This window comes from Eubalaena glacialis, chromosome 3, assembly GCF_028564815.1.
Source record: "Eubalaena glacialis isolate mEubGla1 chromosome 3, mEubGla1.1.hap2.+ XY, whole genome shotgun sequence".
Taxonomy (NCBI): domain Eukaryota; kingdom Metazoa; phylum Chordata; class Mammalia; order Artiodactyla; family Balaenidae; genus Eubalaena; species Eubalaena glacialis.
This window is the reverse complement of record NC_083718.1, coordinates 78,330,800-78,387,738: the sequence shown is the minus strand read 5'-3', so window position 1 is coordinate 78,387,738 and position 56,939 is coordinate 78,330,800. Positions and strand designations below refer to the sequence as shown.

Sequence of the window (56,939 nt, the reverse complement as noted above, 5' to 3'; positions counted from 1 at the left end):
AGAGACACATGCTGTGGTACCCACACAACCTTACAAACTGTTGAACACTTAGTGTTCAACACTAGGTCTAATGCAGGCAGTTTGCCCAAAGTTGGACAAATTATTCTGAGAGATGTATATAAAAGTAGACACAGACCAGGTATACCTTGAGGACACATTTCTCAAAGTCAATTCCTTGCACCTAACATAGTCCAAGGAAATTGAGTCAGGATAAACCCCTACTGCTGACTTTTCATCTCTCCCTCATACCAGTACATCTTGCTGCCACTACTTGGTCCTCTTCCCCATTTCTTAGCATTGTTTGCACTGGCTGCTGTTTCCCTTTTTAAGAGTGGGGTGGAGACTTGAGACACTGGCATATGTGCCCTTGTTAAGTAGGAGTGTATATCTCAAGCCAGATTTAACTCCAGGAGAGTGAGTCAAGAGTGAACAATGTACTGGGAGGAAGGGAAGAAGATAATTTTATGAGAAGAAAAGAAAGATGCACTTTAGGAGGACAGTGGAAGCATTGAAGGGGTAATTGATCAACTTCATCTCAGACTATATATATTTTTTCTCCATCCAGGTTATTAAGGTCAAAAATTGAAATGAAATGGATCAATTCAGATCAACTGGTCTAAACAGCATTTAATTGAAGAATACCTAATACAGACAGCCTCTTCAATCAGATTGTGAGTTACCGGAGAGCAGCGGTACACAGGTTCCTTCCCAAACCCAGGTTAGTCAGAATGGGATAATTCCTGGATAAACAATTCCAAAATCTCAACATCTTATCACAATAGAAATGTATTTCTCATTCATTGCAGCCCACAGCCAGGACAGGGCTCTGCTCTATGTAAATATTCAGGGATATTATGTTGTTCAATATCTGTTGAATAAATAAAATGATTAATGGAAAATATGTACTATACGTAGTTATACAAGTTAATATAGATGAGTAAAAATAACCAAATTCACAGGAAATCAAATATCAAAGATTTATAGCATGAAAAGATTGTCAACCTCACTGATAATCTGAAAAATGAAGTTAATATAAAATTTACTTTTTTCTTATATTTAAGTGTACTAGAAGACCACTGAGGTTCCAAAAGAGGGGTTGGCAAAATTTTTCTGTAAAGCACCAAATAGTATATATTTTAAACTATACGGGCCCTAGAGTCTCTGTTACGAATGCTTAACCTTGCACTGGCTACAAAAGGAGCCATAGACAATCCATAGATGAATGAGAAGGTTTGTGTTCCAATAAAACTGTATGGTGGGGCTTCCCTGGTGGCGCAGTGGTTGAGGATCTGCCTGCTAATGCAGGGGACACGGGTTTGCGTCCTGGTCTGGGAGGATCCCACATGCCGCGGAGCAACTTAAGCCCGAGAGCCACAACTGCTGAGCCTGCGCGTCTGGAGCCTGTGCTCTGCAAAAAGAGAGGCCACAATAGTGAGAGGCCTGCGCATCGCGATGAGGAGTGGCCCCCGCTTGCCGTAAATACAGAGAGCCCTAGCACAGAAACGAAGACCCAACATAGCAATCAATCAATCAATCAATAAATCTTTAAAAAAAAAAAAAAAACTGTATGGTGGACATTGAAATTTGAATTTGATATAATTTTCATGTGTCACATTCTTCTTTTGATTTTTTCCCCAAGCATTAAAAAAATCTACATAAGAAAATTTTGTGATAATTTAAACTTCACCAAAATGAACATGTCTTTTCAAAAGTTACCTTTAAATCATGAAAAGGCAAGCCATAGATTGAGACATAATATTTGCTAGTCACATAGCCACTAAAGACCCTGTACCCAGAATTTATAAAGGATTCTCAAAACTCAGTATTATGCAAACAAACAGCTGAATTTTTAAGATGGGCAAAAAAAAAAAAAATACATAGGTGGCAAATAAGGACATAAAAAGATGCTCAACCTAATTTATCTTTAGGGAAATGCAAATTAAAACTACAGTGAGATACCACTATGCACCAATTAGAATGACTAAAATTTAAAAAGATTGACCATACCAGGGGCTGATGAAGATGAGGAGGAATTAGAACCGTCATACAATGGTGGCAGGAATGTTAAGTGGTACACTACTTGGCAAAAAAGTTGGATAGTTTCTTTGTTTGTTTTTTAAAATTAACATGCACCTACAATGCTAAACTCTGAGGTGGATGCAGAGCAACTGATATTCTCACACATTGCTCAGGGGAATGAAAAATGCTACAGCCACCTTAGAAAACAGTTTGGCAATTTCTTATATATTTGAAATACATTTACCATATGAACCAACAGTCTCACCCCGAGATTTTTATTCATTGAAATGATAACACAGGTTCACACAAAAATCTGCATGGGAATATTTGCAGCAGTTTTATTTGTAAATATGTCAAAGTGTCAACAATCCAATTGTTCCTCACTTGGGGAATAGATAAACAAACTTTGGTGGGTCCACACATTGAATTCTACGCAGCAATAAACAGGAATAAACTGAAACACACAACTACGTGGATGAATCCTAAACATACTATACTAAGTGAAAGAAGTCAGACTCAAAATGCTACATACATTTTAACTTCCATTTTAGGAAACTCTGGAAAAGGGAAAAGTTTAAGTTAAGAAACTATATCAGTGGTTGCCAGGAGCTTGGATTGGAGGAAGCGTTGACAATAAAGTGGCATGAAGGAAATTCTTGTTATGATGGAACTGTTCTAATCATTAGGAACATGATCTTACCTTCTGTCCCTTATTTTTCTTACTAGGAGAGTAAAAAGAAGAACACTATCAACCCTCTAGAGCTAATATAAGATTAAATGACAAAATAATTGCAAAACACCAGGTATCAAATACGTGATCAAGAAATACACTGTAAGGAAACTATATTCAATATCCTGTAATAAACCATAATGGAAAAGAATACAGAAAAGAATACATTCATATGTATAGCTGAATCAGTTTGCTGTACAGCAGAAATTAACACACATTATAAATCAACTCTACTTCAATAAAATACATGTAAAAAAATACATTGTAAATTTCAGTGTTAGCTATCTACTTTCCGCCACTGTACTCCAAACTAAATTAATTATTCGTCAGTGTTTGCCTAATGCAAGTCTTTGCCTGGAGCAACTTCCTCATAGGATCCACACATGTGAGAACCAGGCAGTATAGCTGGAGAGCTACTGATCTGTTAGTACCTGAATAAGTAAGTGGAACCAGTTATTTCACATCAGACAGGGCTAGAATTACTTCCAACATATACTAGTGACTTCATGCAAATCATCAGAAGCTGCCTTATTTGGTACACAAATTACCCAATTATGGCCCCTCCAGGAGATCAATTCTGAAAAGATATCATTGTTTTGGACTAAAGCAACTCTACCCTAGCATAGGGGTTGGCAATTGAAACACAGACTGGATTTCAGCTGCTCTGCCTTCCTCTTGGGTTTCTTTGAGCAGGGCACAGCTTGTTCAACCTGTTCATTCTTGACCAGAGTTATAGTCTGTAAAGATCACAACCAAAGTATAAATCCAAATATTGCTTGGGTCTTAAGTGTCCCTATCTGATTTGCAGCCCACAGACTATTTGCTTTTAAGCAATGAACTAGACTCCTACGGAGGCATGTCTTTAGGAAAAATCATGTTTATTATTTTTTCCAAATTATAAAAGTTATAGATGCAAAATTAGGCATTGAGATGGTACAGAAAGTATTAAAAAAATGAAAAGCACCCTATTCCTAAGAATTAATGGCTACTATATATATTGTGGTATTTCAACCATACGTATACATATATACTTTTTTTTCTGTACTTAGATCTTATCTCCATAAACATCAATATTAATGACATCCAGGTTTTTAGAAGAACAGCTCGAATCAGGTTTCCATATATGATTCAGGATTGAATGGTTGTTCCTTGCTTTTCCTGGCCTTGGTGACCTTGAAGAAGAAAGAGATAAGATAAACAATGAGATGACCCTGATTATACATTTCTCCCTTCACTCACACTGTGTCACCTTGCTATGGGCTGCATCCCTTTTTCTCTTCCCGTCTGAGGGGCTCTTCTCCCACTCTCACCTATCTTCTTTAGTGAATTCCTGTCTTTTGAGTCACCACCCCCAATTCTTGGTTGGGACCCTGAAATGAGATATGCACTCACACCCAGCGTGAGTGCATGTGGACAGGCAGGAGTTGTTGGAGAACAAGAGAGAGGAAGGAGCAGGTGTACTCAATGCCAAGCGTTGAAGGGAAAGTTCTTACTGGAAAGAAAGGTGGAAGGAAGGGGCAAAAGTTATTCCTGGCACCATGCTGTGAAGGAAGGATTGGGATATCTCATTGAGAGTCTGAGTAATGGCAAGATCAAAGAGCATGTGAATGTTGGTGGGAATGTAAATTGATACACTATGGAGAACAGTATGGAGGTTCCTTAAAAAACTAAAAATAGAACTACCATACGACCCAGCAATCCCACTACTGGGCATATACCCTGAGAAAACCATAATTCAAAAAGAGTCATGTACCACAATGTTCATTGCAGCTCTGTTTATAATAGCCAGGACATGGAAGCAACCTAAGTGTCCATCGACAGATGAATGGATAAAGAAGATGTGGCACATATACACAATGGAATATTACTCAGCCATAAAAAGAAATGAAACTGAGTCATTTGTAGTGAGGTGGATGGACCTAGAGACTGTCATATAGAGTGAAGTAAGTCAGAAAGAGAAAAACAAATACCGTATGCTAACACATATATATGGAATCTTAAAAAAAAAAAAAAAAAGGTTCTGAAGAACCTAGGGGCAGGACAGGAATAAAGACGCAGACATAGAGAATGGACTTGAGGACATGGGGAGGGGGAAGGGTAAGTTGGGAAGAAGTGAGAGAATGACATGGACTTATATATACTACCAAATGTAAAATAGATAGCTAGTGGGAAGAAGCCGCATAGTACAGGGAGATCAGCCTGCTGCTTTGTGACCACCTAGAAGGGTGGGATAGGGTTGGTGGGAGGGAGACACAAGAGGGAGGAGATATGGGGTCATATGTATATGTATAGCTGATTCACTTTGTTATAAAGCAGAAACTAACACACCATTGTAAAGCAATTATACTCCAATAAAGATGTTAAAAAAAAAAAAGGGATCATCAGAGTAGCTACTTCATAGGGTTATTCTGAAAATTAAATGAGAAGATCTATGTAAGATATTTAGCACATGTCCAAAATTATCAATATCATCCACTCAAGCAAGCTCTGTTCCACATTGACTATCTTCAGTAATAAGCAAATTCGACATTAGCTGATTCCACATGTTTTGTGCAATGATTGGGTCCTATGGGATTAACTGCAATTAATTACTCCAAGTTTGATGTCCTTTATTCCTATATAGGCATCTATACACAGACTAGAAATCCAGAGAGCACTAAAAGCACCATCATGATGAATGGCAGGGAGCAAAATTATAGTTTGAGAGTTTTTTACAACCTCAGTCAAAAAAGAGATTTTGGGGAGAACACTCAATCGTAAAGACATTTTTTATATCTACTATTTCACTTAAATGTCAGATTAGAGAATAGGTTTTAATTAAAGTTTGTAATAAGTAAAAAAAAAAAGAGCATGTGCATTTCTGAGTGCCTGATATGTCAGCCTTTGTATTTGATCTGTTTGCATTCCATTGCAGGCATACCTTGAAGATATTATGGGTTCAGTTCCAGACCACTGTGATAAAGTGACTATTGCAATAAAATGACACACAATTTATTTGTTTTCTCAGTGCATAGAAAACTTATGTTTATACTATACTGTAGTCTTTTAATGCAATAGCATTAATCAATGTATTAATTAATGTATTAATGTACATACCTGAATCAAAAATACTTTATTGCTAAAAAGACATTAACCATCATCTGAATCTTCAGTGAGTCATAATCTTTCTTTTATGGAGGAGGACCTTGCCTGGATGTGGATGGCTGCCGACTGATGAAGGTGATGGTTGCTGAAGGTTGGGGTGGTGGTGGCAATTTCTTAAATAAGACAATGATGAAGTCTGCTGGATTGATTGACTCTTCCTTTCATGGAAAATCTCGCTATAGCATGCATTGCTGTTTGATAGTGTAGGGGAACAAAGTTTGCCACCCCAAAATATGTCTTTCTGGCATGAGGATTAATTTATGTTGATTATTTTTAAGAAACAGAAGAGTCTGTAAGTCTTTCTTTTCACCTCCCCTTTAGCTGCATAAAGAATTTAGATAAAGGGGCTGTTCCCAGAATAAAGGCCTCATCAGAGGTATCTGCAAAGAATATGGGCTAGGTGTAGTGGAGGAAAACTTGGCAGGGCCCAGAGATCAGAGTCCATTCTGTGTCCCATCCTCTCTGCATGCCCAGAAAACATTTGTTTACCAAAATATTTGTTTTTCCATCTTCATGTGAATTGTCTTTCTCCCCAGTGGAAGGCCCAAACAACTACCCCCAACATCCTCTTTTGTCATTAACTGAAGATGGTATTTAAGGTAAGGGTTTCAGCCATCTTGGTGAGTTACTCACTTTTTCTGGGTCTCTCCCATGTATACATGCTATTAAACTTTTGTTTGCTTTACTTCTGTTAATCTGTCTCATGTCAATTTAATTCTTAGACCAGCTGAAGAATCCAGGAGGGTAGAAGAATTTTTTTTCCTCACCGACAATAGCATTTTACACACAGTAGAACTTCTTTCAATATTGGAACCAAACTTCTCAAACCCTGCCACAGCTATATCAACTAAGTTTGTGTAATATTCTAAATCCTTTGTTGTCATTTCAACAGTATTCACAACATCATCATCAGGAGTAGATTCCATCTTAAGAAGCCATTTTTTTTTTGCTCACCCATAAGAAGCAACACATTATACGTTGAAGTTTCATCATGAGATTGCAGCAATTCAGTAACATCTTCAGGCTCCACTTCTAATTCTAGTTCATTTGCTATATCTACCACATCTACAGTTACTTCCTCCACTGAAGTCATGAACCTTTCAAAATCATCCATGAGGGCTGGAATCAAACTTCCTTCAAATTTCCTTCAAACTCTTATTCATGTTGGTATGTTGACCTCTTCCCATGAAATAGGAATGTTCTTAATGACATCTAGAATGGTGAATCCTTTCCAGAAGGTTTTTATTTGACTTTGCCCTGATCCATCAGAAGAATCATATCTATTGCAGCTATAGCCTTGTGAAATGTATTTCTTAAATAATAATCCCTGGGCTGCAGAATGGATCTTGTGTTAGCATGATAACAACATTAATCTCGTTGTACGTCTCCATCAGTGCTCTTAGGTGATCAGGTGCATTGTCAATGAGCAGTAATATTTTAAAAGGAATCTTTTTTTTTTTTTTCTGAGCAGTAGGTCTCAACAGTGGGCTTAAAATATTCAGTAAACCATGTTGTAAACAGATGCACTGTCATCCAGGCTTTATTGTGCCATTTACAAGAGCAGAGGCAGAGTAGATTTAGCAATCTTAAAGGCCCTCAGATTTTCAGAGTGGTCAGTGAACACTGATTTCAGCTTAGTCACCAGCTGCATTAGCCCATAACAGGAGAGTCAGTCCATCCTTCAAAGCTTTAAAGCCATGCACTGACTTCTCCTCTCTAGCTATGGAAGTCCTAGATGGCATCTTCTTCCAATATAAGGCTGTTTCATCTTCAGTGAAAATCTGTTGTTGAGTGTAGCAACGTTTATCAGTCATCTCTCTTAGATCTTCTGTATAACTTAGCTGCAGCTTCTACATCAGCAGCACTCGCTGCTTCACCTTGTACTTTTATGTTATAGAGATGGCTTCTTAAACGTCATGAACCAACTTCTGCTAACTTCAAACTTTTCTTCTGCAGATTTCTCATGTCTCTCAGCCGTCACAGAATTGAAAAGTGTTAGGGCCTTACTCTGGGACTATTGTAGCTGGTTTGACCTTCTATCCAGACCACTAAAACTTTTTCCATATCAAAAATAAGGCTGTTTTGCTTTGTTATTCATAGGTTCACTGGCGTAACATTTTAAAATTCCTTTAAAAAGCTTTTCTGTGCATTCACAACTTGTCTATTTAATGCAAGATGTCTAGCTTTTGACCTCTTTTTTGCCTTCCTCACTAAGCTTAAATATGTCTAGTTTTTTATTTAACCTGAGAGATATGTGACTCTTCCTTTCACTTGAACACTTAGAGGCCTCTGTGGGGTTATTAATTAGCCTAATTTCAATATTGTTTTGTCTCAGGGAATAGGTAGGCCCAAGGAGAGGGAGAGAGATGGGGGAATGGCCCATCAGTGGAGCAGTGAGAACGCACATAACATTTATCAAAGAAATTCGCCATTTTATATGGGTGTGCAGTTCATGGCACTCCAAATGATTTCAATAGTAACATCACTTATCACAGATCACCATGACAAATATAAGAATAATGAAAAAGCCTGAAATATTATGAGACTTGCCAAACATGACACAGAGACTCAAAGTGACAAATGTTTTGGGAAAATGGCACCAGGACACTTGCTCTACACAGGATTGCTACAAACCCTCAATTTCTCAATTTGTAAAAAAAAAAAAAAAAAAAAGCAATATCTGGAAAGCACAAGAAAGTGAAAGTGAAGTGCAATAAAACAAGGTATGGCTGTATTAACTTTTGTTAGTGTTCCAGGAATCCATCCCACATGAATGTGTATATGTGAGTTTGACAAAGACCATGGAATTTGCCCTGTAGGACCAAACACCTCTGTTGTAGACCAGTATGTGTATCTCACTAAAGGCAGGTAACTTTGTGTTCTGAAATGCTCAGGGGCATCCTTGATCATTTAGATCGAAATGAGTTCTGTTAACTATCCTCTGGGATAAAAGGTATTTCTTCCATTCTATAGATGATGAATCAGAGGTTCCTAGTATTTAAGTTATTAGTCACCTAGCAAATGACAGAGCCAGTATTTGAAACAAATCTGCCTTAAGGAAGTCCAAATTTACTAAATAATCTACCTGGTCTGAAAATTCAAACAATTCTACAATATTTAGCTTAGATATCATATCCTTTGATAGCCTCTCTGAAGTTTCTCTCTTCAATATGATTAAAAATACCCTTAAATGAAAACTATAAGATGCTGATGAAAGAAATTGAAGATGACACAAACAGATGGAAAGGTATATCATGTTCTTGAATTGGAAGAATCAATATTGTTAAAATGACCATACTACCTAAGGCAATCAACAGATTCAATGCAATCCCTATCAAATTACCAATAGCATTTTTCAAAGAACTGGAAAAAAATTTTTTAATTTGTATAGAAACACAAAAGACTCCAAATAGCCAAAACAATCTTGAGAAAGAAGAATGGAGCTGGAGGAATCACGCTCCCTGACTTCAGACTACTACAAAGCTACAGTAATCAAAACAGTATGGTACTGCCATAGAAACAGACATATAGATCAATGGAACAGGATAGAAAGCCCAGAAATAAACCCACACACTTATGGTCAATTAATCAATGACAAAGGAGGCAAGAATATACAATGGAGAAAAGACAGTCTGTTCAATAAGTGGTGCTGGGAAAACTGGACACCTACATCTAAAAGAATCAAATTAGAACATTCTCTAACACCATATACAAAAATAAACTCAGAATGGATTAAGGACCTAAATGTAAAACCGGATACTATAAAACACCTATCACAAACATAGGCAGAACACACTTTGAAATAAATTGCAGCAATATTTTTTTTGGATCAGTCTCCTAGAGTAATGGAAATGAAAACAAAAATAACCAAATGGGACCTAATTAAACTTAAAGTTTTGCATAGCAAAGGAAACCATAAACAAAATGAAAAGACAACCTATGGCCTGGGAGAAAATATTTGCAAATGATGCTACCAATAAGGGATTAATTTCCAAAATATACAAACAGCTCATACAGCTTAATATCAAAATAACAAACCCAATCAAAAAATGGGCAGAGGACATAAATATACATTTCTCTAAAAAAGACATATAGATGGCCAACAAACTCATAAAAAGATGCTCAATATTGCTAATTATTAAAGAAATGCAAATCAAAACTACAATGAAGTGTAACCTCACACCAGTCAGAATGGCAATCATTAAAAAGACTACAAGGGGGTGGAGTCAAGATGGCGGTATGGGAAGACACCAAGTTACCATCTCCCCACAACTAGGGAGCCTGCCTGCTGCTGGTGGAGGACCCTGATGCCCAAAGAGATGGAGGAACCCCGAAGTGAATGGGTAGGATGTGGGGGGACTGAAGGGGGAGGCCAGACAGGATCGGCACCCCTGAGGCCAGGGAGATCAGGAGAGGCAGGTGGGAGGGGTCCTCTGGGAGGAGGAGCTGGAGAGGAATGGAGGGTGATTGCCCCACCCACTCGGGCCCGGGGAGCCTGCTGAGCTCCCAGGCCAATGCCCTGCCCTCCAAAGGCCCCTCCAGGCCACGTGGGTCCTTGGGGGCATAGGAGGGAGGTCGGGGAGATCAGGAGAGGCAGGCAGGAGGGGCCCTCTGGGAGGCAGGAGCAGGAGAGGAGAGGAGGGCATTTGCCCCGCCCACTCGAGCCCAGGAAGCCCGCTGGGCTCCCAGGTGAGGTCCCCTGCCCTCTGAGACCTCTGTTCCGTTGAGCCTAGTCCCCACCCCCTACTGCCCCCAGAGCCTTTTCCAGCACTGTGGGTCCTAAGCATAGGCCCTGCCCACTGCCCAAACCTTGCCCTTGCTTAGGCCCCACCCTCCACAGTCAAGGCCTTTTCCACCTTTTTTTTCTTTTTTTTCCTTTTTTTTTCTTTTCCCTCCTCCTCTTTTTTACTATTGTGGTACTGTTGTACCTTCCAGTTGATAATTCATTTATATTGTTACTTTTATGTTCTTTCTAACATATCTGTTAGTTTCCTAGTCCAATTTTATTTTTTACCTTGTTATTGTTCTCTCTCTCTCTCTTTTTTTTTTTTTTTTTTGCCACCCCACACGGCTTGCAGGACCTTGGTTTATGAGCCAGGAGTCAGGCAGAAGCTCCTGCGGTGGGACTTCCAAATTCAAACCACTGGACTAACAGAGAATCTCAGACCCCAGGGAATATTCATCAAACAGAGGTCTCACAGAGGTCCTCAACTCAGCACCAAGACCCAGTTCTACCCAATAGCCTACAAACTCCAGCTTTGGAAGCCTCAGGCCAAACAGCAAGTAAGACAGGAACACCATCCCACTAATTAAAAAAAAAAAAAAAAAAATGAGATGGCAAAAAAATATGTCACAGATGAAGAAGCAAGGTAAAAAACCTACACCACCAAATAAATGAAGAGGAAACATGCAATTTACCTGAAAAAGAATTCAGAGTAATGATAGCAAAGATGATCCAGAATCTTGGACATAGAATGGAGGCACAGACTGAGAAAATACAAGAAATGTTTAACAAAGGTCTAGAAGAAATAAAGAACAAACAAAGAGAGATGAACAACACAATAACTGAAATGAAAAATTCACTAGAAGGAATCAATAACAGAATAAATGAGGCAGAAGAATGAATAAGTGAGCTGGAAAACAAAATGGTGGAAATAACTGCTGAGGAGCATAATAAAGAAAAAAAAATGAAAAGAATTGAAGACTATCTCAGAGACCTCTGGGACAACACTAAATGGACCAACATTTGCATTATAGGGGTCCCAGAAGAAGAATAGAAAAAGAAAGGGTCTGAGAAAATATTTGAAGAGATTATAGTCGAAAACTTCCCTAGCATGGGAAAGGAAATAGTCATCCAAGTCCAGGAGGCACAGAGAGTCCCATACAGGAAAAACCCAAGGAGAAACATGGCAAGACTCATATTAATCAAACTAACAAAAATTAAATTCAAAGAAAAAATATTAAAAGCAGCAAGGGAAAAGCAAAGATAATATACAAAGGAATCCCCATAAGCAGATTTTTCAGCAGAAACTCTGCTGGCCAGAAGGGAGTGGCAGGATATACTTAAAGTGATGAAAGAGAAAAACCTACAACCAGTATTACTCTACCCAGCAAGGATCTCATTCAGATTTAATGAGAAATCAAAAGCTTTTCAGACAAGCAAAAGCTAAGAGAATTCAGCACCACCAAACCAGCTTTACAACAAATGCTAAAGAAACTTCTCTAGGTGGGAAAAACAAGAGAAGAAAAAGACCCACAAAAACAAAGCCAAAACAATTTTAAAAATGGTAATAGGAGCATACATATCAATAATAACTTTCAATGTAAATGTATTAAATGCCCCAACCAAAAGACACAGACTGGCTGAATGGATACAAAAATAAGACCCATATATATGCTGTCTACAAGAGACCCACTTAAGACCTAGGGACACATACAGACTGAAAGTGAAGGGATGGAAAAAGATATTCCATGAAAATGGAAATCAAAAGAAAGCTGGAGTAGCAATACTCATATCAGATAAAATAGACTTTAAAATAAAGACTGTTACATGAGATAAGGAAGGACACTACATAATGATCAAAGGATCAATCCAAGAAGAAGATATAACAATTACAAATGTTTATGAACCCAACATAGGAGCACCTCAATATATAAGGCAAATGCTAACAACCATGAAAGGAGAAATCGACAGTAACACAATAATAGTAGGGGACTTTAACACCACACTTACACCAATGTACATATAATCCAAACAGAAAATAAATAAGGAAACACAAGCTTTAAATGACACAATAGACCAGATAGATTTAATTGATATTTATAGACCATTCCACCCAAAAGTGGCATAATACACTTTCTTCTCAAGTGCACACAAAACATTATCCAGGATACATCACATCTTTGGACACAAATCAAACCTCGGAAAATTTAAGAAAATTGAAATCGTATCAAGCATCTTTTCTGACTACAACACTAAGAGATTGGAAATCAATTACAGGAAAAAAAAACTGAAAAAACACAAATACATGGAGGCTAAACAGTGCACTACTAAATAACCAAGAGACGACTGAAGAAATCAAAGAAGAAATTAAAAAATACATAGAAACAAATGACAATGAAAACACATCAACCCAAAACCTATGGGACGCAGCAAAAGCAGTTCTAAGAGGGAAGTTTATAGCAATTCAATATCACCTCAATAAACAAGAAAAATCTCAAATACACAATCTAACCATACACTTAAAACAACTACAGAAAGAACAAAGAAAACCCAAAGTCAGTAGAAGGAAAGAAATCATAAAGATCAGAGCAGAAATAATGAAATAGAAATGAAGAAAACAATAGCAAGGATCAATAAAACTAAAAGTTGGTTCTTTGAGAAGATAGAAAAAATTGATAAACCCTTAGCCAGACTCATCAAGAAAAAAAAGGGAGAGTAGGCAAATCAATAAAATTAGAAATGAAAAAAGGAGAAATCACAACTGACACTGCAGAAATACAAAGGAATATAAGAGACTACTACAAACAACTTTATGCCAATAAAATGGACAGCCATGAAGAAACGGACAAATTCTTGGAAAGGTACAATTTTCCAAGACTGAACCAGGAAGAATTAGAAAATATAAATAGACCTATCACAAGTAATGAAATTGAAACCGTAATTAAAAATCTTCCAACAAACAAAAGTCCAGGACCAGATGGTTTCACAGGCGAATTCTATCACACATTTAGAGAAGAGCTAACACTGATCCTTCTCAAACTCTTCTAAAAATTGCAGAGGGAGAAACACTCCCAAATTCATTCTAGAAAGCCACCATCACCCTGATACCAAAACCAGAAAAAGATATCCCAAAAAAAGAAAATTATGACAAATATCACTGAAGAACATAGATGCAAAAATCCTGAACAAAATACTAGCAAACAGAATACAACAACACATTAAAAGGATCATACACCACAGTCAAGTGGGATTCATCCCAGGGATGCAAGGATTCTTTAATATACGCAAATCAATCAATGTGATACACCGCATTAACAAATTAAGGAATAAAAACCATATGAACATCTCAATAGATGCAGAAAAAGCTTTTGACAAAACTCAACACCTATTTATGATAAAAACCCTCCAGAAAATGGGTATAGAGGGAACCTACCTCAACATAATAAAGGCCATATATGACAAACCCACAGCAAGCATCATACTCAATGGTGAAAAACTGAAAACATTTCCACTAAGATGAGGAACAAGACAAGGATGTCCACTCTTGCTACTCTTATTCAACATATTTTTGGAAGTCCTAGCCATGGCAATCAGAGAAGAAAAAGAAAGAAAAAGAATACAAATTGGAAAAGAAGAAGTAAAACTGTCACTGTTTGCAGATGACATGATGCTATACATAGAAAATCCTAAAGATGTCACCAGAAAACTAATAGAACTAATCAATGAATTTGGTAAGGTTGCAGGATATGAAATTACTGCACAGAAATCTCTGGCATTCCTATACACCAACAATGAAAAAATCAGAAAGAGAAATTAAGGAAACACTATCATTTACAATTGCAACAGAAAGAATAAAGTACCTAGGAATAAACCTGCCTAAGGAGGTGAAAGACTTGTACTCAGGAAACTATAAAACACTGATGAAAGAAATCAAAGATGACATAAACAGATGGAGAAATATACCATGTCCTTGGATTGGAAGAATCAAAAGCAATCTACAGATTCAATGCAATCCCTATCAAACTACAATGGTATTCTTCACAGAATTAGAACAAAAAGTTTTACAAGTTGTAAGGAAACACAAAAGACCCTGAACAGCCAAAGCAATCTTGAGAAAGAAAAATGGGGTTGGAGGAATCAGACTCCCAGACTTCAAACTATACCACAAAGCTACAGTAATCAAGACAGTATGGTACTGGCACAAAAACAGAAATATAGATCAATAGTACAGGATAGAATGCCCAGAGATAAACTCACGCACATATGGTCACCTAATTTACAACAAAGGAAACAAGAACATACAATGAAGAAAAGACAGCCTCTTCAATAAGTGGTGCTGGGAAAACTGGACAACTACATGTAAAAGAATGAAATTAGAGAACTACCTAACACCATACACAAAAATAAACTCCAAATGGATTAAAGACATAAATGTAAGACCAGACACTATAAATCTCTTAGAGGAAAACACAGGAAAAACACTCTTTGACATAAACCACAGCAAGATCTTTTTTGTCCCACCTCCTAGCATAATAGAAAAAACCAAAAATAAACAAATGGGACTTAATTAAACTTAAAAGCTTTTGCACAGCAAAGGAAACCATAAACAAGACAAAAAGACAACCCTCAGAATGGGAGAAAATATTTGCAAATGAAACAACAGACAAAGGATTAATCTCCAACATATGCAAACAGCTCATGGAGCTCAATATCAAAAAAACAAACAATCCAATTAAAAAATGGGCAGAAGACCTAAATTGACATTTCACCAAGGAAGACATACAGATGGCCAAGAGGCACATGAAAAGATGCTCAACATCACTAATTATTAGAGAAATGCAAATCAAAACTACAATGAAGTATCACCTCATGCTGGTCAGAATGGCCATTATCAAAAAATCTAGAAACAATAAATGCTGGAAAGGGTGTGGGGAAAAGGAAATCCTGCTGCACTGTTGGTGAGAATGTAAATTGATACAACCGCTATGGAGAACAGTATGGAGGTTCCTTAAAAAACTAAAAATAGACCTACCATACGACCCAGCAATCCCACTACTGGGCATATACCCTGAGAAAACCATAATTCAAAAAGAGTCATGTACCACAATGTTCATTGCAGCTCTATTTACAATTGTCAGGACATGGAAGCAACCTAAATTGTTCATCATCGGATGAATGGATAAAGAAGATGTGGCACATATATACAATGGAATATTACTCAGCCATAAAAAGAAATGAAATGGAGGTATTTGTAGTAAGGTGGATGGAGTTAGAGTCTGTCATACAGAGTGAAGTAAGTCAGAAAGAGAAAAACAAATACAGTATGTTAACACATATATATGGAATCTAAGGAGAAAAAAAAAAAAGTTCATGAAGAACCTAGTGGCAAGACGGGAATAAAGACACAGACCTACTAGAGAATGGACTTGAGGATATGGGGAGGGGGAGGGGTAAGATGTGACAGGGTGAGAGAGTGGCATGGACATATATACACTACCAAATGTAAAATAGATAGCTAGTGGGAAGTAGCCGCATAGCACAGGGAGATCAGCTCGGTGCTTTGTGACTACCTAGAGGGGTGGGAGGGAGGGAGACGCAAGAGGGAAGAGATATGGGAACATATGTATATGCATAACTGATTCACTTTGTTATAAAGGAGAAACTAACACACCATTGTAAAGCAATTATACTCCAATAAAGTTGTTTAAAAAAATAAAAAATAATAAATAAATAAATAAATAAATAAATAAAAATGAACTGGTAAACCAAAAAAAAAAAAAAAAGAGAGAGACATGTACCACCATGTTCATTGCAGTACTATTTACAATAGCCAGTACATGGAACCAACCTAAATGTCCATCAACAAATGAATGGATAAAGAAGATGTGGTACATATATACAATGGAATACTACTCAGCCATAAAAAGAATGAAATAATGCCATTTGCAGCAACATGGACGGATCTAGAGATTATCATACTAAGTGAAGTAGTCAGAGAAAGACAACTATCATATGTTATTATTTATATGTGGAATCTAAAAAGATGATACAAATGAACTTATTTACAAAACAGAAATAGATTGACAGACATAGAAAACAAACTTATGGTTACCAAAGAGGATAGCAGTGGGAGAAGCGGAAGTAAATTAGGAGTTTGGGATTAACATATGCACATTATTATCTATAAAATAGGTAAACGGGGACCTACTGTATAGCACAGAGAACTATACTCAATATCTTGTAATAACCTATAATGGAAAAGAATCTGAAAATGAATATATATATGTGTGTGTGTGTGTGTGTATGTAACTGATTCCCTTTCTTGTACACTTGAAACTAAGAAAACATTGTAAATTAACTATACTTCAATACAAAAAATTAAATTTAAAAATATCCTTAAAAAAAAGAATAATGAAAAGAAACTTTACACCCACTAAATGGCAAAAATTAGTTCTCGTTCCACCTGCTGGACTCTCCGTAGTAACAGCAGTCTAGTTTTCTTAAAGACTTCTACTTTGGAACAATGATGACCCCCCAGAAGATCTCACCTTGATGAAACTGTGAATTATGGATCTCAGCTGCCTCTTATCCCCATTTAATGCCAATTCAAAGCAGATGAGTTTAAGTCTATCGCCTTTCTCACAGTTGATTCTGGTCAGTCGTTGTCCATAAACCAGGACTTCCATCACTCCTGTATTATCTTGTATTTCATAATATATGCATTCATTACATACCAATTTCTGCAAAAGAAAATTAGCATCCATCTTCTGAGAACTGGATCAGGAATTTCCACAACTTTGAAAAATATAGGGCATTAGTGGAAACTGTTGTCTCAGACCAGTTAATATGAGCTGGAGGTCCAGAATTACAGGTACCAAATAGTGTAAGATATCTTGTTCAGTTTATCCTCCCATTTAAATTCTCTTTCTATCTTTCCTTCCTTTAAGTCTTTGTGTGCTGGGTTCTTCTAGAAAACTGGATTACTTTCCTAATTTTTCCTGCTCCCATCTCAGAATAGCTGAGATTTCTTAAGAAACTTGGATATAGTGTGGTCTGATAAGCTGCACAGGTTTCTTTGGATCTCCCTGAGAACAAAGGCCATTCATGTCTTATTATGAGTCTCAAAAAGATGGTTGCAAGTTCTCCTTAAGCAGATTATTATTTCAATATGTAATTCTTTCCTCTATCTTCTCTATTTATTCATTCTTCCCTAATCTGCCCAATCTTGAATCTAGATCATCTACTTCCATTGTTCTAATTTCTATGTCACTTACTTTACTCATTAATTCTACAAATGCACATGTGTGCACAGTCACTTAAACAGAGTGTATGGAAAACAACAGGGGGATAGGTAAAGAGCCACCCTAGAAGACATATATAATGGAATATGAAACAATACTTCACATAACGGTTAGGTCAGCTAACCTTAGTATTTCTATGATGTGTTGGGACTGAAATACCTACCCTAATTCTAAGAATTCAGCAAAATTCTGCATTTTATTGCCCATGTTAATATATTGTGGAATGAAACGACTTGATTTTTCTAGTGTTTTCAACATCCATATTTCTCTTATTAGTTAATGCCAAGGTTTTTTGCTCAACAATTTTTTGATGAATGAATGTGAAGAAATGAGAGCACTTTAGAGGTCAGATGATCAGAATCTTAGCTAACTGTGGATAAGAGCTGATTCTAGGGCAAAGTAGTCTATTGATTTCTGACTCTGGTTGTCACAGTTGAAATCCAAGCTTGGAAGGGCAATTCTTTATTCACAATTAAGTTAAGCTGTCACTGAAACAGGTGAGGCAGAACTCAAAGAAAAAAACCAGAAGGAGAGTTCTCTCTCTTTCCCCCCAACCTCTCCCTATATATCTATATATATAAACATATATAGATGGATATAGATTTGTATGTATCTGTATATAGAGAGATATAAACTCTGCCCTTTACTGGCTCAGGATGGCTATGAATGGATTAGCACAGCTGTTAAAATGCCATGATTTCTGAAGGACTTGCATGCTGTTACCTTGGGAAGAAGAATGTTAAGAGATTGTCTATCTTATATTCTGAAGTGGAAAGATGGCACCCAGCTATCCCTGGTCAGGGGGGCTTTGAGTTCCTGTGTTTATGAAGTTAACCAAATTCATTCGGAAGCTAAGACTTTTATGTTCCGGGGTTGCAGAAGAAATATTGCAAAACAATGGTGTGGGCTTACCTGATGCACCAGAAACACCCCATTCACGAATGTTCCTAGAGCTTGCGAGTAAAGATGACTGATTTTAGGAGTTGCATTTGCGTTTTGAATCAGTCTTTTAGAGATCTCCATCTTTCGGTCAGGGTTAACATCAGACACAGATGAGGCATTGAACACCTCCAGGAACCCATTGCGGCCAAAATAATCTGATATGGCAATGATTTTCTTTGGGATGAACTTCTCCTTCAGGTCAACATGATAAACCTTCACTTGGAAGAACTGGCTCTCAGTAGCCACTGTGGCATGAAACATCTTCCTCTCGCCTTCTCTGACAGCATATGTAAATGGTTCCGTTGCTTTCAGCACCATCACTTCTTTGGGCCCCCTCTGGAAGCCCTCCTCTCTGGAAGCTTCTTTAGGTACAGCCGTCAATCTTGGTTTCTACATAAAAGTATACACCAAAAACAGGCACAATTAAGAAAAGGATTCACTCTCTAATGAGAATCATCTACGGCTAAATGTTGACCTCAACAAAGAACATAATTAGGTGGAGTTGGGAAAAAAAAAAAAAAAAACCTAGACAAAGATCACTGACATGGTATATATAATCTAATGGAATGTATGGAGACGATTTAAACAGTGATTTTTCTTCTTTTTCATTGTTTTATGAGTGTGGTAGGAAGAATACTTTTCTTTAAAAGGTATTAACTCAAGGGAAGAACTATTTCTCCCAGGAAGAGCTATGTAGAGTACAGAGGCAGTGGGCAATAGCAGTGCTGTTGTGTAGTGATTTCTAGTAGAGATGAGGATGAAAAAATCATCTTAAATTATCCCATCAACTCATTTCAGTGCGTAAGATAAGATACAAATTTGGATGAAAATAAATTGCCCTTGATAGCACTGAGAGTAGGGAATGGCTCCAGTCAGAATCCATTGATCTCATCCCAGTAGATGTGGCAATTTAAAGACCCAAATTAGAAAGTCCCTTTTCAGGAAAGCAGTGTTATGTTGAAAAAGGGTTAGTAGACAGTCACTGGAAAAATCCCATGAACTTCCTGAATTTGGAAATGTCCTGGATAAAGGATGTTTTGAAGAGTAGCAGAATCAGCCACCCCAAAATATGTTTCTTTGGCACAGGATTATCTTAAGCTGATTATTTTGAAAAAAAAACACACATAGAGGAAGCTCTAAAACCAGAAAGAAAGTTGCCCTTTTGTAAGGGAAATGTGTATTTATAAATTAAATCTCCATTTCTAAGGGTGTCTGCCCCTGTGTACTAGGAAGAGAAGGAGGACTCTAAATCTCAAGAGAATACTATCACCAGAGGAGAAACTGACTTAAATTTGCATAACAAACATCACCCTTGTTTTTCCTGCTTTTCCTGGTAACCTCCACATAACTGGCCTCCCCACACTTTTCTTTCTTCTGTCTTCACTAAAGATGGTATTTAAGCTGGTGGCTTAGGCCACCTCAGGGAGTTACTCATTCTTCCTGGGTCTCTTCTATGTACAGATGAGGTATACCTGTTAATAAACTTCTGCTAGTTTTTTCTTGACAATCTTTGCTTTAATACAGGGGTCTCAGCCAAGAACTCAGAAGGGTAGAGGGGAAATTACTTTTCCTCCTCTACACACCCCTGTTAGAATAATGGCAGGATCCTCAGGAGAAGAATGCCAAAGGAGAAGTCAGGTGTCAGGGGACTTTTCTATGGCCCCCTGTCTACCCAGTGCCTGAACCATTTCTGAGTTTCAGGAGAGCAGTTTGAATTGGAGGGGAGACTACTGATCTGTAAGAAGAAGTGTGAAGGCAAGGGGGGCGCCATGGGAGTTCTAGGGACCAGTTCATGGAGACAGGCCAGCTGCCTCCACAGACCAGCAGTGCTCCATGTGGTCTGACTTGTACTGTCATACAGGCCACAGCCTGGGGGTCATGGGGCTGAACTCTGATTTCTCATCACTGTGGCCAATTCTCCCTACATCCGAATGCTCATTCCCAGGCCAAGTTAATCAGTAACAACAAATCTCATACTAGTAACAACAGCAGCACCTTGACAAGAAGTGCACAGGACTTAAGGAAGAAATTATGTATCTATACTCAGGGTCATGAAAGAAGACCTGATGGACACATGTTCTTATTATGTTCATTGTGTGTATAGGGAATACTGGAAATAGCCTAAAGTCAAATAGTAAAGGATTATTTTTACATTTATAAAAATTTAAAAATGCAGTTATTCTCTTATGTTAAAATAATAATTTAAATCTATACTTCTTGAATTAAGTAGCACTTCAAGATATAGCAGGTGAAAGAAAAAACCTGAATTATAGAAAAATATGTGTAATGTGATCAACCTGGGACAAATTGATATTCTTTGTATATACATAACAAAAGGTAAAATCAGAAAGACTGTTTGCCAAAATATGGCATTTGATAGAAGGGAGATTTCAGATAGTTAAAATTAATTATTTTTGTCTATGTATCTGCATTTCCTAAATTTCTTAGATGATATTACTTCCATAATTTAAAAAAAGAGAAAGAATTGGTGATAGTGCTTTGTTTGTTTCTGTATTTCTCCACCTTATTGCACCCTAAGCTCTCTCGCTCATGGTGTATTGAGAGAAACACAGAAATAAAATTAAACAAACAAATTACTAGTTATACCCATGACTGAAGAGGAATGATTTATGTGCACACTAGGTCATAGAATATCCTAATGCAAAGGGCAGCATAATAAGAGTCCAAATTTGAATGTAGGTAGGATCTCAAAATACACACTCAATAACAACACGTGTGATCTAATTAATAAAGAATTGTATGTCGTAGGGGATTGGTGAGAAGTTCCTTTATGGTTCTAGAGAACGCTGTCATTATGTTGTAGGGAGGGAAAATACTGAAAACAGAAATCTGGTACCTTGGTTGAGGAACTGCTGGATGAGGTTGGTGGCAGCATCTGAGGAGTCTGAAGGCAGCCCTCATTTGGGATTATGCTGGGGTTTGCACATTGTGGAAGCTGACTCTGTTCCAGGCATAGTTCCCTTTTCTTGGAGGTAAGTGTTTTATTGGTTGTGCCTTCTATTTTTTGAATCCAAAAATATGTATTTTCTTCTTCCTGGTTAATGGTTTTCAATATCAGATGAACCATAACATTTCTCTCTTACCCTCTATCTCTCTCTGTCTCTATCTGTCTGTCTCTCACACACACACACCACAGGATCTTCACTCTGCCAATTTGCTCTGGAATAATAGTACATCTTCAGGTACCCTCAACACCTCCCCAGCTTGGAGTCCAACCAGGATTGCACACTTCTCTCTGCAAATGTTAAAAACTCAGGTGATCAAAATTTCATCGGTCTGTTTTGGAATTCTGGCTCTACCTCTGCTGCGAACTGGCCTGTATCAACTTCACCAAGACAACACTTGGAGTAATTTATTAGTAGAAAACTCTACCAGGTTATAATGGAAGCACATCTCTGAACAATGTTGGCTGTACTTATGGACATTTTATTAACTAAGTCTTCATTACTTTATATATTTACCAAATAAGCAAATTGGTTTCTATCATCTACTCCTCAAATCCAGGAAACCCAGGTCTGCATCCATTTGAATGCTTTGTTTATCAGCATACCAGAGACATTGTCTCAAATTCATAATTCCAGAGGCAGGATTCTGCTATCTACCTAGTCTCTATCAAGCAACCAAATCTTTCGTAGTTCTCAGCAATAAACAGACCCATTCGCAATTTCACCCAGGGCATTCTCAGTACATGGATTTTTATAATTGTTTAAGCCAGGGCAGGAAGTGTCTGTAAAATCATTTATTTTGACTATCTTTGGTTTCACTGATGAAAGACCATTTCTAACATTCTGCAGTATAGAATTGCCACAGTTCTTACCACTTCTAGCATTCATTTAACCAATCCATAAAGTATCAGTTGTTGATAAAATTGTAGATGAGGGAGCTGCTTAAAATGCCTGTCTCTGGCATGTAGCTACTTGATTAGAATACCCTCTGACCTTCCTTGTCATTTCTTTCCTCATTAGAAGGCTTAAGAGCCTGGGCAATGGAAACAAATCTGAGATATAACACTATCTGACATAAATTTTTACAAATAAATTTCAGATATTGTAGCATCTATACTACAATATATGCAATTAAATGCTCAAGTTTTAGAATTCAATTAGGCTACATTTGAATCCTGGCTCTAAAATTCACTTTCTGCATGAACTTGGAGAAGATTTCTAACCTCTAAGAACTTCAGTTTTCTCATATGTAAAATGGGATTAACAATAGCATCCTCGTGTTACGTTATAAAGAACAAATGAGATAATGTACACAAAGAACACAGGTTTTAGAGTCTAGCACCATTAAATGCTCATTACCTAGAAATATCACTACATTATTATTTTACAGTAGACACAGGGCTTTCTATTTTTGCTCTGATCCACAGATGTTTCATGCTTAATGTTGGCCTTCTTGATGGAAACCCAATATAGAGGTGGTATGGGAAGCACTTTATTAAAGAAGCTTCTCTATTCACTTCTGCTACATTTAGTAATTTAATCTCATTGACAAGAGCATCTTGATCATTTTTTACAATCGGTTAAACCAAAAACTTCCATCATAACAGTAGGATTTAGGTCCCTAAAACATACTATATGGCTGGATTATATTTAAAAATAGTAATTGATTTTTTTCCCTTGGCTTATTTCCTTCACCACTCTACCCTGTTCTTGAATCATGCCAATGTGTGCTGTTTGCTACTGGGGAGACATAGCAGCAGGAATCAAAGAAAATATTGGTCTGCTTCTGTCTTTGAATCCCAAACAGAGCCTATATTACAAAGAAAATAGTTGGGAGACCCCATGATGAAGAAGAGCAAGGCTTTCCTGCTCTTTCCCCTGATGAATCAAAGACAGAATGGGTCAGATCCTCTTTGTGCCAGGTCTCCTACAGAGGTGGCTGGACCCCAAAGAAGAAATGACTGAATGGTGTGTTTAGGTGTATGAGGCCAAAAAGACAGATGAGCCTCCCTGGGATTCCTGTGCTCCAAGGAGTTTTAGGGGTAGCAGAATGAGTCTTACGAAAGTAGAAATGACTATGTCACAAGTTTAGGCAGATGGGACCTTAGAAAGTGTCAATTCTAAGCCTGTATGCATAGAAAAATAGGATTGTCTTGCAAAAGAGAGGGGATATGGGGATATATGTATACGTATAGCTGACTCACTTTGTTACACAGCAGAAACTAACACACATTGTAAAGCAATTATACTCCAATAAAGATGCTAAAGAAAAAAAAAGAAAAATAGGGTTGTCTAGAGATGTCCACATAAGTCATTGTCATAGCAGAGAGACAGTGAGCCTGAGGTTTCAATGACTAGACCAAGGCCAGCTGGACCTAGAGGCAAACAGGCACAGATTACTAGCTCCAGCCCATAAATAAAACAAAGAGAGACTATGTGAGGAATTATTAATTATTGGAGGTAACAGTAATAAAAACAATAACAAAACTTGAAAAATCTTGTCAGAAGAAATCTGTCTTCAACTGGTATGCATGGATTTGCGTAGGGGGCTTCAGCCTCAGCAGCTTGGAACTTGGGTTACAAACTATTTTAGAGAATAATGATTTAAATACTGCTTTTTCCTATTCCTCAGTCACTTGCTTATTTGCTGCAGAAATAGGCATTGTATCCCAGTGTGATGATAAGCACAGGGGTCATATCAGGGCAGAAACAAGGCAGGCTAGGATAGGAGCTGATATACACGTGTGTATACTCACTTTTCCATTCTCATCTGGTCTTTGCTGGGAAAGGGCACTGTGAATGAAAACTATGGCCTGCCACATCAGTAAACTAAGGATGCTGCAGCCATCAAGCCATCACATTACAGCTGCCCCGACGGTAAGCCCTGAGGGAACTCAGGATAGAAACAGGATGCCCACCATCTAGCAGTCAACTGCTGCAGCCCACCCTGATGGTGCACCTTGAGGAAACTCAGCATGAGAAAGCACAGGAGACTGGCCCCAGATATCTGAGGTTCATAGCAAAGGAATGATTTCAGTGAGTTCAGACTCTTGCATCTTCCTATACATAGAAAAGTACCAAATTCCTTAACTTGAGATATCTGGCTGTCTTTATTAACAGTAATCTTTTGATGTTCCAACTACCTGGTCTTTGTTGCAAAACCCCATATACATCCTGGCTCCCCCCCTTGCTTCTTCAGAGCAATCTCTCAGAGCTATCTGAGATTCTATGTCCCCCACTTAAGTCCTCATATTGTCTGCCGAATAAAACATAACTCTCAACTTTTAGGTTGTGCATTTTTCTTCAGTTGACAGGAACCTTATAACTGATGTTATAGTATAGTAACAAAGAAAAATGTACATTTATTACAGTTGCAAAAAGTGTTAAAAAGGAAAAGGAAACGGATCTTTGAAAACAAACAAGAGGAATACCTAGGACTTCGCTGGTGGCACAGCCGTTAAGAATCCGCCTGCCAATGCAGGGGACACAGGTTCGAGCCCTCGTCCAGGAAGATCTCACATGCCACGGAGCAACTAAGTCCATGCACCACAACTACTGAGCCTTCGCTCTAGAGCCTGCGAGCCACAACTACTGAGCCCATGAGCCACAACTACTGAAGTCTGCACGCCTAGAGCCCATGCTCTGCAACAAGAGAAGCCACTGCAATGAGAAGCCCACACACCACAATGAAGAGTAGCCCCCACTCACTGCAACAAAGACCCAACGCAGCCAAAAATAAAATGTAGATAAATAAATAAATTTATTAAAAAAAAAAAAGAAGAATACCTAATGTATTCTGGGAGGGGGGTATCAGTGAGGACTTGTATGAGGAAGAGATTCAGGTTTGCACCTGAAAGGTGAAGACACCTGAACCAGTGGTGAATCAGGACAAGTGATTCCAAACAAAGAAAGAAGTCCGTGTCAAAACATCTGACATGGGAAGGAGCACAGAACTTTGAAAATAAAACCTATCATGTGGTCAGTGAACAAAGGGGAGTAGGGCCAAGGAAAGTGGAATGTAAGGGTGAACACACATTCATCTTGACTTGTCTGGTCACCTTCCCCTCCTCTTTCTATTCAACACAAGAATGTAACCCTCTCAAAATTAGAGATTATTTCATAAATACATGCGTTGTAAATAGCCAAGGAGTTAGAAGAGAGTGGGATCACAAAACATACACGGAAAAATGAATGAGTGATTATATTAAATAAATGGTAAATTGTGGGAAGTGAGATTATGATAATTCTTGTACTTATGTTGTAGGAGGTACAAGGAATGGGAACAGGGAGCAGGTACCTTGACGGAGAAACTGCTGGATGGTGTTGGTGGAGGTATAGATTTCACTGGACAACTGCTCCCAGTTGGGCATGTGCTGGTTGCTGAAGTTCCTGGAAGCTGACTCTGTTTCTGAGATACGGTCTTCCTTTTTAAGTCATTAATTTTGGTGGCTATGTCATTTTTTTTCTCGAGAAAAAAAGATTTTTTCCTTAGTTCTTGATAATGATTTTCAAAATCACATAGAGCACAACATCATTTCTTTTCTCTTTTTTAATGTAGAGTCTTAAGTTTTCAATTTTTTTCTGAAATAATAGCATATATACAGATACTTGTATTACCTATCCTTCTCCTATCTCAACTAGGATTACAAATTTCACTCTCCAAATATTAAAAGCTCAGATGAAATTTCATTGGTGTGGGATGGAATCCAGTTCCTACATCTGATGCAAACTGGCCAAAGCAGGAAGGTAAACTTCCCTGGTTATAAGGGAAGCAAATCTCAGTCCAAAATTGGCTGCATTTAAGGATGTTTATTAACTATGACTTTCTGATCAAGAAAATACACAAGTGGGTTTCTGATATCTGCTCTTCAGGCTCCTAGAAACCTACTGATATTTTGGGAAAGATTACTGGACGAAATATGGACTCTTGGAACTAATAAGAAAAATGACAACAAGGAAACAACACCCCAAATAGAGAGTCCCTTTATATGGGAGGTCTGTCTTCAAGGGGTATGTGTTGGGGGGGGGTGGTGGTGGTGGGGGAATGCAGCCTGAGTCAGAGGGCAGCTTGGGTCTTAGGTGAGAAACTATGTTAGAGAATAGTGTTTTAAATCCTGCTCTTGCCTACCCTTCATGTTGTCTTGGGGCCATCTTTTAGTGCCCATTCATCTCAAATACAGGCTCCATAGTCCTGGGTTGCGTATAACCACAGGGCAAAACAAAAAGCAGGTTGGAATAAGAGTCAATGTCTACAGGTGTGAAATCACTTTCCCACCCCTTTCTTGTCTTCCTCTGGGACAGGTTACCTATAATCTGAGCTCCTTGTCTAGAAGAAAAGAAAAATGTAGAGTTATCACAGTTGTGATAAGTACTATAAAGGAATAGTAAAGCATCCTGTGAAGGCAAACAATGAGAGTATCTGATCCTTTCTTGAAAGGGGTTGTTTCAGTGAGGACTTGTCTGGGGAAGGAATTCAGGTTGGTACCTGAAGGTTGAATGCATTTGAGCCAGAGAAGAGACAGGGATAATGAATTCCCAATCAAGGAAAGAGCCTATGTGTAAACACCTGACATGGGAAAGAGCATATAATGCTGAGAACTAGTCTAGACCCGTGGTTAAGGGGAAAGGGGTGAAAGGAGACTGAAATGTAGGGGAGAAACATACCCTTATAGTCATGTCTAAATGTCTGGCCACTCCCATTCCCTATTTCAGGACCAAACATAAGACAGTCACATTCTTGAGGTCAGGAATTATTTCATAAATGCATACCTTGCCAAAAGCCACAGGACTTAGAATACATTGAGGTCTCAATATCTGCATTTGATAAATTAATGGGTGATTTTATTATATAAGGAAATTTTATATAGTAAGGGATTACTGAGAAACTCTTTCAAGGTCATGAGGATCCTTATAATATGATGTAGGGTGGTGAACGTATTAGGAACAGGAAAATGGTACCTTGGTTGAGGAACTGCTGGATGGCTTTGGTGGAAGCATTTGAGGAGTCTGGGGAAGGCTCTCAGTTGACTGTGTGCTGGTTACTAACAATCCTGGAAGCTGACTCTGCTCCTTCTTTAGATTCATCTTAGATTCATTAGTTTTTGTGGTTTTCTTTCCCTGAAAGTAGGGTTTTTTCCCCTGGTTAATACTTTTCAATAATAAAAGAAACACATCTTTACTACTGAGAAAATCAAATTTTTATTACTAGATTCTAATTATACTAAAATTTACGTCCTTGGGAACTCCAGGGAACTACATATAGTCCATCGTCTGAAGAGATGGCCAGAAGGTAAGCAGTGCACATGTATGTTGGCTTCATACCAATAGTAAGGAAAATTTTATACATGTCATTCCTGTACTCACTTCTGTGTTGATGAGAGGAGCAGTGGACTTGGATTTAGAAAATCTAAGTTTGAATTTAGTCTCTTTGAGTAGGCTTTGGCAAGCTGTTTTCCTAATCTGATTGCTATTTTAATATACATCTAAAAGAGGGGTAATGATTTCATATTTCCACCATAGGGAATTATATTACACAATTTAAAGTGCACAGTAGTTCAGAAACATAATGGGTGATCAGTACCTATTAATTCACTGGCTCTAAAATTAATTTTCACTCTGGCCCTGGATCCCCTTTTCTCTGATTCATTTATTTGCATGTTGAGAAATGAATAAAGAACAAAGTGTTCATAAGAAGGTAACAAGTAGAAAAGCCACAGTAAAATCTCCTTTTGTGAGACCTTAGCCATCCTACCTTCACAGGTGTATCCTTGATTGATTCAGGTCCCAAAGCTTTATTAGTGGTGGATGTAGATTGGTCAGGACTGGGTATATTCAGCTTGCTTTTTTTCACTGGAGTTGCTTCTTTTGCTCTGCTTCTCCTGATAACTGATGTGGTAAAAGAGAACATGATAAATCCAGAGGAGTTGGTCTAAGATACCTGAAGCACCTTCAATACTATTTCCTGTCACTTCCTGTTTGTGGATCTGGGTAAGCTTGTATCTGCCTCTACTGCATTAGCCTAGCTTGTCCATAGGTGGCCAGCAGTAGCAGCATAGGTATAGGTACTGGCTCAGACTTCCTCAGTGGTTTCCTTTCTTGTCCCCTGTACCATGAGCATATTCTTCCTGTCCTCTGGACTCCTATCTAGCTCAGTCGAACCCTTTTACAATCCACTTATTCTATATTTTCCTTTTAAGAATCTAAAGTTTTCATGATGCTAGTGGTGGGTCAATTTCTACAGAAGATCTATTTGAATTACTGAAACCAGAGAAAATGAATATAATCTAATTTGTGATGGGACAAAGTAGTGATACTGGACTTTGACTTTTTAAAATATGTTTTCCTAATCCGGTGGTTTTATAAGAGGCAAATTCTTCACATCTCTCAGAGGCAGGTTTTTATTTAAGTACTGCCTCAGAGTTGTTTCTAGAAAGTATAAAAATGATGGAGTAAATATGATAATAGAGCATGCATATTTACTGATTTAAATATTTCAAGAACCTACATGTTCTAATTTTGTTTCATCATTGTCTAACCTTTCTAATGTATGGAAGCCTCAGCTTTCTCATCAGCTCCTTCTAATATTTTCTTTGCCCACACCCCCAAAATACACCCTCTAAAACATATCAGATCTCTTTGTAGGAAAGGCATCCTCTAAGTTGTCAATTTGTTGGCATCTAAAGTACTACCATTGTCATGGCTACTGAGTCCTAAGTTGGAAAAGAGAGGTCTAAACTTTGACCAAATCAGGGTTCTATTTAAGGTTGAGGTCAGTACAGAGAGAGTGTGAAAGAGGTTCTTCCAAGTACCTTTTAACTTCTCATTTTTAAGAGTTTTAGCAAGGTCTTTAATTTCTTCTATATCTTTGACCAAGTCTATTAATTTGTCAACACAGGCAGGCCCACGGAACTTTACTTCCATCAAGTCAGCAATCTTAACTCTGTCATATTCATTTTGCATTTTACTAGTCAGTTTTAAATCCTTGGCCAGTAAACACTTAATCACGCTAAACTGGTAATCACTGATGTGCTGAAATCCTTTCAGCAGAACAATTCTCTTGAATTCATTCCCCATCTCTCAAGTTAGGGACGTGCCTGCAAGAGAAAAAAAACATACAGTGTTGCACCTTTTTACAGACAATTTAGAAGACTGGTTATGTCTATGTGAGTTAACGGCATATGTCAAAGTATTATCCATGGGTGTGTGTGACAAAAAGAGACTTAATTACCAGACGTGTTACTGCGGAAAATGGGTTGAAAACTGCTGTATGAGAAACTTCTAAGAAATTCTCCCATTTTAATGATGATCTTGAGTTGGTTTAAGGGTGGGTATGGTGGAAGGAGGTCCAGAAATAAGCAATGGTTGCAGTGTGTCAAGTATGGACTATGCAGTGTCAAAGTCCCTGATTCCTCCTCCCATCCTTTATTGGAGCTGCAGCCTACTTCTTGAATGTCTGCCTTGTTGGTTCATGACTCTTTCCACCATGTCTGAAGTGGCCTATGAACAAAATGGGCTGCAACCTCTCACCTTATACAAATATCCTTCTGCCATAGCACTACAGTTCCACGCTGGGTACCAACCCTAGTCCATCCACTTGGCACTTCCCTAGTCAGTTCTCATTAGCATCATCTCTCCCTGAGGCGTGGACCATGTTCTCTGTGTCCTATGTGCCCATATCAGTGTCCCTTTGTTGGACTTCTCCCTTCTCTCTAGGACAGGATCACAGCATTTATTGGCTGGAATTATTTCAATGGCTGCTTGATTTTTCTCCTTCCAGGCTTAATTTCTCTAATCAGTTCTTTTCATAGAGCCAGATATCTCTCTATAAAGCCACGGTTCTATCCCACTTGACATCCTTCAGTAGTTCCCCATTTTCTCTTTGAAAAAGTTCTTGCTCCATAGGCTGGCTTAAAATGCCTTGAATAATCTGCCTCTTTCTTTACCTCTGTAATTTTTATGTCTCTTGCTCTAGAAATATACACCACACCTTACCTTTTCATATTTCATGACTTTGTTAATTCCCTTCCCAAGGCCTAGAAAGCCATTCCCATCTCTCTTCCTCTGAATACCTTCTTAGAGCATTCAAGACTCAACTGAGGCTTTGTCTTCTGAAAGCTACCAGGGGCCTGATTTGGGAGTGAGTGTCACTCTTCTGGGCCTCTTTAGCGCCCTGTGCACCTCCTTGATGGCACTCAATGTATGGTATGCATTCCAGTTTTCTGTTTCAAGTCAAGAATTCTTTTAGTTAGGAAACATGTGTTTGTGTACCTTTTTTTATAATTGGAATGTTCAAATTCCCAGGGTTGTGAATTATTCCTTCTTGAGAGATCATGAGCAACCTCAGTTAGATCAGGCCCATAGAGTGATGAGCCCACACCGGCCCAGGACCACCACAGTGCTGCAGCCTGCCTTATCAAAAACCAGCCAATCTCCCTGGTGGCGCAGTGGTTGAGAGTCTGCCTGCTAATGCAGGGGACACGGGTTCGAGCCCTGGTCTGGGAGGATCCCACATGCCGCGGAGCGACTGGGCCTGTGAGCCACAACTACTGAGCCTGCGCGTCTGGAGCCTGTGCTCCGCAACAAGAGAGGCCGCGATACTGGGAGGCCCTCGCACCGCGATGAAGAGTGGCCCCCGCTTGCCACAAGTAGAGAAAGCCCTAGCACAGAAACGAAGACCCAACATGGCAATCAATCAATAAAATAAATAAATCTTTAAAAAAAAAAACAAAACAAAAAAACAGCCAATCCACCAGCAGGCCTGAAACAGCCCCTGAATCTCCTGGGCCATTGCCCTGCCTGCCGGTAGGCCAAAACCAATTCTGGGACACCTTGGATCCCTTAGCCAGTGGCACTAGGCTTTGTCCCCAATGACCAACAGGCTTATACCAGCTTCAGGACCTCCAGGGTCCTGTAACCAGAGGCCCTGAGACCTGGCTTCACCCACCAGTGAGCCAGCACTAGTCCCAGTAAGCCCTGGTCCCTGGTCCTGTCCTTTAGCAGGCTGACTCCAGCCCTGGGGCCACTGGGCCCCAGACCCAACCACCAACAGGCCAACACCAGTTCTGAGACACACTGGACCCCTCAGCCAGCTGCCCCATGACCAAACCCCACTCACCAGTGACCAGCACCAGTTTTGGGACATGCCAGAACCTGTAGCCTGCTGGCCTGCCCACCAGTGGGCCAGCACTGTCCCTGGGACCCCCAAGGTTGCACAGCCAGTCACCTTGTGACCCAGCCTCACCAACCATTGTCCTTGGCACAAGGCAGGGCCTGGCAACCAACTGGGGCCAGGCACACCTACCAGACTACCCACGATAGTCAGCCGACCACAAAAGAAGGACTTGCATAGCTCTCATAGGGGAAACCCCTAGAGCAGGGGCCCCCAAACCCTGGGCTACAGACAGGTACCAGTCCATGGCCTATTAGGAACAGGGCTGCACAGCAAGAGATAAGCAGCAGGCAAGCAAGCAAAGCTTCATCTGTATCTACAGCTGCTCCCCATTGCTCACATTACTGCCTGAGCTGCACTTCCTGTCAGATCAGCGGCGGCATTAGGTCTCATAGGAGCGCAAACCCTACTGTGACTGCACATGCGAAGGATCTAGGTTGTGCACTCCTTATAAGAATCTAATGCCTGATGATCTGAGGTGGAGCTGAGGTGGTGATGCTAGCACTGGGGAGTGGCTGCAAATACAGATTATCATTAGCAAGAGGTTTGACTGCACAGAGACCATAATAAATCAATTGCTTGCAGACTCATATCAAAACCCTATCAGTGAGTGGCAAGTGACAATTAAGCTGCATCTGGTGGCAGGCTTTATAGTGCCAAGTGAGTTGATGTACTTCAATTGTACAGCTGCATCTGGTGGCAGAGCTTAAGTCAGAATCCGACACTTATTTTAGTCTGCACATGGCTGGCCCATTATTTTATTTACTACTTCTGTCCATGCCTCTTTCCCACACTGTGCACTTGTCTCAGTCACAGTTTTGGCAAGCCCGCAAGCTAACCTTAGCCAAAATGAGTAAAAAACAAAAGTCACTGGAGAGCTTCTTTGAAAATGGGGAAAGACCCAATAATGAGACAGCAGAAGACTCTTAAGACTGCCAACAAAAAGAAAGCTGCATTTAAAAGAAAATACCAAGAGTCCTACTTAAATTACGGGTTCATTGCAACAGGTGATTCACATTCTCCAAGCCCACTTTGCATAGTATGTGGTGACCAGCTATCCAACGAAGCCATGAAAGCTTCAAAACTGTTTCACCACATGGAGACCAAGCACCCTGCATGAAAAGACAAGCCTCTGGATTTTTTCAAAACAAAAAAACGTGAACACGAAGAACAGAAGCAATTATCGAAGGCCACCACTTCATCACATGTGTCTGCACTGAGAGCACCATTCTTAGTGGCTAATTGCATTGCTAAAGCTAAGAAGCCCTTTACTATTGGTGAACAGTTGATCCTGCCTGCTGCTAAGGACATTTGTTGTGAAATTTTAGGAGAGGCTGCAGTTCAAAGGTGGCACGTGTTCCTCTTTCAGCTAGCACCATAACTAGACGAATTGATGAAATAGAGGATATTGAGGCACAATTGTTAGAGAGGATTAATGAGTCACTAAGGTATGCAATCCAGGTTGATGAGTCTACCAATGTTGACAACAAAACAACAATGCTTGTTTTTGTGTGATATATTTTTCAGGAGGATGCGCATGAGGATATGTTATGTGCACTTTTGTTGCCAACCAACACCACAGCTGCAGAACTATTCAAGTCTTTGAATGATTACATATCAGGAAAACTGAACTGGTCATTTTGTGTCAGTATATGCACAGACAGAGCGGCTGCCATGACTGGACGGCTTTCTGGTTTCACTACTCAGGTCAAATAGGTCACTTCTGAATGTGAGTCTATGCACTGTGTCATCCATAGAGAAATGCTGGTTAGCCAAAAAATGTCACCTGAACTTAACAACGTTTTGCAGGATGTGATTAAAATTATCAGCCACATTAAAGTACATGCCCTTAACTCACATTTGTTCATGTAGCTCTGTGAGGAGATGGACACAGAGCACACACGTCTTCTCTTATATACATAAGTGAGATGGCTTTCTAAAGGTAGATCACTGGCCAGAGTTTTTGAGTTATGAGAGCTGCCTTAGAGATTTCTTTTAGAAAAACAGTCACCATTGGCAGCACATTTCAGTGACACAAAATGGGTCTCAAAACTTGCTTACTTGTGTGACGTATTCAACCTGCTTAACAAACTCGATCTGTCACTTAAGGGGAGAACTACAACTGTGTTCAACTCAGCAGATAAAGTGACTTCATTCAAAGCCAAACTGGAATTAGGGGGGTGATGAGTGAACATTGGGATTTTTGGTATGTTTCAAACATTAGCAGAGATTTTGAGAGACTGAGCCAGGGTCTTCTTTCTCCCAGCTGGTGCATGATCACCTATCTCAGCTTTCAAGAGAGTTTGAGCATTACTTCCCAACCACCAAAGACTCCCAAACTGGGAAGGAATGGATCTACAACTCATTTGTGAATAAGCCAGGTGAATCTACTTTGTCCATGCTAGAAGAGGATCAACTGCTTGAGACTGCAAATGACAGTGGCCTTAAAAGTATGTTTGAGACAACTTCAAATCTCCATACATTCTGGATTAAAGTCAAGGTGGAATATCCTTAAATTGCCACAAAAGCACTGAAAAGTCTGCTTCCATTTCCAACATCCTATCTTTGTGAAGCAGAGTTTTCTGCAGTGTCAGCAACCAAAACGAGATTACAGAGTAGACTGGACATGAGCAACACACTTCAGCTGTCACTGTCTCCGATCATCCCCAGATGGGACCATCTAGTTGCAGGAAAACTGCTCAGGGCTCCCACTGATTCTGCATTATGGTGAGTTGTATAATTATGTCATTATATATCACATTGTAATAATAATAGAAATAAAGAGCATAATAAATGTAATGCGCTTGAATCATCCTGAAACCATTCCCCCCACCCCTGTCTGTGGAAAAATTGTCTTCCATGAAACTGGTCTCTGGTGCCAAAAAGTTGGGGACTGCAGCCCTAGAGCATATTGCTCTGGTGACCAGAAGGTAGTTAGTGCACTGCTGGGACAAATAGGACATCTTCTACAAAAGACTACTTCTCCAAGGTCAGGAAACATAACCAATGTACCAAATACACAGAAATAAAACAAGAAATTAGGCAAAATGAAGCTATAGAGGAATATGTTCCAAATGAAGGAACAAGATAAAACCTCAGAAGAACAACTAAGTGAAGTGGAGGTAGGCAACCTACCCAATAAATAGTTCACAGAGGTGACCATAAAGATGCTCAAAGAACTCGGGAGAAGATTGGATGAACAGAGTGAAAAGTTAGAAGTTTTTAACAAAAAATTAGAAAATATAAAGAAGAAACAAACAGAGATGAAGAATAAAATAACTGAAATGAAAAATAAACCAGAAGGAATCAACAGTAGAGCTAATGATACAGTAGAACAGATCAGCGAGCTGGAAGACAGAATAATGGAAATCACTGAAGCTGAACAAAAAAAAAAGAAAGAAAGAAAGAAAGAAATGAGGACAGTTTAAGATAACTCTGGGACAACATCAAACATGTTATCATTCATCATATCATAGGAGGGTCCCAGAAGGAGAAGAGAGAGAAAAAGGGGCAGAGAACATATTTGAAGACATAATAGCTGAAAACTTCCTTAACCTGGGTAAGGAAACAGACAGAAAGCACAGAGAGTCCCTAACAGGATCAACCCAAAGAGGACCACACTAAGACACACTGTAATTAAGATGGCAAAAATTAAAGATAAGGAGAAAATATTAAAATCAGCAAGGGAAAAGCAACAAGTTTCATACAAGGGAACTCCCATAAGGCTATCAGCTGACTTTTCAGCAGAAACTCTGCAGACCAGAAGGGAGTGGCATGATATGTTTAAAGTGATGAAAAAGAATAATCTACAACCAAGAATACTCTTGCCAGGAAGTCTTTCATTCAGATTTTATGGAGAGATTAAAAGTTTTGCAGGCAAGCAAAAGGTAAAAGAGTTCAGCACCAGCAAACTGGCTTTAAAAGAAATGTTAAAGGGACTTTTCCAAGTAAAAAGAAAAGAAACATGAAACATAAAAGGAAAAAAATCTCATTGGTAAAGGCAAATATACAGTAAAGGTAATATATTAGCCATGTATAAAGCCAGTAGGAAGGTTAAAAGACAAAAGTTGCAAAATCATCTATATCTGCAATAAGTTGTTAAGGGATACACAAAACAAAAAGATGTGAATATGATGTCAAAATTATAAACATGGAAAGCGGGGAGGAAATGCAGTGTTGTTAAAATGTGTTTAAACTTAAGAGGTCAGCAACTTAAAATAATCATATATATATGAACAAGACAAGGATGCCCACTCTCACCACTTTTATTTAACATAGTATTAGAAGTCCTAGTCACAGCAGCCAAACTAGAAACAAAGAAAAATAAAAGGAATCCAAATTTTAAAGGAAAACTTAAAACTTTTACTGTTTGCAGACGAAGTGATACTATACATAGAAAATCCTAAAGACACCACAAAAAAACCTACTAAAACTCATCAATGAATTCACTTAAGTTGCAGGATATGAAGCTAATATATAGAAATCTGTTGCATTTCTATACACTAACAATGAACTATCAAAAACAGAAATTAAGAAAACAATAGCATTTATAATCACATCAAAAAGAACAAAATGGTTAGGAATAAATCTGACTAAGGAGGTAGAAGACCTGTATTTGGAAAACTATAAGACACTGATGAAAGAAATTGAAGACAACACAAAAAAAATGGAAAGATATAATGTTCATGGATTGAATGAATTAATATTATTAAAATGACTAAACTACCCAAAGCACTCTACAGATACAATGCAATCCCTATCAAATTACCAATGGCATTTTTCACAGAACTAGAACAAAAAAATCTAAAATTTGTATGGAAACACAAAGGACCTCAAACAGCCAAAACAATTTTGAGAAAGAAGAACAAAGTTGGAGGTACCATGCTCCCTGATTTCAAACTATACTACAAAGCTACAGTAATCAAAACAGTATAGTAATGGAACAAAAACAGATATATAGATCAACAGAACAGAATAGATCTCAGAAATGAAGCCACACTTTATGGGCAATTAATCTGACAAAGGTGGGAAGAATATACAATGCATAAAAGACAGCCTCTTCAAAAAATGGTGTTGGGAAAACTGGACAGCTACATGCAAAAGAATCAAACTGGTCTAGTCTCTCACACCATACAAAAATAAATTCAAAACAAATTAAAGACTTAAATGTAAGACCTGAAACCATAAAACTTCTAGAAGAAAACATAGGCAGTACACACCTTGACATCAGTCTTCATTATATTGTTTTGGATATATCTTCTCAGGTAAGGGAAACAAAAGCAAAAATAAATAGATGGGACTACATCAAACTAAAAATCTTTTGCACAGCAAAGGGAACTATCAACAAAACCAAAAGGCCACCTACTGAATGGGAGACTATATTTGTAAACAATATATCTGACAATGGGTTGATATCCAAAATATACAAAGAACTCATACAAGTCAACATCAAACAAACAAACAACCCAATTAAAAAATCAGCAGAGGATCTGAAGGGACATTTTTCCAAGGAAGACATACAGATGGCCAACAGGCTCATGAAAAGATGTTTAACATCACTAACCTGTCAGAACGGTTATTATATCAAAAAGATGACAAATAACAAGTGTTCGTGAGGATATGGAGAAAAGAGAACTCTCATGCTCTGTTGGTGGGAATGTAAACTGGTGCAGCCACTATGGAAAACAACATGGAGATTTGCAAAAAATTAGGAATAAAACTACCATATGATCAAGATACTCAAGATACACTCTTGAGTGTCTATCCAAAGAAAACAAAAACACTATTAGAAAAGGTATATGCACTGCAATGTTCATGTCAGCACTATTTGCAATAACCAAGATATGAAAACAACTTAAATGCTCCTCAGTAGATGAATGGATAAAGAAGACGTGGTAAATATATATGACGGGTTATTACTCAGGCATAAAAATTAATAAAATCTTGCCATTTGCAACAACATGGATGGACCTAGAGGGTATTATGCTAAGTGAAATAAGTCAGACAGAGAAAGACAAACATTGTATGATTTCATTTATATGTGGAATCTAAAAACACAAAACAAATGAACAAACATATCAAAACATAAACAGAGTTACAGGTACAGAGAACAAATGGGTGTTTTCCAGAGGGAGGGGGTGGGGGGCAAAGAAATAAGTTAGGGAGATTAAGAGGTACAAACTTTCAGTTGCAAAATAAATGAGTCATGTGTATGAAATGTACAGTGAGGAATATAGTCAATAAGTATGTAATATCTTTGTATAGTGACAATCATAACTAGACTTATTGTGGTGATTGATTTGAAATGTATAGAAATAGCGAATCATGAGACCTTAAAGAGAGCGGAATAGTAAGATGTGGAGATCACCTTCCTCCCCACAAATACATCAGAAATACATCTACATGTGGAACAACTCCTACAGAACACCTACTGAATGCTGGCAGAAGACCTCAAACCTCCCAAAAGGCAAGAAACTCCCCATGTACCTGGGTAGGGCAAAAGAAAAAAGAAAAAACAGAGGCAAAAGAATAGGGACAGGACCTGCACCAGTGGGAGGGAGCTGTGAAGAAGGAAAAGTTTCCACACACTAGGAAGCCCCTTCACTGGCTGAGACAGGGCGTGGTGGGGGGAAGTTTCAGAGCCATGGAGGAGAGCGCAGCAACAGGGGTGCAGAGGGCAAAGCAGAGAGATTCCTGAACAGAGAATCAGTGCCGACCAGCACTCACCAGACCGAGAGGCTTCTCTGCTCATCCGCCGGGATGGGTGGGGACTGGGAGCTGAGGCTCAGGCTTCGGAGGTCAGATCCCAGGGAGAGGACTGGGTTTGGCTGCATGAACACAGCCTGAAGGGAGCTAGTGAGCCACAGCTAGCTGGGAAGGAGTCCGGAAAAAAGTCTGGAGTTGCCTAAGAGGGAAGAGACCATTGTTTTGGGGTGCATGAGGAGAGGGGATTCAGAGCACTACCTAAACGAGCTCCAGAGACAGGGTGCAAGCTGCGGCTACAGCACAGACACCAAGAGACGGGCATGATACGCTAAAGCTGCTGCTGCAGCCACCAAGAAGGCCGTGTGCAAGCACAGGTCACTATCCACACCTCCCCTCCCAGGAGCCTATGCAGCCTGCCACTGCCAGGGTCCCGTGATCTAGGCACAACTTCCCCGGGAGAACACACGGTGCGCCTCAGACTGTTACAATATCATGCTGGCCTCTGGCGCTGAAGGCTCACCCCGCATTCCGTACCCCTCCCTCTCCCCGGCCTCAGTGAGCCAGATCCCCCTAATCAGCTGCTACTTTAACCCCATCCTGTCTGGGTGGGAACAGACGTCCTCGGGCGACCTACACTCAGAGGCGGGGCCAAATCCAAAGCTGAACCCCAGGAGCTGTGAAAACAAAGAAGCGAAAAGGAATTTCTCCCAGCAGCCTCAGGAGCAGCGGATTAAATCTCCACAAACAACTTGATGTACCCTGCATCTCTGGAATACCTGAAAAGAAAACGAATGATCCCAAAATTGAGGTGGTGGACTTTGGGAGCAGCAATATATATATATTTTTTCCTTTTTCTCTTTTTGTGAGTGTGTATGTGTATGCTTCTGTGTGTGATTTTGTCTGTATAGCTTTGCTTTTACCATGTGTCCAAGGTTTCTGTCTGTCCGTTTTTTTTGTTTGTTTGTTTGTTTTTTTAGTATAGTTTCTAGTGCTTGTTATCATTGGTGGATTTGTCTTTTGGTTTGGTTGCTCTCCTCTTTCTTTCTTTCTTTTTTTTCTTCTTTGTTTCCTTTTTTCTTACTTTTTAATTTTTTTATTTTTAATAATTATTTTTTATTTTAATAACTTGATTTATTTTCTTTCTTTCTTTTTTTCTCCCTTTTCTCCTGACCTGTGTGTCTGACAAGGTCTTGGTGCTCCAGCCAGGTGTCAGGCCTGTGCCTCTGAGTTGGGAGAGCTGAGTTCAAGACATTGGCCCACCAGAAACTTCCCAGCTCCACGTAATATCAAACGGTGAAAGTTCTCTCAGAGATCTGCATCTCAACGCTAAGGCCCGGCTCCACTCAATGACCAGCAGGCTACAGTGCTGGACACCCTATGCTAAACAACTAGCAAGACAGGAACACAAACCCACCCATTAGCAGAGAGGCTGCCAAAAATCATAATAGGGCCACAGACACCCCCAAACACACCACCGGACATGGACCTGCCCACCAGAAAGACAAGATCCAGCCTCATCCACCAGAACACAGGCACTAGTCCCCTCCACCAGGAAGCCTACACAACCCACTGAACCAACCTTAGCCACTGGGGGCAGACACCAAAAACAACAGGACTACGAACCTGCAGCCTGTGAAAAGGAGACCCCAAACACAGTAAGGTTAAGCAAAATGAGAAGACAGAGAAACACACAGCAGACGAAGGAGTAAGGTAAAACCCCACAGGCCAAAAAAATGAAGAGGAAATAGGCAGTCTACCTAAAAAAGAATTCAGAGTAATGATAGTAAAGATAATCCAAAATCTTGGAAATAGAATAGAGAAAATACAAGAAACGTTTAACAAGGACCCAGAAGAACTAAAGAGCAAACAAACAAGGATGAACAACACAATAAATGAAATTGAAAATTCTCTAGAAGGAATCAATGGCACAATAACTGAGGCAGAAGAATGCATAAGTGACCTGGAAGATAAAATAGTGGAAATAACAACAACAGAGCAGAATAAAGAAAAAAGAATGAAAAGAATTGAGGACAGTCTCAGAGACCTCTGGGACAACATTAAACACACCAACATTCGAATTATAGGGGTCCCAGAAGAAGGAGAGAAAAAGAAAGGGACTGAGAAAATATTTGAAGAGATTATAGTTGAAAACTTCCTTAATATGGAAAAGGAAATAGTTATTCAAGTCCAGAAAGTGCAGAGACTCCCATACAGGATAAATCCAAGGAGAAACACGTCAAGACACATATTAATCAAACTATCAAAAATTAAATACAAAGAAAAAATATTAAAAGCAGCAAGGGAAAAACAACAAATAACATACAAGGGAATCCCCATAAGGTGAACAGCTGATCTTTCAGCAGAAACTCGGCAAGCCAGGAGGGAGTGACAGGACATAATTAAAGTGATGAAAGGGAAAAACCTACAACCAAGATTACTTTACCCAGCAAGGATCTCATTCAGATTCGATGGAGAAATTAAAACTTTTACAGACAAGCAAAACCTAAGAGAATTCAGCACAAAAAAGCCAGCTTTACAACAAATGCTAAAGGAACTTCTCTAGGCACGAAACACAAGAGAAGGAAAAGACCTACAATAACAAACCCAAAACAATTAAGAAAATGGTAATAGGAACATACACATCAATAATTACCTTAAATGTAAATGGATTAAATGCTCCAACCAAAAGACATAGACTGGCTGAATGGATATAACAGCAAGAACGTATATCTGCTGTCTACAAGAGACCCATTTCAGACCTAGGGACACATAAAGACTGAAAGTGAGGGGATGGAAAAAGATATTCCATGCAAATGGAAATCAAAAGAAAGCTGGAGTAGCAATTCTCATATCAGACAAAATAGACTTTAACATAAAGACTATTACAAGAGACAAAGAAGGACACTACATAATGATCAAGGGATCAATCTAAGAAGATATAACAATTGTAAATACTTATGCACCCAACATAGGAGCACCTCAATACATAAGGCAAATGCTAACAGCCATAAAAGGGGAAATCGACAGTAACACAATCATAGTAGGGGACTCTAACACCACTTGCACCAATGGACAGATCATGCAAAATGAAAATAAATGAGAAATCACAAGCTTTAAATGATACATAAAACAAGATGGACTTAATAGATATTTATAGGACATTCCATCCAAAAACAACAGAATACACTTTCTTCTCAAGTGCTCATGGAACATTCTCCAAGATAGTTGATATCTTGGGTCACAAATCAAGCCTTGATAAATTTAAGAAAATTGAAGTCATATCAAGTACCTTTTCTGACCACAACGCTATGAGACTAGATATCAATTACAGGAAAAAATCTGTAAAAAATACAAACACATGGAGGCTACACAATACACTACTTAATAACCAAGAGATCACTGAAGAAATCAAAGAGGAAATCAAAAATACCTAGAAACAAATGACAATGAAAACACAATGACACAAAACCTATGGGATGCAGCAAAAGCAGTTCTAAGAGGGAAGTTTATAGCAATACAATCTTACCTCAAGAAACAAGAAACATCTCAAATAAACAATCTAACCTTAAACCTAAAGCAATTAGAGAAAGAAGAACAAAAAAACCCCAAAGTTAGCAGAAGGAAAGAAATCATAAAGATCAGAGAAGAAATAAATGAAATAGAAATGAAGGAACAAGAGCAAAACTCAATAAAATTAAAAGCTTGTTCTTTGAGAAGACAAACAAAATTGATAAACAATTAGCCAGACTCATAAAGAAAAAAAGGGAGAAGACTCAAATCAATAGAATTACAAATGAAAAAGGAGAGGTAACAACTGCCAATGCAGAAATACAAAGGATCATGACAGATTACTACAAGCAACTATATGCCAATAAAATGGACAACCTGGGACACGGACAAATTCTTAGAAAAGTACAACCTTCCGAGACTGAACCAGGAAGAAATAGAAAATATGAACAGACCAATCACAAGCAATGAAATTGAGACTGTGATTAAAAATCTTCCAACAAACAAATGCCCAGGACCAGATGGCTTCACAGGCGAATTCTATCAAACATTTACAGAAAAGCTAACACCTATCCATCGCAAACTCTTCCAAAATATAGCAGAGGGAGAAATACTCCCAAACTCATTCTACGAGACCACCATCACCCAGATACCAAACCAGACAAAGATGTCACAAAGAAAGAAAACTACAGGCCAATAACACTGATGAACATAGATGCAAAAATCCTCAACAAAATACTAGCAAACAAAATCCAACAGCACATTAAAAGGATCCTACACCACGATCAAGTGGAGTTTATTCCAGGAATGCAAGGATTCTTCAATATATGCAAATCAATCAATGTGATACACCATATTAACAAACTGAAGAATAAAAACCATATGATCATCTCAATAGATGCAGAAAAAGCTTTTGAGAAAATTCAACACCCATTTATGATAAAAACCCTCCAGAAAGTAGGCACAGAGGGAAATTACCTCAACATAATAAAGGCCATATATGACAAACTCAGAGCCAACATTGTCCTCAATGGTGAAAAACTGAAAACATTTCCACTAAGATCAGGAACAAGACAAGGTTGCCCACTCTCACCACTATTATTCAACATAGTTTTCAAAGTTTTAGCCACAGCAATCAGAGAAGAAAAAGAGATAAAAGGAATCCAAATCAGAAAAGAAGAAGTAAAGCTGTTACTGATTGCAGATGACATGATACTATACATAGAGAATCCTAAAGATGCTACCAGAAAACTACTAGAGCTAATCAATGAATTTGGTAAAGTAGCAGGATACAAAATTAATGCACAGAAATCTCTTGCATTCCTAGACACTAATGATGAAAAATCTAAAAGAGAAATTAAGGAAACACTCCCATTTACCACTGCAACAAAAACAATAAAATACCTAGGAATAAACCTACCTAAGGAGACAAAAGACCTGTATGCAGAAAACTATAAGACACTAATGAAAGAAATTAAAGATGATACAAACAGATGGAGAGATATACCATGCTCTTGGAATGGAAGAATCAACATTGTGAAAATGACTATACTACCCAAAGCAATCTACAGATTCAATGCAATCCGTATCAAACTACCAATGGCATTTTTCACAGAACTAGAACAAAAAATTTCACAATTTCTATGGAAACACAAAAGACCTCGAATAGCCAAAGCAATCTTGAGAAAGAAAAACAGAGCTGGAGGAATCAGGCTCCCGGACTTTAGACTATACTACAAAGCTACAGTAATCAAGATAGTATGGTACTGGCACAAAAACAGAAATATAGGTAAATGGAACTGTATAGAAAGCCCAGAGATAAACCCACACACATATGGTCAACTTATTTTTGATAAAGGTGCAAAAATATACAATGAAGAAAAGACAGCTTCCTCAATAAGTAGTGGTGGGAAAACTGGACAGCTACATGTAAAAGAATGAAATTAGAACACTCCCTAACACCATACACAAAAATAAACTCAAAATGGATTAAAGACCTGAATGTAAAGCCAGACAGTATCAAATTCTTAGAGGAAAACATAGGCAGAACACTTTATGACACAGATCACAGCAAGATCCTTTTTGACCCACCTCCTAGAGAAATGGATATAAAAACAAAAATAAACAAATGGGACCTAATGAAACTTAAAAGCTTTTGCACAGCAAAGGAAACCATAAACAAGACAAAAAGACAACCCTCAGAATGGGAGAAAATATTTACAAATGAAGCAACTGACAAAGGATTAATCTCCAAAATTTACAAGCAGCCCATGCAGCTCAATATCAAAAAAACAAAAAACCCAATCCAAAAATGGGCAGAAGACCTAAATAGACATTTCTCCAAAGAAGATATACAGATTGCCAAAAAACACATGAAAGAATGCTCAACATCATTAATCATTAGAGAAATGCAAATCAAAACTACAATGAGGTATCACCTCACACCAGTCAGAATGGCCATCATCAAAAATCTACAAATAATAAATGCTGGAGAGGGTGTGGAGAAAAGGGAACCTCTTGCACTGTTGGTGGGAATGTAAGTTGATACAGCCACTATGGAGCCCAGTGTGGAGGTTCCTTAAAAAACTAAAAATAGAACTACCATATGACTCAGCAATCCCACTACTGGGCATATGCCCTGAAAAAATTATAATTCAAAAAGAGTCATGTATCACAATGTTCACTGAAGTTCTATTTACAATAGCCAGGACATGGAAGCAACCTAAGTGTCCATCGAGAGAGGAATGGATAAAGAAGATGTGGCACATATATACAATGGAATATTACTCAGTCATAAAAAGAAACGAAGTTGAGTTAGTTGTTGTGATGTGGATGGATCTAGAGACTGTCATACAGAGTGAAGTAAGTCAGTAAGAGAAAAATAAATACTGTATGCTAACACATATATATGGAATCTAAAAAAAAAAATGGTTCTGATGAACCTAGGGGCAGGACAGGAATAAAGACGCAGACATAGAGAATGGACTTGAGGGGACACGGGGAGGGGGAAGGGTAAGCTGGGACGAACTGAGAGAGTGGCAAGGACATATATACACTACCAAATGTAAAATAGATAGCTAGTGGGAAGCAGCCGCATAGCACAGGGAGATCAGCCCGGTGCTTTGTGACCGCCTAGAGGGGTGGGATAGGGAGGGTGGGAGGGAGACGCAAGAGGGAGGAGATATGGGGATATATGTATATGTATAGGTGATTCACTCTGTTATAAAGCAGAAACTAACACACCATTATAAAGCAATTATACTCCAATAAAGATGTTAAAAAAAAAAAGAATGAATGAATCACTATGTTGCATAACAGGAACTACCACAATGTTGTAGGTCAGTTATACTGCAAAAACAAACAAAGTCATAGAAAAGAAATTAGATTTGTGGTAACCCAAGAGGAGAAAGGGAATTGGATGAAGTCAGGAAAAAGGTGAAAACTTTCAGTTATAAGATAAATAGGTACTAGGGATGTAATGTACAACATGATAAATATAATTACCACTGCTGTATGTTATATATGAAAGTTATTATGAGAGTATATCCTAAGAGTTCTCTTCATAAGAAAATTTTTTTGTACTTCTGTAATTTTGTATCTATATAAGATGATGGATGTTCACTAAACTTATTATGCTTATCGCTTCATGATGGATATAAATCAAATCACTATGCTGCACACCTTAAATTCATACAGTGCCATATGTCAATTATGTCTCAATAAAACTGGAAGAAAAAAATACAAAATGCAGACCTTAGTTCCCTCTCCCCAGATAATAAATTAGATTCATTAAATAGCCTTTCTGAAGTTTCCAGATTGTGAATTTCACAACATATCTAGTCCCAGGGGTAAGAGAAGAGGTACTCCCCATCTATCTTGAGGGAAAAATAATTTTTAGAGTAGAATTTTTAATCTAGTCCAAATGATACTTAAATATGAGGGCCTCAAACACTATTGTATTCGAGGCATTGGTAGTTTTGGCAGACAAAAACCCATATGGAAACATCTATTGGAAGTAATAGTCAGTAAAAATTAATATATAAAGTCAAGAAAAACTGTAAGCTGAAAGGTAAGTAAGAGCGAAAACTTAACGTGATTAGGTGTGTCTATGCCTTAAAAAAAAAAAAAAAAAAAAAAAATCCCTGACTGAAGAGAAGAGAAGCAGGAAGTATATCAACATGGTGGAGGAAGAGAGGGAGGACAAAGAATATGACAGTTCACTAATGTATTTGTCTTAAATGGTAAGTCAGATAGGGGTATAAGTAAAAAACAAAAACAAATCAAAAAAGGAGAATATAGAAGTATCATAAATTGAAATGAAGAAAGCAGGTACAAGACAATATATGTTAATTATCAACATAAAGGGTCTAACCAGTTAAGCTTAAGTGACAAATTGGTCGACTTGGATTTAAGAAATCTGCCAATGTATTGTTAACAAAAGATCACTTAAAGGTGGAAAAATAAAAGAAAAATATTTATCATGCAAAGAGTAAGTAAAAGAAAACCAGTTTATCTATATTACTGTGGTTTTAAATAGATCTGAAGATAAGTATCATCAGAGCACAACACAATGATAAAACGTCCAACTCCTACGGAAATACAACAGTTTTAATTGTGTATTTGCCTACTGAAAGTAAATATAATAAGTATAATTAACAGCATTTATCTAACATACATAAGATTCTGAAATGAATATTAAAAATCTTATATTCTAGTCAAGCACATATAAAATATTACCATATCAGGCCATACAGAAAGTCATTAAACAATTCTAAAAGTAGACAATAGAAATCTATTTGTAATTGCCTCTCTCTGCCTCTCTCCTATGCCTTGCCACCAGAAAAAAAAAGTATTAATTTTCAGGAAGGCAGAAAGTAATCCTAAAAGAAACTGAAATCACAACACTGGCAGCTGTTGTAAAATGGAGTCTAAAAGAAAAAGTAAACTGTCTTAAGAGAGGTAAAGAAGCCATGTTTTGTATAACTGTACTTGTGGAATTGAAACTTGTCTGCTCTCCTCTGTGTGTGTGTGTTTTCTAAAATTAGGACAATGCCATACACTACACTTTTATATCCAGATGTATTTTTTTACTCAATATTATTTTATGATACTTTTATCATGCCCCTATCTTGACTTTCACCCAGGCCCCCACCACAGCCACAAAGTTTCCTGTGCATCTTCCAGGGAAGGAAACCAAACCTTTTCTCTAAATATAGCTCATGCCGATAGTTGCCTGGGGAATACATTTTAATATCTTCTATAGTCAAAATGCATCTCCCTTTGTTCAGGCTTCAGTTGTAGTGGAATAAAATGTCTATTATTTGCCTAGGCAGTAAAGGATTAGAATCAAGCTACTGCTGTTTTCACTTTTCTGAATATAGTTGATATAAAACATTTCCCCCCAAATTCTTCATGACTAAAGCTCCCCTTCTCATCTTGAGGCTACCAACCAGGTACCCAGAGCTCTCTACAGAAATCCTTACCAGCCTTACCTCAGTGAAAATGTCCTCCACAGTAGTCCAGACCTTGAGGTTTTCTTTAGAAATGCAAGAATCACTGCTTATTTTGCTTAAGTAGGACGATAAATCAGTAAAGCTCACAGAACCTGAACTGCAGAATTTTATAATCTCCTGAAGGGCAGAGGAAAAAGAAGTATTTTGGAAGACAACAAGGAAAAAGGGCACTGGTAGACAAAAACTTGATTTAGTGCTGACTACCTCATACTGTGCTTTCCCGGAGAGAGAGAAGTTAGGAAACAGTATTGAGACTCCTCCCACCAATGTTCTTAGCTTTCAGTTTCATTAGTTAGAGAAAATAAACGGTTTATTTCCTGTAAATATCTTAATCAAAATGAATAATTATGGCAAAGTTACACTCAAAAATTTTTTTATTATAAATGTCAGTAGATGAAAAGAGTTCCAACATTAGAACTTTGTTATCCAGCAGACTTACATGAGGGTCATTAGAAAACTATATTCCCTTGAGTGACTCTCAAATATACAAGAAGTAAGGTAAGCCATCTGGCCACTTATCCCTTACTTCCTGTTCTCAGAGTAGCAGTGGCAAGAGGAGATCTTGGAAGAACCGTCTACCTCTATTGTTTTTTGACTGAAACTCCTGGAAGGGGGTGAGTTTTCTATAAAATAGCTATTGGTTTAAATAGTACCTAAAACATTCACCCAGTTAATGACTGACACACCTGGAGCTTGACAGAAGTAGAAGGTCATTACAAATATGTGAATCCTTCCTCAGATATATAGAAAGAAATGTGACATTAGTGGCCCTCTTGACTATGACTAGCTACTTAACCTCACTGATTAACTTCATGTTTACTCATCATGCTTTCTGCATTAGTCATGGGTAAACACAAGTGGCTAGTGGGCTTATATCATGACAGCTTCGAAACCTTGCAAATTCTGGAAGAACACTGAACCTCTGGAATAAGAGGGGCCTGATAAACATTTTGGTCTACGGTGTTACTTCTGTGAAGGACAGTGGATGCCTTCCGGAGTACCGTACGCCCTGAGACGTCAAATAAATGGCACCAGCCAGCAGACCTTATAGTGGTTACTCACCAGCTGATCTGCAAGTAGAGTGAGATCATGACTGCAAATGGGTCCTAAAACAGCTAAAGTTTGTAGATAATCCAAGGTCTTCTAAAGAGAAGAAAGCCAATTACTTTCATACAAACTAGAGTCACGGAAGGGATAGTTGAAGTCTGGATATGAAACCATTTGAACAACTTCACCAAAGTAGGAGTAAGTCAGGAAAAAGCAAAGAGGATCTGGAGTGAGGTCCAGAAACACCTGTGGGTGTTCACTGTTTCCTGTCACAGGTTTTAGGTTGCTGTTATGTGGATGCATGGAGCTGGTGTTAAGGTAATGCGTAAAGAGGAACTTTAGGGAGGTCAGTAGAGCCCATTCCAGAGATCAGAGGGCAGTGGACACGTGGGAGGAAGGGCCATAATTCAGAACATTTTCCTGCCCCTTTTCTTATAATCAGTTCATGTGGAGTAAGGTTCTCGGTTGAGACTCCAGTATACAACACACAGATTACTGTTATCAATAAACACAGTTCAGAGCAATGCTCCATAATTCATATTGTGCAGTTGGTATTTTAATAGATGAAGCAAAGGAATGTTAAAAAACCTTAACTTTGCCAACCTAGTTAAGGTTTACAGAATTTCACTCTCAGGAGGATGAAATGTATGGCATGGAAACAGGCAGACACTCAGTTGTGCAAACCAAGACAGTTCAGCTAGAGAGGAGAGATAACAAGGGAGTAGGAAATGTCAGCACAGTTAGTATGTGTGTTACTGGTTCTATTGCAGCAAGACAAATTCTAGACTCCTCTGAGGAGTGAGCTAGTTACTTCATGCCATGGCCACAACTGGCTTGGAAATTCAGTGGGATTCAGCATTAGAGGAAATTACAATAACCAAGGGACTCGAGTGTGCAGATTAACATCAATCTCTGGCTTTGGCAATTCAGCTGAATAATATTCTTTTCAACCTTTAGGTTTAGCTTTTATTACCCAAACACACACACACACACACATACATACATACACATACACATACATGTATGCACTCTCATACATGCATGTACACACACACTCACAGACAGCCAATCATTCTCTTGTTTTTGCATGCTTGGAAGAAAGTTCATCTATCTACTTTTTTTAATTCAACAAATATTTAACAATAAGTAAGATTTAAGGATCTAATGTACAGCATGGTGACTATAGCTAATAATACTGTATTGTATACTTGAAATTTGCTAAGAGAGTAAATCTTAAGCATTTTTACAAAAAAAGGTAACTTTTTAAGTTTGTGTATGTGTGCTCTTTTTACTCTTAAATATGAGTAAACAGACATGAATCACGTTCAGAAAAACCCCTAATGTGAAAAAGAACAAAACATGCAGAGAAAGGAACTTAAAAGAAACAAAGGATGAGGAAGAAGAAAACTACATATTTATATATATATATATATATATATATAGAGAGAGAGAGAGAGAGAGAGAGAGAGAGAGAGAGTCATCAGAGATAGAAGGCATTGTATCAATGAAACAAAAAGATCATGCTAACAAATGTGAAAAAACAAAGAAATTAACAGGAGAGTTTTTAGAGATGTCTTTTAAATGTGATAGCAGAAAAAATTTAAATTTAATAGAGTGGTAGAGGATAAATTTGAGGAGTTCCTTTTCAGTGTATATCTAGAAGACAATGAGATGGAGAAAAGGGAGAGAAAAGAAGAAATGTAGAGGTTTATGCTTGGGTGAATATTAACCAGCTCAACGTGGTTATATATAATAGATGCCCAAGCAAGAATGAACCAAGAAAATAAAGAAAAGGAAGTTATCAAAGAACTAATATCTAGCTTGCTGAATGGGGGGGACAACATATATAAAAGCACATTATTTTAAAATCACAAAACACCAAGGAGAGAGCAAGTCTTAAAGCTTCCAGAAAAAAAAAAACCAAAACAGATCACATCCACGGATTAGGAATAAGAATGGCATGGCCTTTTTTTTTTTATTTTAACATCTTTTTTGGAGTATAATTGCTTTACAATGGTGTGTTAGTTTCTGCTTTATAACAAAGTGAATCAGTTATACATATACATATGTTCCCATATCTCTTCCCTCTTGCATCTCCCTCCCTCCCACCTTCCCTATCCCACCCCTCTAGGTGGTCACAAAGCACTGAGCTGATCTCCCTGTGCTTCCCACTAGCTATCTATTTTACATTTGGTAGTGTACTCTCTCACTTTGTCCCAGCTTACCCTTCCCCCTCCCTGTATCCTCAAGTCCATTCTCTAGTAGGTCTGTGTCTTTATTCCCGTCTTGCCCCTAGGTTCTTCATGACCATTTTTTTTTTTTTTTTTTAGATTCCATATATATGTGTTAGCATACGGTATTTGTTTTTCTCTTTCTGACTTACTTCACTCTGTATGACAGACTCCAGGTCCATCCACCTCACTACAAATAACTCAATTTCGTTTCTTTTTATGGCTGAGTAATATTCCATTGTATATAATGGCATGGCCTTCTTGACAGCAGCACCGGAAGCTAGAAGACATGGGGGGGTGGGAGGGGGGCGCAATCGCTTTACCACTTGAAGGCTAACAATTTTTAGCCTGGTATTCTATACCCAGCTGATAATTAATTACACATAAGTGTAAGGAAGGAACAAAATTGTTCAGGGAATCCCCAGGACGACGATGAACAGAAGTCCCTGAACCTTGACCCGTGCAGAGTCGGACAGCAGAGCAGCTTGTCCGGATGGAAGGGGAGGACACGGAACTCAAGGAGGACTCCTGACCAAAGAAAGAGTGGCGGGGGGGCGGGAAGGAGGGGTCTGCCTGTGCTGCAGGTGGTAAGTGGCTCTTATAAAGTAAGTGAGTTTGCTTTGAGGGGAATTTTACAATTTGGGCAGTTTAGAAAGACCTAGGGATCAGGGCATAAAAAGTTGAACAAACTATTAAAGAAATGTCATTGACTTCAGACAAAAATTAAAGACGCATAAGGAAGGAACACAATACAGTATATAGCTTACCTGTGAGTTTTATTTACATAGTCATAGTAATATAAAATACCAAACGTTGATTTGGCCAAAAATTTTGAAATGACTGTATTGGGGAAGTGGAAGGAAGGAATCACATGTATGTGTGAGATGTGGGGCTCTCACAACGTACAAGAAGAAGGGTTTCATATAAAACAAACTTGTGATTACCAAGGGGGAAAGGCGGGGAGGGATAATTTAGGAGTTTGGGATTAACATACACACACTGCTATGTACAAAATAAATAACCAGAAAGGATCTACTGTACAGAACAGGGAACTCTGCTCAATAGTTTGTGATAACCTATAAGGGAAAAGGATCTGAAAAAGAATATATATATATATATATATATATATATATATATATATATGTGTGTGTGTGTGTGTGTGTATGCATATACATATATATATATATTCTGAGTCACTGTGCTGTACACCTGAAACTAACACAACATTGTAAATCAACTATACTTCAATTAATAAATAATACAAAATTGTTAAAAGATTAAATTAAAACATAAGGGGCTCTACTAGATGCTGATTAAAGTATCAGCATCTTCCCACTTGCTTATCCTAAGGATCTATTAATTTTACACAAGATTTCAAACACAACCTACATTAAGGTATAATAGTATTTTATAAGTAGAATTAACTACTTCCAGCTAAGAGAATTTGGGAAGTTTCCATTAGAGAAAAAGGGCATTTGGGCTGGTCCTATCAGAAAGAATCAGATTTCAATAAGTGGGAATACAAAAAATAGAATCCCAGGTCAGCAGAATGGAATAGTCCATTTCAAGGACTGTCCATGTAGAGTCAACAAGTCATCTATTCCCTGGGGTCCCTGATTGCCTCTGGCACAGAGAGCTAAGGTTTATCACTAACCTTTAAGTGGTAGGGCCTTCCATAGGTTATCTCATGTAACCTCACAACACACTATGTGTAAATACATTAACCACACCTCATCGATGAGGGAACTGAAACTGAAAGGCGTTAAGGCTCTTGTTCAAGGGTACCCAGCTAGTCAGTGGTGGAGACAGAATTTAAACTCAGTTATTTTCTGTTAAATGCCCATTTCCTTTCTATCACTCTGTCCTGCCTTCTGGAATATCTGCACATAATTTATATACTTGACACACCAATATACAGAAAGCCTTTTTTTAGGAGTACAGACAGATCAAATAAAGAAACCCTAGAGGGGCAGGCTTTGCACTCACCCACAACCACCCTTTCTAGATCTTTCTCACCACATCCTTCCCCTCAGCTCTCATACAGCTCAACACACAGATAAATGTTCTACCAGAGAGGAAGCGACAACCTCAGACTGTTCAAGATTCTTACTGCAAATAACACAATCGACTATGGCTACTTGTTCTTTTTTTGCAATTTGTTGTACAATGTGATGATTTAACGAATTGAAGGGGCTTTATTAAAGGATATTAACCTCTCAGATCATTGGGAAGGCTGAAGGAGCAAAATCAAGTCTAAACTCACACAAACAAAAAATGCTGCATGCTTCGCACACCTCCTTACCCCGCCCACATTCACACACTCCAAGCCAGGCAGCAAAACTGTTCTGAATGGGCAAGCTCAGTGCTTCTGCCACTGCACACAAGATGTCAAGACCTGACTTCACCTTATTCACGAAATCTGCAGTACTAATGCCACTTCCATATCAGGAAGTTGACCTTGAGATTGCTGCACTCGCCTAAAACCCACACATCTTTGAAAACAGCTGTATCAGCAAGAGGGAAGCCCCACGTGCATCCTGGTTCTCCTGCTGAGGACTTCCAAATCAAGCCTCACTTGGAAGCAGGTGACAGGGCAAACCTATGCCACATGTATCCAACTGGGCTGCAAGAGAACTTGAGAGTCTGACTTCTGAGTTGGGAGGTGGGAATTGTTACATGTGAATTATTTAAAAGATGTTGGGCAACCACGAATATGACATGTCTGCTGTAAACCCATTCAAAAGACATAGGAGTCATTCATCACTCACGGATTTGTGGCTCAAGAACGTAGGTGAATGATGGGGTGAATGATGGGGTCATTACAGAGAATAAGAGCACTGGAGGAGGAGTACATCAGGACAGGTGAAGGGACGTGGCTTGAGTGCTAGAAGTGTTGAGTTTGAGGTGCCTGTGAGATGTAAATGGAGATGTTTAATTGAATATATGACCCTGGAGCTTAGATGAAAAGTCAGAACGCCAAATAATAAGATGGACAGTGTCAGAATACAGACGGCAATTGATGCTGTAGAACAGGATGAGATCGTCAGGATGTGCTGTGAAGACAGTGTGGGCCTCGGAGCCACAGAGAGCTCAGACAGGAAGTGGTTGGGCAGAAGGGGAAGAGTCAGCAAGGGAGACTTACAAAGAAAGGCCAGAGTAGGATGGAAAAGAAGCAACAGCTGGCGTGGTTCTGGAAGGCAAGAGAGTGTTTCAAGAAGGGTGGGGTTCAGACCCAGCAAACCCTTCTAGAAACAGTCATTAGGTAATTTTTCATTTCCTCCATTTACCCCTCATTCCATAATTTTAGTCTGGTTTCCCCTGTTTACATTGAGTCACAATGACCTGAAACAGACAGTAGGTAAAAATGTAGCACAAGCGAGGCAATAATAAAAGCCTGAGAGTCGATCCTAAAGCTCTTCCAGCTTCTAAATCATATTCTCCCCTACATTCTCCTCCTCTTCCTACCTTGTGAACACGGGCCCTTTGTTCGTGGTGCGTGGTCATCTTTCTGTTCTCTTCCTGGTCATCTTATCCATAATGCTCTGTGGCCAGGCCTTTCCCCACATCCCTCTGCCCCGATAGACTAAGCTCAGGCTACCCTGACCATACCTGCCCTCCATTTCACCCTCGTCCTTCATTTGGTTAATTCCTATTCACTTCCAGATCTCTCTTTATATTTTACTTTCTCCAAAATTATTTTCAAGTCCTCCCAGCCTAAGTATGGGTTAAGTACTCCAACTGTCCATCCCCATAAAACCCAGGGCTTCCCATATATCGACATTGTGCGAAGAAGTGCCTGGGCTCTGGCTCTGCACAAAGTTAGAATTCCCGCTCCACCACCTGTGTGAGCTTGGGAAAGTCTCTTACCCCACTGGAGACCGACAGTGCCTAATCCATGCAGGTGCTGTGAAAATTAAAAAAGTTCACGTACTTAAGGCACTAAGCAAGGTAACTGAAAGACAGAAAGCACTTGGCAAACACTGTGCATTATTATTAATATCATCAGTATTATCACTCTCATCATATTGTTTAAGGCCTAATATCTGCCTTCTTCCCTGAGATATAAACTCTGTAGGGGTAGAAACTGAATCTGTCTTGTTTAAAAACAAAAGAAAAAAATCAACACTGGGACTGGAATATAGTAAGACTTCAATGCACATTCATTAAATATGGGATTCTCATGTACTTGTGTAAAAAATAATTCCAAACCCAAAGGACCCAGATCCCCCACAAACCTGCCACCCTAAAAGTCATTTCTATCCAAATGTATAATGAAAAACTCAAACTCAACATATCTTAAATCAGTGATTATCTTGGTACCTAGATGGTATCTAGGTACCATCTCTTTCTGATTCTGCTTTGACTGTTAATGGAACCACAATCCTCCCAGTGACCTAGGCTCCAAACCTCATAGTCATCTCCAATTCTTCCCTCTTCCTCGACCCTTACATCTAGTCAATTTCATTAATACTGACAATATTAGGGACAAGGCTGATTTAGAGGTGATGGTAAGGATAATGGTAGTCAGGTGAGGTTGTGATAAAAAAATAAAAATGATTACCATACCTGATAGTAAGTTAACCTTTCAATATCCATGGGAAGCCTGTCTGAAGGAACCGTATTCATGCTGAACTGCAGAAGGGCACCTGAAGACAAAAACAGGGGGATCGGGGCTTCCCTGGTGGCGCAGTGGTTGAGAATCTGCCTGCCAATGCAGGGGACACGGGTTCGATCCCTGGTCTGGGAAGATCCCACATGCCGCGGAGCAACTGGGCCCGTGAGCCACAACTACTGAGCCTGCGCATCTGGAGCCTGTGCTCCGCAACAAGAGAGGCCGCAACAGTGAGAGGCCCGTGCACCGCGGTGAAGAGTGGCCCCCGCTCGCCACAACCAAAGAAAGCCCTCGCACAGAAACGAAGACCCAACACAGCCAAAAATAAATAAATAAATTAAAAAAAAAAACAAAAAACAGGGGGATCAGGATGGTGATTTTGGTATTTATATTCCAACATTTATATTAATCATTTATTAATGAATTTTTAATGATAATAACCTGTCAAACCATTTGTATGTTATGAAAAGCAACTGCAGGCTTTCTCTTCATTCTCAAGAGTCTCTTTTTGAATTTAATAGTGACATATAGCACAGTTGGGTACATTTCTTCAGTGCTAAGTGGTCCTTTGATCCCTGAGGTTTTCTGCATAATCGGAAATGTTCCAATTTACTCTTGTTCCTTTCCTACTTCTCACTTACCACAGTGGATGATGGAAAATTACAAAATGATAGAAAAAGTTAATGTAACTGGTGATAAGCCAGGAGAGTGACCCTAACTGGGACATCAAGTAGGCAGGAAGAGGGGGAGGAGGGATAGAAAAAGCATAGGGTTATTTTGACATTATCAGGCATAGCTGAGGTTCTGGGGTGATTGAATTGGCTCTGGCAAATGGAATGATGTGTGTATATGTGGGACATAAAAGCTGTGTCTCTGACACCTGGATCCTACACCTTCCTGGCCATGTGGCCCTTGTACATGCCTTAGAATCGTGGGATGAAGATGCACCAGGTACTAGGAGCCTCATAAGTCAGTTGGGCCTGTTGTTTATTGTTTCATAATGTCAAGGAAATGACCTAAAGCTTCACACTGGTTTTCCCAATTATATCCCCAAACATATGCTTCCAAAAAGGCAATGATGTCCTTCCACCAAGCCCCAACCTCAATGAAACTATAGTGTTCAAATATTAGCTGCAGCTTTTTTCCCTATGTATTGTTGGTTAAAAGTAGCTATTTTTAAGCTTATCTCTATTCTCACACTTGATCTTAGTCCATCATCCAACTCACTACATCTTCTTCCTTTGTGTTTTCTTGAAATATAACACAGTATCCTGGCTAAAGATTGTCATACATATGAGAAGGACAAGGTTTTCATAGAAACTCCTGGCCTG

The 56,939-nt window shown here is 38.7% G+C and overlaps 1 protein-coding gene across 3 annotated transcripts; it reads right to left on the bottom strand.

The window, feature by feature from the left end:
- Positions 1–2,341: 2,341 nt before the first annotated feature.
- LOC133086750 (gamma-interferon-inducible protein 16-like) lies at positions 2,342–47,929 on the bottom strand. Of its 3 annotated transcripts, XM_061183250.1 has the most exons (10): positions 47,698–47,929; positions 38,720–38,897; positions 29,634–29,918; positions 28,577–28,710; positions 27,784–27,942; positions 26,123–26,290; positions 21,717–21,914; positions 18,830–19,249; positions 17,165–17,356; positions 2,342–3,921 (listed from the first exon to the last, which is right to left on the bottom strand). In XM_061183250.1, exons 3-10 carry the CDS (start codon positions 29,896–29,898, stop codon positions 3,859–3,861), a joined length of 1,599 nt encoding a protein of 532 aa, XP_061039233.1. In that variant the 5' UTR covers positions 29,899–29,918; positions 38,720–38,897; positions 47,698–47,929; the 3' UTR covers positions 2,342–3,858. The 3 variants fall into 3 exon arrangements, with proteins under 3 accessions (XP_061039233.1, XP_061039231.1, XP_061039234.1); XM_061183248.1 differs by lacking the exon at positions 38,720–38,897; XM_061183251.1 differs by lacking the exons at positions 21,717–21,914; positions 38,720–38,897.
- Between the last annotated feature and the right edge of the window lie 9,010 nt (positions 47,930–56,939).

Coding starts and splice junctions, on each gene's coding strand:
- LOC133086750 (XM_061183250.1), bottom strand. CDS start 29,898: ATGGGGAATGAATTCAAGAGAATTGTTCTGCTGAAAGGATTTCAGCAC. Junction 27,943..28,576: donor TCAAGGATACACCTGTGAAG/GTAGGATGGCTA, acceptor CCCTACTTTCAG/GGAAAGAAAACCACAAAAAC. Junction 19,250..21,716: donor CCAGCAGTTCCTCAACCAAG/GTACCAGATTTC, acceptor ACTTTTATGTAG/AAACCAAGATTGACGGCTGT.